General features: G+C 41.9%; 1 protein-coding gene across 1 annotated transcript; it reads right to left on the bottom strand.

Moving 5' to 3' along the window:
- Nucleotides 1-19,180: 19,180 nt before the first annotated feature.
- Nucleotides 19,181-59,042, bottom strand: RAD23B (RAD23 homolog B, nucleotide excision repair protein). The gene is made up of 10 exons (XM_074570064.1): nucleotides 58,674-59,042; nucleotides 42,829-42,910; nucleotides 40,067-40,146; nucleotides 37,704-37,951; nucleotides 34,180-34,235; nucleotides 30,233-30,360; nucleotides 25,048-25,171; nucleotides 23,452-23,579; nucleotides 22,871-23,050; nucleotides 19,181-20,984 (listed from the first exon to the last, which is right to left on the bottom strand). Exons 1-10 carry the CDS (start codon nucleotides 58,737-58,739, stop codon nucleotides 20,871-20,873), a joined length of 1,206 nt encoding a protein of 401 aa, XP_074426165.1. The 5' UTR covers nucleotides 58,740-59,042; the 3' UTR covers nucleotides 19,181-20,870.
- Nucleotides 59,043-72,089: the final 13,047 nt, after the last annotated feature.

Below are 72,089 nucleotides of genomic sequence, written 5' to 3'. Positions count from 1 at the left end.
GAGTTCAAGTAGAGGAAGCATGCCATCCAGGACTTGGTGCTGAGAAGAAACATGCCCTTGTTACACTTTGAGAAATAACAAATAAATAAACAAATAAATAATAAATAAAAGCCCAGTTTATAGATGTGAAGAAGAAATTACTTCCCTACAGCAGGTGGGGTTGGAATGGACACAGCAAGTGGGCTGTTTGACCTCTGCAATAAATTACAAGGATTGCCAGCAAGGATCATGCGGATAAGTCTGAGTAATCAAGTCCCTGGGACTTCATCTTCTGTGCCTGGCATAATTTAATCTTCTAAAAAGGGCAATACCTTTGTCCAGCCTAAAACTCTTGGCAGGAGAGCAGGAAGTATTTTATTGTAATGCTCATCAGTTTCCCTGGTTTTAAGCTCTGAAGATCTTTGCAACAGAGCCTGAGTGACGGGACAGTTGATTGGACGTGGGGATTCAGAACAGCCCAAAAGCCCTAAGGATTTACATGGTCAGAAGTAACGCACGATTTCCAAGAAGTTAAATGCACAAGGCCTCAAATTTTCTAGAAGCGAGCCTGACACCTCCTGCTAAAGTCCATTGAAACAATTTCCTAAATGCACAGCTCCATCCTGAAAATATGGCTCACTACATTCTTACTTACAGACTTCTCTCTATGTCATGCAAAATGCTGTCCTGTTTCCCTTCGTATGCTTTAAACTGTAATCCCCAACTAAAGATTGCAAACTAATGTATCTAGGACGTCTCTTTTTTGGAAAAAAAGCTTTCAGACTTTCATAGGAGTAGACTTTCATCTGACTTTCTTTCCAAAAAGACTTAGCTATGTAGTGTTAAGGCCCTATTCTCCCTTCCCTCTCCTCTACCCACCTTGTCCATCAAATCCAACAAACAAGAAGCACATGGAAAGACAATCATGCCACTGCTGCTTCCCACAGGCTGTGTGCCATTGTGGCCTCATCTCTGTAAAACAATATTGTCCCTGTCTTGGAGGGCTATTAAAACAGTAAATTAGCCAGCTAGCAGTCCCTGTGGATGTCTGATTGGTAGCTTCCAAGGGTTTCATTTGCAAAGGCTCAAAACTTTACTTTCCTTGCACGGTGCCACATCTGTATTGTTTGACAAAGGTCATAATGCCTTTTGCAGATGGCTTTATTAAGGCTCAAGAAGAATTACTTGTCTACTGTCAACTGGAAAAGGTCTTTTAAATAGCAGGGTTCCCACCATTTTTAACCTCCACTGGCTCAAAATATTCTTGAGTGTACGGGCCACAAACATTCCTTAACCAACGATCGCAGCTCCTATTTCTTAAACCTTCAATCTCCTCCCTAACACGTCAGTTTCTGAAGCAATGCTGGTCATTGCCATACTCCAGAGATTATTTTAATGATCTCCTACCTGTCAGCCAAGTTGCAAGGATATACTTCCATAAACCTTTCAAGCGATCATTTAGCAACACTTTCATACAATGGCTATCATTCGCTGACCAGTCACGTGCTTACCTTAGAAAACACCGCTCCTTCTCTCTGTAATTTTAGTGACTCAGTTATGCTATGAAGTCCCCTGAACATCTACCAGCGTAACCGAAAAGAACATTTGGTCAAAGGGACACATTTTCCATTAAAATAGTGATGTTTATTATGAAGACATGCAGTCAGTATGTTCAAACTTTTGTTCCGCTGCTTCTTGCATTCTTACCAACATGCTTTAATCTGTCCTTCATGTGGCTGTGACACACTTGGGAAGTCTTTATGTGTTTATATATTATTATTATTATTACTACTACTACTATTACTATTAGACTTTCAACATTCAGAGACTTCAAAGATTCTAGGTGAAATGCTAGGTCTTCACATCTTGGGCCAGGTTTTAACGAGGGACTCCATTTTTGGAAGTCCAACTAATTGCTAGCATAACTAATTGCTACAGCATGCCTATCTGAGCACCTCGGAGCAGCCATAAACCGGGCAAAATCTTCCAGGTAAGCTGAGAGCTGAAGGGCTGAGCTGTTTTATGTCAACGGGCAGTAGGACTTCGAATGAGTGTTTTGCAGATCTCTCATCTGTCGCATCCCTGTGTCTCCTGTATCATTTCTATATGAAAGGAACAAGTCACTGGGCTGCCCTTTACCTCTGAAAGCTTACTATAATGGCCACTCTGTGAGGTTTGAGCCTTGCAAATATTAGTCTGTTTAGATTTCACTTAAATCATGCAACCAGCTCCCTGAAATGAAAACTGGTAACTAAGGAAAGGGAGAGAAGCCCTAAAATGCTTAAACATGGCCACAGCCACCATCACGTACTGCAGAAAAGTGGCTTTTCCACACAGGCTTCCTCTCTGGCGTTTGCTGCTGACATTTTACCTGTATAACCAGTGTGTGGTGAAGCCCAAAGCTGAGAGGTGTCCAGATTTCAGAAGAGGAAACATTCAGAAGCAGATATGGAACTGATGCCTCTTCAGCTCCTCTGCAACAGACCTTCCCCAGGACCTTTTTCAAGCTACTTAATGCTGGGTTTTTTCAGGATAAAAAAAACAGGAACAAAGCGGTGGTTTCTGAAGCTTCTAAATACCTTTGAAAAAATCGCACCAGACTGTCATTCACGTCTTGAAAATCTGGCCTTTCATCTTTGCCACTTATCCTCAGTTAAGGATGGGGACATGCAGAATAATGGAGACACTATTATTCCCCAGCCTCATCACACAACAGAGAGTATGAGTACCAGAACAAGACAGAGTAATCTACTGCTGACTGAAGTGCTCAGACATGATGGGGACCAAAGGCCAGAACAAGATGAACAAAAAGGGACCCAGACCAACCAGTTTCTAGGAAGGAAAGATGAAAGACTCACTCCCGACTTCCACTGAAGTGAGTGGAAAGACTCTCATCGACTTTAATGGAAGTCAGATGAGGACTTGTTTGTGTTTACCTTTGTGAAGCAAGAGGCATGGATGCAAACGTGCAGATAGGCCTGGGAAGTGTCAGAATCAGACATAAAGAGGGGTTCACTGCTGATGGAGGCGGGGGAAGAACAGGATCTCTCATCTGGTTAAAAAGCAAAATGCTACACGTCCAACATAGCCTACAAAGTTACATACAGAACTTCAGTAGGAAGTAACGGAAGCAACATCCGTCTCACAACTTTGGTGGAATCTAGTGCATTTGGCATTCAGGACTGATTAGGCTGAATTAGCCAAGCTGTAATGCCCCTTGGTTGGGTCACATGTACCTAATCTCAGAGCTGTATCTGTAAACCAAGTCACTTGAGTCTTCTGAATATAAAATGCAGCAGTTAATATGCTGTACGAACAACTGAGAGTGTTAAACAGGTTTGGTTAGCTGTCAGCCCACGGGACAATTTTATTGACCTCTCCTTCCACTCCCCCGCCCCAGCCCCATGCAACTGGACTGGAGTATCGTTGCGAGAAAAACAGCAAGGCAGAGCAAAGGCAGATCCCTATCAAATTCAGCAGCACTGAGACAGGCTGCCCCTTGCAAACTTGTCTGTGTTACCCTGGCCCTCCTCGGACACCTGCCCGGGACCGGGAATGTCCCTTACACATATAGAAGCTGGCTATCCCAGAATGAGATGAGTAATACATCTGTCACGTCTCTGACTGATGACTGACCAGACTGCATGTTCTGGCAAGAGCGTCACCAGCCAGAAGTTAATTTCAGCCTTTTATTAATACCCAGGAAGCAATACACAGCAAAGTAATCTACCATGGGGGGGTGGGGGAGGAAGTTTAAAAAAAAAAGTAAGGGAGCTGTTTATTAGCAGGTAATGAGATTACACTAGGAATCTCCACAGGACCTTAGTCTGGTTTTCACAATAAGGAACCAGAAGTTACATTTGGAGACACCAACCTAGAAGAAAGAGAATGAAAACACAACAGTTCTCCATTTCATTTTGCTCATGTGAGTAACCCCTTTGAAGTCTAAGGACCTACTCATATGAACACTAGAGCATTTGCAAGAGCAGGGTGCTAATTTGCATTTTCTTAACATTATTTCATCTGTAAAGCCAGTAATTACAAACAAAAAGCCTCATACTTAACAAGACCACCTGCCCATACAATGACACTACTTGTACAAACAGACACTAGAACCCCATTTCCAAATTAACTATAAAGTGTAGGCTGCTTCTATTTTGTTTTAAAGTAGGCCTTTAATGCCCCATATATCAACCTAAGCAGATTGCTTTTTTTAATGTTGCTTTTTTGCCTCCCTCAATGTTGATGATGTAAATCACCATTCCCACACCCCATTCCCACACACATTCCCAGCTGGGATGAAGGGATATGAATCCCCTGACCAGTAAAACTATCATAATTTACACCAGCAGATGCTCTGGCCCTTGCTATATCCTTTGTTGCTCTATTGCAAAGAGAAAATTAATGCCTGTGTTTGTCAGCGCTCTGCATTCTGAAGAGTCTCTGATTCTTACTTATGCTTAGCTTTCCTTACAGTGCTTGGGCTTTCGAAAGAGGCCTCCAAGAGAAGTGGAATTTCCAAGAGGGAACCTCACAGCCTTTGGTTCAGTTCCTCCTACTCTGCAAAGGGTCTGGAAAAAATCAGCATCATCTGAAACTCAGGCAGCATCCAGCATGCCACTGTGAAGATGACTGGAACACTTATAGTGCTTTTACGGGGTGCTGACAAAACCTGCAGAGGGGTTAATGGGAAACCTGGAAAAGTTTTTAAAAAAAAAAAAAAAAGTAATTATGCAACACAGATCATTCCATGCATTAGCTTGAAGGTCACTGCATCTTTATCAGACACTTTTGAAATAATAAAGACCTCTTTAAAAAGCCCTGCTTGGAAGGGCAGTTGGGAAAACTGGAATAGCTATCTGAGGTATTCATCAGCAAATAAAGAATGGCTCAGTAATGGCTATTCATCCAAAAATTTTGGATGGGCTCAGGCACTCAATGTGGAGGAAAGTGTCCAAAATGGCACACAAGGAACTGATGGTGACAAGTTCGTATGCCACTCAGGATTTAGGGTTCAGTTCGAGGGTTTGGGGTCTTTGCTAAGTTTCTGAAGAGGACCTTGTTTCCTAAGAAGTTGTATCAATTAGATTGATTTGTTGTGGTCATATCTATCCACTTAGCCACCTCCAATCCTCTCCCAAACCTATACAACAAATTTGACTGGGACAGAGGTTTGCGCCCCTAGGTTAAGCAGCCAAAGACAAATTCATCACCCTACAGAAAAGCTGACTGTCATGCAAACTCATCTATATGTGGTTAGAAACCAAAAAATTCACAAGAGATAGATAGAAAAGTTTTATAAACACCTCAACATAGGGAGAAGTTCTGTGAGGCCTCAACGTGTACTAACAGCCACAAACACAGAAGTAACCAGCCTTTATTATTTCTGGCACTCAAAGGACTACTTGATGGAGGTTGTTTTTTGGACAAGTAAAATCTACTTCCCCAGTTAACTATTTTACTGCAGTATGTGCACTCAACTTATCTGACCACCAAAGACAGCTCGACTTTTCGAAGTAAGACACATTTATGTTCACATGACAAGCAGAGTCTCAAAACAGGCTGCAGTGGCTTCTGAGAAGGGTAGTTATCAGCCTACATCAGATCTAAAGCAGCCTAGTACTCGACTGCAGCACTGTCAGCTGCTTCAGACGAGAGCGGAGATGATACAGGCTCACCTAGTCATAGGGGTCCGGACTGAGCTACGTGTCAGTTGACCTGTTCTTTACAAGTTATCTTGTCCTTTGCTCTAGGTCAGTAAAAACTCCTATAAGGCTTATTTCTAATTACACTTTTCCTAAATTTTTTCTTGCAATGAATGATGAAAGTCAGCGGTGATGAGAAATGACCCAGCTGCCAAAAATTTAGTATGAGGGGTCCAACTTTCAAAAAAGGTTTCCAGAGAACTGGTCTTTCTGGAGAAACCAAACACTCACCAAAATCCCCACAAAGGCTGAGCTCTGTTTTAGGCACTCAAAGCCCTCCACTTTTTATGAACTGTAAAACTCAAACTCACATTCAAGCTGAGGTGTAACTCAAGTGCCTCAGAGACCTCCACCTAGCTTGGTATCACACAGGTAATCCCCTCTCAGGATGACAACTGCCATAAGCAAGGACAGCTACAGATCAGCTTGTCCCTCATGTGATCTATATTTCCACAATGATTACAGAAGACTTGCAGGGCCAAGAGGATATTTAGCATAACAGGGTCCTTTACTATGCGCTGTAGTGCAATATAGCCATGGACCAACTGGTGTAAATCACACTTGCATTTTTATTTAGGCACCACCACCTTTTTCATAAGCCAAGACCAGGATGCAACAGAGAGGTGATCTGTGGGGCTCCAGGGTTATTTTGTACAGGAAGGCTGAGAAAAACTTCCTTCTTCCCTCATTACATCAGTTAAACCTTCAAGACACCACAGAGTCTCCATTCATCGCCAGAGTGACTGTTTCAAAGGTGATCTCCAACAGTGGGCCCAGAAGGGATGGAAAAAAGGAAAGCGGTTACAAGTTTTTTGATTTGCTAATATAATCAAAGAGATGTACATAAAACAGGCACCATGCAAACAAGCCACTGCTTTATAGTGTATAGAAGTCTAAAAAGCAGACAAAACTATTTTCAGGCTCTCAGATTGGCACCAAGGAGTAACCTAATGGTGTGAAAGATTTGTTCTTATACTGCCAGAGTGTATCTGGAGTCCTTCACAGCACCGAGTACATTGTTCTCGCACAAACAACAGCAGTATGACTATTTCTTCTCTTCTCTGTCAGAAAACCCTGTACAATACGATACTGTCTGGTCAGCAGATGGCTCTTTTGTTTGCACTGAGTACCCATCCAGTGCATGGCTTGTTTCTTTCAGTTACTGTCTCCTTCTTAGTCTGCTCAGACTCAAATTCGGAGAGAGGCCGGGCAGGCAGCCTCTCAAAACGCAGACCTCCATTTGGGAACACTGCAGGGTACTCTCTTAGCCTGAATATTTCTTTCTGCATCCACTGAGGCAAATTCTGTTCATTGGTTTGTCAAGACACTTTTAGCACCCAGGAACGAGCTCAGGAATTAATAGGCTTGAGATAGCTCAGACTGCGTGCATTAGCAAGAGAGACGGGCTTGAGAAGCAAATGCTCTCTTCTGTCCCTCCACTTCTCACAGCTAGGAAGGTGCATGGTAGCTTCAGGACCGATAATGAGGGGGTCCTTTGAAGTGAAATAGTAGACATGACAGTTACAGCACCTCATTTGGTGCTGTCTCCTGCCCTGTCATTCCAGAACAGGAATTCCTCCTCCCACCCCCAACCTGCTCTTAATTGTTCAGAGATTATCAGGTGACAAATCCTGTGAGATGCTTCCACCTGGACATTCCTTTTCATATTGTCATTTTTCATTGAACAAAGTGCTTTAGTGGCATGAAGACCAAAGCAGTTCAACCTTAAAGGATCAGGAGACTTTTTAGCAAGCATCTCCCAAGAAGCAAATGCATTACTTCTGTGGATGAAAGGGAGCTTTGACCTTCGGGTCCTAAAAATCTTGATAAACACTTATGTTGTTTTACACCCCCTGGATTGACAGACTGATTCAGGATAACAAGAGCCTCATTTTTCATTGTAGACAGCTGGAATGTGCAAGTTCCAAAGCGTAAAAACCTGAGGAGAAGATGTGACGGAAGTAGTTATTGCACAATGGTAAGTGCTGAAAGACTGGTTTTATTTCTACATTTTCAGTACCAGCTGTTACAAGAAGTAGGACAGATTTCCACCTCTTCCTAACTTCCACCCAAAGAAATAACTTGTTGAGAAAGAAAATTAATTCCATTTAAAAATGCCACTGTTTCAGTCTTAATCATCAATCTTACTAGCTGAACTTAAAGATACCCCAACAGAGTAAAGGAACCCATCCTGGCAATCCAGGTCACGGGCCACAGGGAGTGCCAGAGCCTTTCACTGGCAATGGGAGGCAGCCATGAGAACTGCTCTGTATGTTGAGAACAGGTAAAAGATCTGCTCAGCCTGGTGGCAGAGCTGAGAGAGGAGGTTAAGAAGCATGAGGGAGGCTGAAGAAGAAACAGACTGGTGGAGCCAGGCTCTGCCCTTCTTGATACAGAAACAGGAGCACCTGGCAGAAAGTAGCTGGGATCAAGGGGCCCCTGTACCCTGTCCCCATCAGGCAGAAGCCTAAACGAAGGGAGTGAATGGAGGCAAGTTCACGGTCAGGGCAGCGGGCAAACTCTCTCCTTGCCCACCCCGCTACCCCCAGTACCTCTGAACAACAGATATGAGGTACTGGATGAGGACGGCCAGTCAAATGAGGATGTGGATGATGGCCGATCTATACCAGAGGCATCTCCACAGTCAGAAAGGTGTACCGATCGTATCATCACCACATCCACAAGGAAGAAAAGGAGGGTTATAGTTGTTGGTGACTCCCTCCTGAGGGGAACAGAGGGTCCAATATGCTGGGAAGATCCTCCACACAGGGAAGTCTGTTGTTTTCCTGGAGCCCAGATTAAGGACGTAACTAGGAAACTCTCTAGTTTGATACAGTCCTCAGACTATTACCCGTTACTGGTTTTCCATGTAGGTGGAGACAAAGCTGCAACTTGTAGACCAAGAACAATCAAGGGGCACTTCAGGGCCTTGGGGATGTTAGTAAGGGAGTCTGAGGCACAAGTTATTTTCTCCTCACTCCTTCCAGTTGCAGGCAGTGACATTAGTAGGAACAGACACATCCACTCCATTAATACATGGCTCCGTGGCTGGTGTCACCGCCACGATTTTGGGTTTTTTAATAATGGGATGGCCTACACGGCACCGGGCTTATTGGCATCAAATGGAAACACCTTTCTCAAAGGGGGAAGAGGGTCTTTGCCCAAGAGATTGCGGGGCTGATCAACAGGGCTTTAAACTAGATGTGAAGGGGGAGGGGGATGATAATATTAGGCTTGTCTGTGACAAGCTATGGGATAACACATCAGGGTTAGAGGGATGGGGCACTAGTAAGGGCCTTCAACCTGCTGCCCCGAGGCACGCTGGGGATGCTACATCACAGACAAAGTCTTACGGAGACGAGCCAGGGGTTCCTGAAGCAGTCCGAGTCAGCAGGGAAACACTCAGGAAACACCCCAAGTGGTGCGCCTCTAAGAAGGCATCACAGCCAACAGCCCATCTGAAGTGCCTCTACGTGAATGCATGCAGCATGGGCAACAAACAGGAGGAGCTGGAAGCTACTATGCTGCTGGAAATCTACGACATAGTGGCAATTACTGAAACCTGGTGGGACGAATCCTGTGACTGGAGTGTGGCTATTGATGGCTACAGGCTGTTCAGAAGGGACAGGTGAGGAAGGAGGGGTGGAGGTGTTGCCCTCTATGTTAAGCAAGGGATAGAGTGTGAAGAGGTGTCCTTAAAGAACAGCCAAGAGGAAGTCGAAAGCTTATGGGTAGGAATTAGAGACCAAGGCAACAAGGGCAACCTTGTAGTTGATGTCTACTACAGGCTGCCCGATCAAGGGGAACCTACTGGTGAAGCCTTCTTCCTCCAGCTAGAGGAGGCATCACCCTCAAAGGCTCTCATCCTGCTGCGAGATTTCAACCATCCAGACATCTGCTGGAAAAGTAACACGATGAGCTGTAGACAATCCAGGAGGTTCCTGGAGTGCCTTGATGATAACTTCCTAAGACAGAAAATAGACAGCCCTACCCGAGGGGATGCCATACTGGATCTCATAATCACCAATGCGAGTGAGCTCATTGGGGATGTCAAGATTGGAGGCAGCCTGGGCTGCAGTGACCACATGCTGGTGGAGTTCATGGTCCTGAGGGATACGTGCCAGACGAGGAGCCTAGTCAGGATGCTGAATTTTAGGAAAGCAAGCCTCCAGCTCTTCAAGGAGTTAGTCAATAGGACCCCCTGGGAAACAGTCCTCAGGGACAAGGGGACAGAACAGAGCTGGCAGATCTTCAAGGATGCATTCCACAGAGCACAAGACCTCTTGATCCCCAGGTGTAACAAATCAAGCAAGAAAGGGAAGAGACTGGCATGGCTGAGCTGGGACCTGCTGGTCAAACCTAAAGGCAAGAACGAACTGCACAAGCAGTTCAAACAGGATCAGGTGTCCTGGGAAGAGTATAGGGATTCCACCCAGTTATGTAGGGATGAGGTCAGGAAGGCCAAGGTACAGCTAGAGCTGAAATTAGCAAGGGGTGCTAAGAATAACAAGAAGGGCTTCTACAGGTATGTCAGCCAGAAAAGGAAGGTTAAAGAAAGCGTACCCTCCCTGATGAGCAAGAATGGCAAACTAGTAACAACGGATGAGGAGACGGCTGAGGTTCTCAACAACTTTTTTGCCTCAGTCTTCACTGACAGCCTCTCTCCTCACACCCCACAAGTTGAAGGAACGCAAGATGGGGACCTGTGAGACAAAGTCTCTCCCTCTGTAAGTGAAGACAAGGTTTGTGACCACCTGAGGAACCTGAACATACACAAGTTTATGGGACCTGATGAGATGCACCCCAGAGTCCTGAGGGAATTGGCTGATGTAGTTGCCAAGCCACTCTCCATGATATTTGAAAAATGGCAGTCAGTTGAAGTCCCTAGTGACTGGAAAAAGGGAAACGTCTCACCCATTTTTAAAAAGGGTAGGAAGGACCCTGGGAACTACCGCCCTGTCGGCCTCACCTCTGTGCCTGGGAAGATCGTGGAACAGATCCCCCTAGAAGCTATGCTAAGGCACATGGAGGACAGGGAGGTGATTCGAGACAGCTAGCACAGCTTCACCAGGGGCAAGTCCTGTCTGACCAGCCTGTGGCTTTCTACAATGGAGTGACTGTATCAGTGGACAAGAGAAGAGAAACAGATATCATCTATATGGACTTCTTCAAGGCCTTTAACACAGTCCCCCACAACATCCTTCTAAGTTGGAGAGATATGGATTCGATGGGTGGACTGGTCGGTGGATAAGGAACTGGCTGGATGGCCGCATCCAGAGGGTAGTGGTCAATGGCTCAACGCCCACATGGAGAGGAGTGACAAGTGGTGCCCCTTAGGGATCCATACTGGGACTGGTGCTGTTCAACATCTTCATCAATGATTTAGACAGTGGGATCAAGTGCACCCTCAGCAAGTTTGCTGACAACACTAAGCTGAGCGGTGTGGTTGACAGGCCAGAGGGACAGGATGTCATCCAGAGGGACCTGGATGAGCTAGAGAGGTGGGCCTGAGCAAACCTTATGAAGTTCAACAAGGCCAAGTGTAAGGTCCGGCACCTGGGTCATGGCAATACTCGCTATCAATACAGGCTGGGGGATGATGTGATAGAGAGCAGCCCTGTGGAAAAGGAGTTAGGGGTACTGGTGGGCGAAAACCTGGACATGAGCCAACAATGTGTGTTTGCAGCTCAGGCCAATTGCATCCTGGGCTGCATCAAAAGAACCGTGGCCAGCAGATCGAGAGAGGTGATTCTTCCCCTCTAGTGAAGATCTAGCTCTCATGAGACCCCACCTGGAGTACTGTGTCCAGCTCTGGAACCCTCAGCACAAGAAGGACATGGACCTGGTGGAGTGGGTCCAGAGGAGGGCCACAAAGATGATCAAAGGGCTGGAGCAGCTCTCCTATGAGGACACGCTGAGAGAGTTGGGGTTGTTCAGCCTGGAGAAGAGAAGGCTCTGAGGAGACCTTATAGCGGCCTTCCAGTACCTGAAGGGGGCCTACAGGAAAGCTGGGGAGGGGCTGTTTGCAAGGGCATGTAGTGATAGGACACTAGTAGTGTCACTGTAGTGACAGGCAATGGTTTTAAACCAGAGCAGGGTAGGTTTAGGTTAGACATTAGGAAGAAGTTCTTTACAATGAAGGTGGTGAGGCACTGGAACAGGTTGCCCAGAGAGGGGGTGGAGGCTCCATCCCTGGAGACATTCAAGGCCAGGCTTGATGAGGCTCTGAGCAACTTGATCTAGTTGAAGATGTCCCTGCTTCCTGCAGGCGCGTTGGACTAGATGACCTTTAAAGGTCCCTTCCAACCCAACACATTCTATGATTCTATTCTATGATTCTGTGACAGCTCAAGTTTTACATACTTGTAAATGGAAGGTATTGTAAAAGCACGGTATAGTTTCATTCACTTTTGTTTGTTTTTAGTCCAAGTGGCTCAAAAGTTCTGCCTCTTTTAACCAAAGCCTGACTCCCTATGCTCTCTTCCTTTCCACCGGTCCTGTCCAAACTTCAAGCCTACAGATTTCAAGTGCTCTAACTTCTCACAGCAGTCAAGAACAGCCACCTTTCCATGCCTACAATAAACAAGTTGTCTGTGCATGAAAGGTAAAATCAGCATACTCAGAATAGGTCAGATGATCATTTATGCACTGACCAGAAACGTTAACTTGTTAAATACAAGCTCCCAAATTTGTTGACATAGGCATGATGGATATAGCCAAGATTTCTAGACTTCTTGCATCACAGAAACTCTGTCTGGGCTTTGGAAGCCAAAAAAAAACAACCTCAGCCCTCATAATTTTTACTCTTCTTGGCCCCAAGCACACAGATGGAAAAAAAAAAGAGACTACATCCAAGACCACCTAGATATCTAGTACCTCTGCTCAGTGAAATGAATTTGAAATTCAAAAAAATAATGCATTACCCTTGTCCCCCAATGCTATCTTTCAAAACAGCAGAGTTACTTTTCATCTGAAACATATCCAAAAAAAAGACAGCCACAGGCAGACAGCAAGTTTTCTTACAGCTGAAAAAGTTAGAAAAAAAATTATGTCAGAATAAAGGATGTAAATCAGAGTTTCAGTTAGTGAAGTTAGCTTTCTACTAAGTTCCAGAATGGTAAATAAATTGTTAGTCCTTTACACTATTTAAGCTGCTCAGATTTCCAAACAGCCTGTACTCAGATCAAGCACAGGACCAAACTTTAGTCCATTCCCCTCAGACAAACTCAAGATCTCCAAAACTTTTATTTGCTCTCAGATTTACATAATCAGATTTGGGTTAACAGACTCCATTAAGACGTAGCACACATTCTGGCACCATGATGTTGCACTCTGTTTGCATGACAAAAGTGATGCAATTTTGAGTAGAAATAACAACTTAAGTCCAACCCTGATACCGCAAGCTGCATATACTTTCATGTGTCTATGAAAACGCTCACATAAACAATTGAGAGGTTTCTTCAGGTATCTTGACACCTCATTTGCATGCTGTTAGACTCTCTAACCTAGGACTTAAAACTCTACAGTCCCAGAAGAGCTTCACAGACTGCTATAGTGACCTCGGCAAATATTTTACCTTCTCTTGCACCAAATGCAAAATGAATTACTTTGTCCCTTTCTCCCCTCTTGTCACAGTTACCCGGAAAGCCAGATATACAAGAAGCCTGGTCAGCTTTGTGTGAACTCTATCTACACTTCCATAGCTGCTAATTCAATTTGACAGCTGAACAGTTCATTCCTCATTTTCATCTCCCAAATGTAGTTCAATCCACAATTACAAAATCTGAGTGTTAACACGAAGACAAGCAACACTGCGGCTGGGGTCAGAGGTGAAGGAAGAGCAGGATTAAAATTAAGCAACCTGTACTTCCACCTGATTAAGGCCATGGCATAATGATGACGCTGCTACTGTTTCTACTAAAGAAATAAAACTGCAGTTCTTTTCAGGGCACTGGAGTGTCTACTAGCACACAAGACTGGAGATTAGCAGAATCTAGTAAAAGGTAAGTATACAGAAAACTTTGTTTCATTTGTCTCAGCGTTCTAAATTACCTGTTTTCTTCTTGCCATAAAGCAAAACTCCCAAGGAGAAGCTACATAAGAGGGACAAAACCAATCTTCCAGAGAGTTGTAAAATACACTAATTGTTCCATGCAGGCTATGAAGATGATGTGACAAATTGAATTTTTTCAGCTGGAATGAGTAATATGATGACAAGCTTGCAGCTTCTCCACCTATAAACCACAATCATCCAAGTAACATCTTACCACTAAAATAGCTATTTATGTAAGCACAGGCTTAATCACTTAGATATAAGGCATTCAAAAGGTATTACTAGGGCATGTTAAGGCTTATTAAGGCATAATACAGCATTCAAAAGACATCACGAACTTCACCAGTGCAGTGCCAAAAAGAAAACTACAGCATCAGTGTCTTCCATTTCAAAATCTAAACACACTTCTGTGTCTTTCTGATGGCAGAATTCTGCCTATGCACTAGAAGACGCCCCACTAGTCAAAACTATTCTTGCCACACCAGCTTCCAACAGGATATTTCTCTCTCGTAAAAATACCTAAAAATTGCCTTTGACACCTGATGGCAGGAACACCAGATACAGTGCATCAAATGCATGATTTCAACTTCATCCTTGCTTTTCATCAGTTTGCTTAAGTAATGTGACTCTTCCCCAGAAAAGGCTAAGGTCTTATCACTTCATGAATGACCACCTCAGTTCTCTGCACTTGCATTCTTAGCTTTCAACTCGCCTCCCCTTTAAGCAGTGTAGGATATACATTTCACAAGTGACAGTTGACTCTTTAATAAGCTCACAAAGCAACAGATCCTTTCCAACAACTGAAGCAAAGTGAATTCTGAACAGTATTCAGAACCCTCTTTGCTAGCAGCAGCTGACAAAGCCACCATTAAATGCTATTTACATGCTTCTCCCACAGTCACGCCAAACAGCTGTATTCAGCAATAATAGCCCTCCATTCTGCCATCCTGCATGTGAGCAAAATCATCGCTCTTGTTCACGGCAACCTGAGGTTCAGCGTTTTAGGGATGTCGATTTGCCACTGATTTTGAACAGTGACCTAGGCACTGCATGCACACTTTAACCAGGTGTAGAAAATGGTCTTTTGTGTACTTTACCTCCTTAGTATTTGTGTACCAGTGAGCCAGTCACTTCAAATTCTGAGAAATGGGAAGAACAATAAAGCTATGTACTCATTTATCAAGAACTTAAGTTCTTACTGCTGCTGAAAAAAAAATATGGCTCTGTAGATTTATAGCCGGGCTTCATATATTCTGATGGTTTCTCACCTTAACCCTGCTGCTCTTCTGAGACTGAGTATTCCCTGTTTTTGTGGCAGCTTCCCACAGGTCACAGTTACAATTTAAGACACGTACTCAAGGGTCACAAATTACATTCACACTCAAGAGGCATAATCCCATCAGAAATAGTTGTCCAAATCAACTTTGCAGCATTGCTCCATTGGTATGCTGCACAACCCTGTCCTTTGCCAAAGGGGAATTTGGTATTTCACATGGAGATACAAATAAAGCAAGCAGCAGTATTACTATGAAACGTACACTTTAGACGGATCACGCATTTTTCTCACTTCAGACAACAAGGGCTCCTGAAGACACTCAAAGGTCTTAACAATGTAATATGAAGCTAGAAATATAAAAATCAAATTACTTTTTTTCTCCACCTTTAAGCAGGAGCACCTCAATGCGGTTAGACCACCCAAAACTACACATTTTCTGTGAGAGATATGCCACGGTACAAACTGGTTTGTTTCTTTTTATTGTTTTGTAACCTCTTTATCACCTCTCAGTTAGAGCTGGTTTTAGAAGCAAAGTGCTAGACAAAGAGCTATTGGCTGGAGAAGAGAAGGCTCTGGGGAGAACTTATAGCAGCCTTCCAGTACCTAGAGGGGGCCTACAGGAAAGATGGGGAGGGACTCTTTATTAGGGAGTAGAGTGATAGGACGAGGGGTAATGGTTTTAAACTGAAAGAGGGAAGATTTAGATTAGATATTAGGAAGAAATTATTTACTGTGAGGCACTGGAACAGGTTGCCCAGGGAAGCTGTGGATGCCCCATCCCTGGAAGTGTTCAAGGCCAGGCTGGATGGGGCTTTGCGCAGCCTGGTCTAGTGGGAGATGTCCCTGCCCATGGCAGGGGGGTTGGAACTAGATGATCTTTAAGGTCCCTTCCAACCCAAACCATTCTGTAATTCTATGGTTTCTCTGTCTTTGAAATCTCCTTGAATATAAAGGCTAATCCTGTTCCTAACTTCTCTATCAATATAACTCTTTGTTATTTATACATGCAGAATCCCACCAAAAGTTTGCTCGTTAGCTGACTCTCCGTTAGCTCCTACCACACCACTCCATTCCTCGCAACCCTCAACATACTGTGTAACTTTTTCAGGCGTGCACTTTCACAAACGCCACTGCCTCTTCCAGATGCAGACTCCTTACTTCAGCCCAACCTCACTACAGAGGAAATCTCTACCCCAGGTACTCAGCACTCATTGTTTCGTTTCATATCGCACCCAGAAGACTGCCCATTTCCTTATTCAACACCTCAACTACTGCCTCTGAAATCTTTTTCTTCAGCTCTCTTAACAGGAGCTGACAACACTCCCTTTGCAGCTTGCATACTTCCTCTAATAGCGAAGAGAAAAGAAAAAAAAACGGACATTTAGGGTAATGACAAGGGACTGGGGGAGAGAAGCAGCATGCTTAATTCAAATATATAATGAAAAATATGTACCTGAATTTACAACATTTTGACCAATTCTACAGATACAGACACACAGGCACTTGGGAGACATCCCCCCATTTTTCATCTTTGGTTGTTGCACATTTAGAGCCCAATGCTTCACATTTCATCCTCCTCCTGGGATGGCAAAAAGAGCTGCCTGCTGGAATATCCGGTTACTCCTAGTCTATCACATTTAAAATCACTATCTCAGGCAACAAGAATTTCAAGGATGTTGCTCCTTGCCCTCTGCAGTACACAGTATTTGCATTCATGTGTTGAGTCATATCAAAATAGAAAGGCACCTATTTTGAAAGCAAAAGAAACTTTGCATTCTAGGTCTCTAGGCACAGTTGCATAGGTATACACAACACAAAACCTTCACTTAAGTGCTAATTTTAGCACTAGACTTTCAGCAAATAACAGTATATAGCAGATACTGTTTTACTGGAGTTCACTAAGGAAAACGCCAAAGCAAGGGGATGAAGTGGGGTTATTTTTGCAGACTACTACTACTGCTGAAGAATATGCGTGTGTATTTATTAATTTCACTGCAGTCTGGACAGGAAATGTCACAGATGCTAGTGTCTTCATAAAATGTGCTTTGACTAGAACTGGAGTTAAATTGAGTGTTATTAATATTCATTTTTCTTGCCTAGCCAGTAAGTATTTCCCACTGTCATGAAGGAGGAAAGAAGTTCAGTGCTAACAAGAACCAAGGAGGTTAATGTCCTTTTTTTTTTCCTCATAGGTCATATATTCTAGGAGAAAATATATAAATACAGCACTGGCACTTGGCAATTAGAAGCCAGCAGCATCGGCTAGAGCCTGAAGCCACAAATTCTAACCATCAGAAATGCTGATCAGTCATGTACCTTGTGGTAATTTAATAATTAAATTATTCCCATACATCATTTCATCCCAGGTGGAAAAAGCCAACTTTTCTGGTTAGTTTACTGAAGTCACAAAATATTATAACTTGTAGCTTCATAACCACATAGCTGTAGTTTCAAAACAATGTTTTTCGAAACACAGTGTGTTGAACACTTCGTTGGCATCTCAAACCAGGCAAGGAAGATGAACTAAAAACGTTCATGACTAAGATGTTCTTTCTTCACTCCCACCTTAGTGTTTCCATTGAATTATATCATATTTTCAAGTGCAGAAACTCTAGGTTAGTTTTGTATACAGACAGATCTGGTCTTGAAAGAAATCAGCAATAAAAATTTAAACATTAACAATGCCTACCTCCAAATCTCTGCAAAAACAACTGAAATATCCAATGAAACCACAGGCTTGCTTACACCATTTGAGGACCTGGCTTTGTGTCTCCCAGTTTCATTCATTCATGTGTATTCTTGAAGTAAAGCTCAATCCTACACTTCCAAATCAGAACGATGTGATTATCTCACATTCCTAAAAAGTCCTCTTAGTGTGGTAACAATAAAGCATATCATCAATCCAGTCTCCTGGTGTTTAGCTAGATTCATAAGAAGATTCTGGACAAGGTTACTGAACCAAAGCATTAAAATGCAGCCGTATAGAGCACATGAGAATAAACAACTATAGAATTAATATGGCTTCACAGTAAGTTTTTTTAATCCCAATTAAAAGTGCATCATGAATAGCTTTTCACTAAGCATATACTTTAAAGATTTATAACAAAGGTAAGGAGTCCAGTACCAAAACTTAGGAAGAAATACTTGATTTGCTTAGCTACTGTTCACAAAGTCCTGAGGGGAGACTGCTCCCCAAACCCCTAAGCAATCTGCAGCAAACACGCTGAAAAGCACTCTGTGCAGACAATTCCTGGTAGTACTTGGCAGGAAATGAGACACAGCATACCTAGGCAACTTAGGTAACTTGTTCAGGTCATGCTTACCTTCTCAACACAATATGAGGTCTATAGACTCTTCCCTTTTGGCAGCAACTACAAAGACAGAAGTGATTCTCTCTGGCAAGTATCCCACTATTGACTAGATACCAGGTTTTGCTAGCATATAAGGTCAGACACCTGTTGTTCATCAGAAGTCACATAAATACAGTTCCACTGCCAAAAAATGGGAACAGAATTACTAGTAAGGCTTAAACGACAGCAGCTACAAATGCCTCAGTCACTCAGCATACAAAGTTACAAATGACCAAGCTCAACAGCCTTTACTTCAAACACACTTTATAATGAGTAAACATTTCAGAACTGAAATTGGAGGGAGTAGACTGAAACACCCACAGATGTGCTTGCTTTACTCTCCAACCTCCTAGAGAAGGAATGGTTATTTCTGATAGCAGTTTGATCAGTACAGAAGACTCACACAAACTAAAAGCTTTTGTGCTAGTTGGGTGTTAGCTACGCAGTGAAGTACATTCAAGAAGTCCTTGTATCAATTTGGCATTTTTCAAGTACCCGGCAGCCGCTCCTTTTACGGATAACAAATAGCTCCTTTTTGCCAGCAGAGTGTTAAATCAAAAGTCACCTCTTCTAGTTCGTAAATACACTGAGAATCCTATTTAGCTGAAGTCTACTGGCTGTCTCGGGTATTAATGCTAACTTCTCTAAAATGAAAGCATTATGAAAGACTTATTTTCTATTTAGCGATATCACACCTCGTACTGACAGATTTGAGTTGTGCTACTGATCACTTCGACATTATACAGCTACAAAATTTTAAAAGAATAAAGTCTGAACAAGGAAAATACACATTATATGGAGAAGTATCACAGATGCCTAAGGATAGAAAGAAAAAAGCTTTAATACATTTTACTATTTTGTGCAGATAATTATTTAACAGATTACAGTCAAACAATGAAGAAAGAAAATACAAACATTTCAGTCGTTCTCGCTCTCTTTTCTCAAGACGCTTGACTTGTACTTTGAGCTTAAGTAGTAATTAAGTAGTTAATCCACTGATACCCAACCTAAGCAGAAAACGATTTTTTAGTTGTACCACTGAATTATCAGTATCATTAGTGATACAACAGCTCAGTGCTGTACCAGTAGTAATATTTACTAGTGGTAACACACTTTTGTGAGACACATTTGTAATCCAGGTAATTGGTGTACAACAGTAAGAACTCAAAATATCCCCAAGCTCTGTTCAGGAACTGTGTTCAGGAACACAATAGCTTTCGATTAAACTGGAATTTGTTTTCATTGCTAGCACTGCAAGGATGGGCAAAATTGTCTCTAAAAGTCAATGTATATTAAAAGAAAGATTGCTATATTTTATGATGACAAAGCAAAATAAATGACAAGCAGGTACCAAGAAGTAAGATTCAAAACTCCATAACCAGAACATATTTTCAATAGAAAAGTATGAGTGTAGATTCTTTTGGGCTGGAGTAACTTGATTGTTTGCTTGGTATCTCAAGTTATGAACTTCTCTTCCTCATGAAGTGAAGAAATCCAAAAGTCCTTACTGAACAGAAACAGCTCTATCATTACAATCTATGAAAAAGTAACAGATCAGTATCTTCAGATGCTTACAGATGTACTGTAAAAAGTGGTTCAACAAAGGTAGGAAGGTGAAACTTGATTTGAAATTTGATTTGATAAAGTCTCATTGCTGTGGACAAAAATTAAGCTTGCATTTTGTTTGCTGTCAGAAAAAGAATATTCTTTTCACAAGAGTGCATATACCAAAACCAAACATGCAATCTATTGCTTTTTAAAACTTACTGCAACATAACATTGAAGTGAACAGTAATTAGATATCTATCATTTTTCCCAGAAAGATGTAAACAGGATAATAATTTTATGTGTACGTAGATAGCTTCTCAGATCATTTGAGGGGGGCAAAGGAGGAGGTGGTGTTTCTCAATGATCAAGACACTTTTAACGGAAATGGGTCTTCACTTGTAAAAAAGCAGCCAACATTGTTTTAATCCAGCATTAAACACAATGTTGGGCTTCTTGCACTACTTTAACACACTGAAAAAGCAAAATAACTACCCATATTTTGGCATTCATGTTTACATTTGCTCAGATGCTTTAGATTTCACAAAGCTGCTACCCAGTATTGCCATGAAATACAGATTGTAGAATCTAGGTAGCACAGGCTACTTCCAGTACCAATACTAAGTAGGAAGGAACATGAAGCAGGGCATTACACTAAGTTTCTGGAACTAGTACAGTAAGACCGAAAACCTAGGAAAAGTTAGCCTACAGTTTATAGAAGGAACTAATTATCTGCAGAAGCTGATTTTTGGTTGTATATTATTTTACACTCTGTGATTCCCTCCATCTGCTAATTTAAAGCAGACATACTTGCTGCTTCCTTTGCTTTGTTTCCCATATTCTCTTCTCCTCCCTGCCCCATATACCAAGCATTATGAATATAAGCCCAAATATCCCAGACAATCCAGTGAACAAAGTTAGTGTAATGCACTGGTGTGAGGTGTGAAATAAAAAAGTGTCTCTCAATCTTCATCAAAGTTCTGTTGTAGAAGAAAGTTGGCAGCCAAGTTTTCATTCTTCTCACAAGCAAAATATGCCTGGATCACAAGTCCTTCAGGAAATCCTAATGCCTTTAACTGAAGAAAAGAAAGACATTTATAAAGTACATTTTATATATTAAGCTTCTTGTATGCCTAGTATCTTGAGATGCCGCTTATGCAATTACCACCTTCTTGAAACAAACACTACTGCCTAGCTCAATACAGCCTTTGGTGAGCAAAGAATAAGAAGGTGTTTCCTTTGTCTTTAGTAAACAGAATTCTCACTTGAAAAATTGATTTAATATGTCTAATGAAGCTCCATAAAACATGTCACCTTCCTTTCACTGACACAGTAAGTCACTAAAACAGGGTTGGGTCACAGTAATGTCAGGAAGTAAAGGCACATTGCTGTGCTGCAGAAAATAAACTTAAAACAATGCCCATTCTAAACTATTAATTACACAAATCTCAGGATTGTTAACAAAAGTTGCCTAGAACAAAAGCTCCCAGCCTGCGATCACTAGTACGAAGTCCAACACATGACGTTAAGCCATACTTTCAATTGTTACAACTGGACTTTCACTTTTTAAAAAAAATTGACTACACATCGCAGCCACAAGAAGTAAGTTGAGAGCAATCTGTTTTTCATAAGTCAAGGAATTAATTAATGTCTGGGACACAATGACAACAGGAGATGGGAATGATAGAGAAGAGATTATTACGGTGCCAAGGCAAATGGGTTTAGCCTGCACTTAAACACATTCAGCAAATCAATCTTTCTTTTAGCCAAAGGCAAGCACATACAACCATTTGGAGATTTTCTTAAAATCCTCATAGCATCTGCAAGGCATTTTACATAGAGGGCAGGTCAAATCTCTGTGAGAAATTACGTCCTTTTGTCCCTTATCAACCATTCTTAGATTTAATTTCATGCTTACATGGAAGAAGCATAATACAAAAACAGCATGGATGTGTAAGCTGTAATACTAAGACACCCAAATTTTGAAGTGTGTCTTTCATGGAAAGGGGAAGAAGGATACAGGTCTGTGGAGTTTTGGAACAGATTGTAGAGGTAACGCTCTACTGCATAAAATGGTTTTAAAAGAAAATGCAGCAGACTAGAGAGGATGATCTGCGAAGATGGACATGGACAAACGGTTTTATTAGACTAATTTTATTAATTTTCAATTTCCTTGAGATCTAGAGAATGGACACCTGTATTAAAATTGTTCTTTTCTGATGATCCTGACATAACCTTTTGCTTTGCCCGTTGAAAAACACTGTCTTTGATATACAAAAACACTACTATAGTATGACATAAGTCTTTGCAATTTGTTCTGAGAAAAATCTCAGAGGCAATGCCATCTACGCAAATCCGTATTTAGTCAGTGTTACACACAGTATTTATGAATGCAATATACCGCCCCCAAGTCTATTTTTATGGACATGTTTACCTGTATGTTTGGAAAGCTATAATTAACTAATTCTCATGGACAGACAAATAACTGGGTTAAGTAGCTACTTCAACTAATCTACTTAACTATGAGAACTCTTACTATCTAAGGGCTTTGCAAACAGTGCTCATGCAGACACACCTTTGTACCTGCAAAGCTATCACAGCACAATCTAGAAAAGTACTGGTCTGAGGCTTTTGCAAGAGGAATTACTGCCTGAGTTTCCATTCCAGAGGGTAACTCATTCAATCAACAATTATTACAGAGAGCCTCTGATCACTTAAAAGGCTCCGCATCTTCTCAGTAAGACATATTCAAAAGATTTTTAGACTCAATTGCTATAAAGCAAAAAGAGATGTGATTTGAAACAAAGCTACAACAGATATCAAATATAAAATATAAAATATCAAAAATGATGCAGAATTACTAAGCATAAACAAAGTTTAACTTAAGGCATGTCTTAAGCCTGCACCAGAGTCAACATCCTACAGCAACAGCCAAGCAACATTTCAAAGAAGAAAGACTCACCCTTTCTATAGCCTCTTTTTCCTGAGGTGTTACTTGAATGTAGTTCATACGACCACTTCCAGATTCTGCCACTATTCCTCCAGTGCTGACACCATCACCATTGCCACTTAAACCTTGGCGGGACTCTAGAACTGGCTCATTCAACATATGAATAAAATGTTCCTGGTGTTGACTTATTTGCTGTGATGTATGAGAGTATAAAAGAAATAAATATATTGAAATAAAGCATGTCTAAGCCTGCCAACAGGCAAGTTAGAGTATTTATTTTCAGTGAATTAAATAGTCAAAAGAATGTGTAAAAAGTGCATAGAGAAAAATTATTAAATCTAACCATGAGAAATGCAATTTCATGTTTCAGTTCAATTGCAGTAACCCTTCCCTGCTCCTGATGACCTCTGCACCTCCTATAGACTCAGACTCTTTTCTAATGTCATAGAAAATATGTTTCATACAACAATGCTGAAAAGGCAACAACAGAGTGTTGTAACTACTATTAACACATCATCCTACTTAACATCAACATATCCCTTTCTTGTAAAACTAAATCAAAATTAGCGGCATTATTTCATTTTAGGATTCACCTGCAGTAGTTGAGGATTTTCCTGTCCAATCTGCTGTAGCAATGCTGGTAACAGAGAAGGATTTTGCTGAATAATTTGTCTCATCTGCTGGAACTGAGGCTGATTTCGTAAAAACTCAAGTGGATGCCCTGAAAAATCAATGAGATAACATGGATTTTAAAAAGTTACCAAGATTCTTAATAAAATATGTACCTACACTATAACTGTAGATAGAAACAGGACATGAAAGCCAACTATATGCTTCCTCACACTACTTACTACAGCTTTAAGCAAGAGTTCTTTATTCTATGGTTAAACAACGCACTTTCTTTTCACCCAGCCTTCTCTTAAGATGCAACAGCCTTCTGTCCTTGATCTCCAGGACTTTTCTCGTTATGTCTCATCTCTGAGTAACCTCATTCAGAGACACCTACCCAGACTACCACGTTGTCTCCATGCCTACAACAGAGTTCTCTACCTCCTGCATTAGGTCAGTTCTGCCCTTCTCAAGAGAGTCCTGCCTTCCCATATATCCTATACTGTTAGGTACTGCCTTGAACGCAGCAGTGTCTCAAGTGCTCTGAAATACCCCACTCTCTCTTTATGGATAATGTCACGTGTGCCTGTCACTAGTACCTGTACGTTTAACACCCTGGCCTCTATCAAGGTGTCCTGGTTCCGGCAGGGATAGGGTTAATTTTCCCTGGTATTCCATGCCATGTGAGCCATGCCCACCCTGAGCTGGCGGGGGAGGGGACAGGAAGTCACCGTTTGGAGCGGGCTGGGGCGTCCCGGGTCCGGTCGGTGAGCGGCGGGGAGTGGCGGTCCCGTAATCGTGTTTGTATATGCCTCTGTCCGTGTTATTGTTGTTGTTTGCTTGTTCCCTTTGCTGTTCTGTTAAACTGCCTTTGTCTCAACCCAAGAGTCTTGCCTTTTCTTCTGATTCTTCCTGTATTAGGAAGGCCCGAGCGAGCGGCACGTGGTTCTTTGTTGCCGTCTGAGGCTAAACCACGACACAAGGCTAGCATCTTGAACACTGCCTCTGCCACAGCCTAAGACAGACCTCTCCTACTCCTTGGTTATGCTCCTTTCGTGTATTTATTTCCCTTTAAGACAGAGTTCTCCTCAGCAGGCACCAACCACTGTCCCTGTGCTGCACTGCTGACCATGAGTCCTAGGTCATGGATAGGTCTCTCAGGTGTTACACCTTATGGTCTTATTGCAGGTTTCTCCCTTGATATTCCAACTTACAACCAGTAAATGCATTTAGTATAGTCACAGTCGACAGTAGTACACAGAAGCAGGAAGCCAGAGTTTAAGTGAGAGAAAACACAACCCCCTCTGCATTTGTGCTCTTACATTTAAATCCAGAATACTGAATCAAAGGAATTGTGCAAGTTCACGGCATTTTTAGAAACTTTATGATTTATTCCAGATACATCCACATACAACAAGCCATTCGTCCCAAGCAAGTACCACACTTGGAATTTCCATGTTACAGCTCTTATACAATTCACTTTGATCAGTTCACAAGCACCAGGAACTTAAAATTCACTCACGCAGAGAATGCTTAAGTGCATGTGTTTATCACACCCTCCCAAATATAGCCTTTCTTACCTCCTAATGAACTAGTAGTCGTAGGTATAGCTGCTACTGATGCTGACACTGATGAAGACTGAGAGGCACCAGTACTTGCTACTTGAGGAGGTTCAGCTACAGCCTGATTATCTCCAGGTATACCCTAAAGACACAGTTCACATAATTACGTATAGAATGCTAAAAGATATTTGTTTTATTGCATGTATTATTTACTTTTCAGAACGAAGGAAAAAACATTAATGCTTTCACTGCAAATACAAAGCAAGATGCTGTGATAGGTATTCATTTACAACTGGAAGAGAATACTGTGAGAATGTGTTTTTTGACAAGAAAACCATGTGGTTTGCATAGCGTGCATTGCACCAGTTTAAAATTACATTTTACTACACAAATACTTGATTTGAACCCTCTTCTAAGATATTAGATATGAGTGAAAAAGTTAAACTAAAACATACTGTTACAATATGTTACAGTATTATGCAAATAAAGTTAAATTACAGCAACAGAATTGTAGTACACAATGCTAACAGTGAGATTATAGATGCCATAGAATCTGGCAAGAAATTAATATGAGATACAAGAACTGGGCTCTTTGGACCTCTTTCCTTCAAAAAAACAGTGTGACAACTGCCATTTACTGTGTCTTAAGTGTGAAAAGGCCTGTATGTCACCAAATTTTAGCAGCTAAAAAACCAGTTAACTCAGACTGTTTTTATTTTCCATGTGCAAACAACTTCGTATATGAACTAACTGCTCAGGGGGATGAAACTGACAAATCTAAAAAAAAGAACAATTATAGTAAATTAGAATGTGAAGTATACAACTGAGACAGACCTTACTCCATTACCTTTATCCTGCACGGGAATCTTTCAAACTTCACAACCTAACCATGTTTTTCCCACTGTTACTGAACTCCTGCACCAAGTTTGTCCTTTCCATCCTCCTCCCTGAAGCCTAGGGACTTCGGCAGCTTGGCATGGGACAGACACCAAGAAAGACTCTTATGTGACTACAAGCCTTGGTGGTACAGGCAAGGGAAGTTGCTTGACAGGAACCCAAAAGAGTTCACTTCACTATTTGCCCCATTAGAGGGTCAGAAGCAGAGAAGCACAGAGGGGTCCCACCTGCAGGGAGGAGGCAGATGGGACAGGTGACCCAAAACTGACCAACAGGGTATTCCATCCCATCTGCATCACGCTCAGTATAAAAGCTGAGGGATCAAAGGGGCAAGGGGCTCGCTCTCTTTCTTCAATGGCCGACGTGTGAGGAGGACCCTGTCTGTTCGTCTGCCTTTGATCCCGATCCGAGCATTCCTGACTCTAGTTCCAGAATTCAGCTCCTGTCCATCGCTGACTCCAGTCTGGGACTGTCCCTGTGTCTGCTGGTGACACAATTGTCATCCTGGGAGCTGGATACGGTTTTGTATACATTGTATACTTTTTAAAAATTTTTATTATTCTATTATTATTTACTATTTCCTTATTTATTATTATTTTCATTAAAGTAGTTTAGTTCTTTTTCTAAATTTGTAAATCTACTTATCTCTTCCTCTCGTCTCTTTGGAGAGGTGGTGGGGTAGGGCCATCTGTCGTTCTGATTGGCCAATCCGGCCAAAACCACAACACAGTGCCTTACAGAGGACTGCTTAAATACCTTTTCCCATCACATCAGTCATTTCTAGGAACCTAAGTGTCACGTAGGAACTTGGGTTAATCTTATGCCCCGACCAACCAGCGTATGCTTGTTTAAACCTTGTTTGCTCTTGAATAGAAGCACTATGGAAACTAGTTCAACCAAATTTATGTAGACATGATTTATCATCTTGAACATCATCTTAACTCTTAAATACAAGCTTGAAGTATCACTCTCCAAATAACCAAGACTGCGTACAATTGTAATCAGATGAGACTAGGGAGGTGTATGCACCTTGTTTACACAGCAATTCAACAGAATAAAGCATGATATCAACTCACATACAATTAATTTTGAATGGAAACATTGCTTGGACCACAAAAAGTCCATTTTTGCCTTATGGTGGACTAAACAATATGGTGGATTAAGCAATAAAATTACTGTTTAATTGAGCACCAGAACAGTTTTTAGCTGACATTGTTCTCCACAGAGTAATAATTGCATCAGGCCCAGCACCAGGAATGTAGACACTTAGAACAGAATAGTTCCAAGTTGGCAGGGATCTATAACGATCATCCAGTCCAACTTCCTGAGCAGTCCAGGGCTGATCAAAACCTAAAGCCTGTTATTAGAGCCATTGTATAAATGCCTCTAAAGCATTGACAACCCTTGGGCAATGACCACCTCTCTAGGAAGCCTGTTGCAGCATTTGACCACCCTCATAGTAAAGAAACGGTCCCTAAAAATTTCAATACTAACAAGCTGCAACCAATTGTCTGGTTGTTGGAGGAAAGACAGCTAATATGGTCTCTAAGAGCAAGACTGCTCCTCCCCACTCCCTTTTCCAGCAGGAAGAGGAGGAATCATAAAATGGTTCCGGTTGGAAGGGACCTTAAAGATCATCTAGTTCCAAACCCTCTGCCATGGGCAAAGAGAACTCCCACTAGACCAGGCTGCTCAAAGCCCCATCCAGCCTGGTCTTGAACACTGACAGGGATGGGGCATCCAAAACTTCTCTGGGCAACCTGTGCCAGTGCCTCACCACCCTTACATAAAGAATTTCTTCCTAATAGCCAATCTAAATCTCCTCTCTTTCAGTTTGAAACCATCACCCCTTGTCCTATTACACTCCCTGATAAAGAGTCCCTCCCCATCTCTCCTGTAGGCCCCCTTCAGGTACTGGAAGGCCGCTATGAGGTCTCCCCGGAGCCTTCTCTTCTCCAGGCTGAACAACCCCAACTCTCTCAGCCTGTCCTCATAGCACAGGTGCTCCAGTCCTTTGATCATCTTCGTGACCCTCTGCTGGACCCACTCCAACAGGTCCATGTCCTTCTTGTGCTGAGGGTTCCAGAGCTGGACACAGTACTCCAGGTGGAGTCTCACCACAGCAGAGTAGAGGGGCAGAATCACCTCTCTCGATCTGCTGGCCACCGTTCTTTTGATGCAGCCCAGGATGCAGTTGCTTTTCTGGGCTGCAAGTGCTCATGATGTTGAGATTCTCGTCTACCAACATGCCCAAGTCCTTCTCCTCAGGGCTGCTCTCAAGCCATTCTCTTCCCAAACTGTATTTGTGCCTGGGATTGCCATGACCCAGGGGCAGCACCTTGCACTTGGCCTGGCTGAACTTCATGAAGTTCGCACGCACCCACCTCACAAGCCTGTCAAGGTCCCTCTGGATGGCATCCCTTCCCTCCAGTGTGTCAACCGTGCCACAAAGCTTGGTGTTGTCAGCAAACTTGCTGAGGGTGCACTCAATCCCACTGTCCACGTTGCCAACAAAGATGTTGCACAGCACTGGTCCCAGTACTGACCCCTGAGGAATGACACTCGTCACCGGTTTCCATGTGGACATTGAGCCATTGACTGCAACCCTCTGAGTGCAGCCATCTAGCCAGTTCCTTATCCACCGAGTGGTCCATCCATCAAATCCTTGCTTTTCCAATTTAGAGACCACGATATCATGCAGTGCAGTGTCAAACGCTTTGCATAAGTCCAGGCAGATGATGTTGGTTGCTCTCCCCTTATCTACCAATGCTGTGGCAACACCACAGAAGGCCACCAAATTTTTCAGGCATGATTTGCCTTTGGTGAAGCCATGTTGGCTGTCACCAATCACCTCCTTATTTTCCATGTGCCTTAGCAGAGATTCCAGGAGGATCTGCTCCATGATCTTGCCAGGCACAGAAGTGAGACTGAGCAGTCTGTAGTTCCCTGATATTCTCAGTGAAGGATAACGTGAAACAGTAAGGGACCAGCTCATATAACAGAAGGACCCATTTTCAACACAGAACCTACTGAAGGAGTAGAAATGAACTGCTCAGACCAGTCAGACTTAATCTATTTGGCAAACGTGGCGTGTCTAGAACTCCATTGTAGGGCTGCTGTTTCTATTCGTGACTTCCTGAACAGAAATAAGCTAGAGCAGGGAAATACTAGATTGAGTGCACAAGCATTGCACATTGTACATGATTGGCACAGGCACAGCAACCCCAACACTTACAGGAGGCACTGGATTTATGGTACATGTACAGATTAAATGAACAGTAAAATCAACATTTTTAAGGCATAAAGAACCAAACGTTTGAGATTCGAGACTTATGGCAAATAGATGGGAGCACTACTGCATTCGTCCTTAGGGCAGACAGTATTGATCACCTTTCATTTACACAACACTAGATGAGAACTGAACTTTTTCATGTACTCAAAATATCTGTTGTCTGTTTAAAAACTGGCTTCAATGTTTTAACAAAGTTGAGACTTGAAACAAGGAAAAACAACATCAGGGAAAAAATGGTATGCTAGAAAACTAACTGTACTGGAAATACTGATTAAGCAACAGGGTCCCAGACAGATTCTCTGGTGGTTACAATTCACCTGTCAGATTAAGGTATACAATTAAAAGTTATCCAAAAACCCCCTAAAACAACTCACAAGATTTCCATTAAAGTGAAGCTACTCTTCTGTTTCCTCTCACACCAATTAAGTTCATTTCAACCTTCAAAATACATTTATCAAATGAGAAATTGTTCCTTCTTCAAAACACTGCTTAAATTAAAACACCAGTTAAATTAACCACATTTCAAAAAACTCTGAAATCTTTCTGTTTGGAAAGTATTATTAGAAACACTGTGCATTATTAGTAGAAACAATGATCTGGAACCTAAAAAAATGCCCTTGCGATGTTATAGATGCTAATACAAAAATAAAGCTACACTGCCACTAAGATGTGACACAAAATCATTCCTTGAGCCAGCCACTGGCAGTTAAAACTATCACTGTAACTGGACATACTTTACATACATATCTATACAAATCAACAAAGAATAAAAGCAAAGAAGCGATAGAAGTAGTTTGGGATGACTTCAGTATTTCCTGTAACACGTAACCTTCAAAATCCGATTCTCAGACTTCCAGATGCTCTGCTTAGAGATGTAGCTCCTCTATGAACATGCATTACTCTCATTGGTTGGACAATATTCAAAATAACAAGTAAATGAAAGTTAAAGTTAGTCTTTAGTGAGGACAAAAGAAAAAGTGAAAGAACAAGGTGTAGGTAAAATAAGCTGCTCACCATTAAAAGGTATTCCACCGCTCTGTCAGGATTGTTGAAGCTGGCTCTCAGCGCCGCAATTACTTGTTCTTGTTCATAGCCCATTGACATGATCTCAGTCACCATATTCTCATAGGACTGGCCTGTCACTAGAAGTAACATGACCACCATTTTAAGGGAATAAGGGGAAAAAAAAAAAGCACAAAAAAGTTTCAATGGATAAATTTAATTTCTATCCAAATTTTAGTCATTCATTGAAGAATAAAGAATAGCTCCTATTAAACTTGCCATAGTTCTGTTGCTTTAACTCCAAATATATTCTGGTGGTTTCATTATGCATTTGACTGGAAAAATAGAGGGTAATGAACACAATGAAAACTTCTATTGAAAAAAGCAGCACTTGTGATACTTCTGTACTTGTAATTGCAATAATATCCCCTCTTTTGCTTTCATCTAAAGTCAAGGGCATCCTCACAGCTAATATTCAATTCCTGATGTAATCAAGAAAAGTCTCCTGCTGTGTAAGTTTGGAAATTAAACTTTCTAGGCAGAAATCTGCCTGTCAAACTGTTAGCCATCAAGGTTTTTCCCAGTAAAGACTTCACTCTATGCTATGGTTAGGCAGGTTACAGATAGTGATGACCAAGTTACAACTGTATGTTGCTACATGCTGGTGATGATTATCAAAGTCATTTAATCAATTTAACTTAGACCAACTCAAGTCAGAGAGAAGACTTAAAGTTACATCTAGGGAAGTCACTCAAGACCTCAATGAGGGTTCAGGAAAACAAGTTATCTCATTTAATTCATGTATATTTGACTAGACATCCATCACATCAAATCCCCCACCTTTTACAGCATAAATGGACTAAAACTGGCCCTCCCCTGCAGCCATCAAGACAAAAGGGCACACACATTATACGTGGAGCAACTTAAGGACAACTGATCACTACACTAATGGCATCATAGGGAAAATGATCTCTTTTCATAATCTATTTTATTTCCCTTCCTTAAAAGCAGACAGCAGGTTTAACAATTCAAAAAAATAACTATTCCATTATAAATTGTAACTGGGCAACATCTTAAAGGTTATCTGCATGTAAAAACAGAAAAAAACCCAAAACCAAACCCAAGCATTAGAATACCATCTCCTTCCTTGGAAAAAGGTATTCCTGATCTCAGTGGAATCCTACCACTGACTCTGTAACACTAGGAAGTTAGTGGCAGGAGAGTTAAATCATTAACAGTCACCATAGAAACCAACAGATTAAAAAAAGTAGAGGAAACAAATACTGCTAGAGCTACTCTGTTAAGACAAGTAAGTCACAATTAAAAGAACCAATGAAAATACCAAGTTTTGTTTCCCTAGGGAGAAGGAGTTTAGCTCAAGCCAACATTAACACAACCACATTGCTTGATTTTTAAAGAATGCTTCTAAATAATCAGTGGATGTATGACTGAGGGCAATATACACAAGAAGAAATAATAAAACAACCGCAGCCCAAGGATAGTTGTGCTTTATGTGTAAGATAAATAATGGATTTACAATCCTTGACTAATTTGAGTATTTATTTGTTCAGGCTTCAAAATAATAGTGCCAACCTGAGTTTAAGGAATAGTAAAATCATGTCTTCATATACAACTACAAGATCAATCGTTTTACATCTAACTTTATTTTTTCAAAGACATAAACAAAATCACCTAAACTTCATTTTAAAGATACTGTTCACAGAAACAAAAAAGCCAAGCCAACCGTTGTCCCAACACAGTGATTTGCTAAACTTACTGCTCTACACAGCACTAGTTTACCCTTACTGTTGCTAACAAACTAATCAAGGTAAACAGCAGACAGAACACCTTTTGATCTAATTAACTACTAGTTAAACATTTCTGTAGTGCTCTTTCAATATAAGCTAGGTAGAGACCAGAACAGTACGAAAGATTTGATTCAGAAGAAAAAGATGCAAGAACATCGACTTGTTCTGGACAGACTGCTACATAAGCCATCATTAAAAGCCAAAGAAGGAAACAGAATTACTGCGAATTTGGGCACATGTACTCCACGTACAGTCTACTTACACGAGTCATGCAAATGCAAGAACCAAGAACAGTAATTCAGGAATTGCACACCAGCAATGTCACGATAGAGAGTCAGGGCTATCTCTACATAGCGCTACTGGGAATGTTTACGAAGTCAATGCTGAACTGATTCTGCTCTTTGCTTTTGTCTTTCAAGTAACATTTTAAAGACGGATTAACTTTCAAATCCAGTTCATCACACTCCCCACAATAACTCTTGTCGCATGCCCTAAAGAAAGGTTGGGCTGCTCCAGTGAAAGATATTGGTTGCACAGGAACTGCAAGACATGCAGATCTTCATGTAGCACACAAAGCCACATTGGATTTCAGTCAGCGTATCTAACTGAAAACAAAAGCAATTCAGTAGAAACCAATCCCTGTTTTTAAAGTTAAGTCAATTATCTTCACACAATGCAAATGAAAACCCACAGTAAGAACATGCCTAGTATCCTACTTAGGATGTAAAAACACACTACATTAATTTGTGCAAGCAAATTCCTTTCAAGACAGTTTCTAAAGAAAAAGAACCACAGAGTTCATGCCTATTGCCTTTGAAAATTTTTTGGCATATAACCCTTGCAGTATGCTTGCCCAGGAAATTACACTCCATATTTCCAAACTGTGAGGGACACTTGGGTTTACTCAACCAGATACCACGCCAAAAACTTTCATACAAAATGGGTAGTGAGGTGATGCTCTCCTGCCACATTCAAAGGAGATTATTTTTTTAAAATTCTGAATATAACTGAATCAACACCACCGGCTTAATTAAACTTGTTGGTCATTACTGTTAACATGAGTATTTGTGATGAACACGTCTCAGTCACTAAGGTGTAATGAATGGTTAATGAAGCCTGCAGCACTTTTGGTAGCAGCAGTCATTCAAAAAATCTAACAGAACTCGACTGGTCGTCTCCTACAGTATCTATCAGCTATATCAGCTCACACATTTCTTTAAACAGTATGTCATGACATAAGACCTAAGCTGGCTAGCACCATTACACATAAAACATTACTACTGCTCCTAAATCACCCAGGCTGCTTAATCACCACACCTGCCTCCAACATATCCACACACCCCTACACAAAAATGTAAGTGAAACTCTTTAACTTTTGGTACCAAGCTGCAGCTTAATGTTTACAGACATAAGACAAAATAAAAAACTCACTTCCCCTTTATTTCTGTGCCTTAATTTGCTATGCTCTATAAAAAAAATCCCCTCCAAAAATTGAAGTAGGAGTAAGGCGCTGTGGTTTTGCCTAAGTAATTTCCTCCTACCAGAATCAGCATTAAGTGAGGGTCAGAACTTCCTACTGTTTTTACCCTGTTTATTCCACTCCACTCCGCAACGGGAGAGAAACAAAAACATTTAAGCTGTGAAAAGAAAAGTGATTTCACTGTAAGTATATGGAGGCATTCATTCCCCAGCCCGGATAGCAGCAGATTTGGAGAATTCATCTAATCTAAATGTGTCAAAAGAGAGTACTGTTAAAGCTGTAACATGTGAATAATAAAGGCAGCCATTTTATCAGAGCTGCACACTGGGAAGTAAAGGTGGAAATAAAAGTGTATACATATTTATGTCTCGTCTTCTATCCAAGACACTTCAAACTGAATAGTCAGAAGAGAAACTAAGGCAAACGGGGGGAAAAAACAGGAATGATAAGGATCTTCCTTTTACACAATAAAAATATATGAAGTGAAATATTCTTCAGTAAAGAAGTTCTTGATGCTGGTTCTAAGATACCAACTTCACGTCTTAGAGAAGAGTACTTTGATTATAACTTTAACAATGACAGATACAGAAGAGAATGTCAACATCTGCTAATCCGTCATTTGTTTCTGCTGCACCAAAATAACGTCTACATTAAAAAAACACTCCACTTACCAAGTGCACTTATAGCATCCTCAAAAAGATTTGATCGAGATGTATCACCTGTTGTACTGTAAGATGAAGACAAGTGCAATGGTAATTACAAAACTTTGGAAAACTTCCTGTTTTTCAAAAACAGCAGCAGCAGCTGTAACTCTTAATAGCCCCTTTTGTTTCTAAAAAACCAACAAAGCTTTCCAAAGAGCTCTCTTTTGATCTTATAGTGAGACCAGATTTTACAAACTTTCAATGCTACCGTTTTTAACACAAGGCAAACCTTCCCCCATACCCCCCAATAGTTTGGCTGTTGCCCATGTGCTCAGGGATTAGCCATCTGGTTGCTTGAATGTTTTAAAAGGTGGGAAGCAGTCTCACTAACTGCTTCCCCATAATCACTGGTTTGACCTCAATAAGGACCCAAGGAGGTCAGTGGTAAGCACTTATTAAAATCTCAGTATCCTGCTTTCCCAGGAATATAAATTGGTAACATTTGCAATTACTCCATCTCAAGTTATCAAAGCTGTTAAATTACAGGATTAAAGGTTCACCTCCACGAACACCAAGGAACACAGAGGCACAACACCAGAGAAACGCCAGTTAACTCAGACAGAGGCAAGGGTGCCCCTTTCCTGGCTCCTCCCAGGGATGCCATGTAAAGCATCAGACCCTTGGTCTCAGGGTGATGCCCCTGATGGGTCAATGGGAGAGGGTCTCCAGGCCTCCTTACAGACCAAGGGTGTTACAGCCTATATGGTGGTATGACCTACATGGGCTGCCAGGAAAAAGCGTTTGGGGATTGTGCAAGACTTATTATAGGATATCTAGGGGAAGAACCCAAGGCAGGGAAAAGAAGCATCAAGGCACCCTGCAGATGAAAAGCATGGGTAAAGAGAGTGAAAAGAGAAGAAAAAGGGCCACTCACATGCAAACAGCACTTGCCTGGCCATGCCCTGCACCTGATCACCAGTCTATCCTGGCTTCTAATTAAATTTATTTTCTAATTATTTTTCATGCTGATAGGTCTCTCTATTCTACATGCATGTGTGTGTATGGAAGTCTACGTGCTCACAACTGGACAGGGACGCATGAGTCACTGGGATCCACGTGTCTGCGGTGCCAAAAACTGCAAAGACCAGACATTGTTGAAGACTCAGTGCCAGCAACTGGAGAAGGGGCCACCAGGGTCCACATGCCCGGGCTGTCGGCAACTGAAGAGACTAGACTGCATGCATACTCTGTGTGGATGCATATGCTGACATGCGTGCAATCACCAGCACGCACCAAGTTTGACTACAGTGAGCAGGGTAAGATGCTTGAGAGCCAGGTATTGAATGGCTGTAAGTCAGAGTCAGCTGCTGGAGAGACCAGACGGTCTGAGAGAGGAGCTACTGGAAAGACTGTAACATCTGGGGATCTGCTACTGGCAAGGTAAAGGCTTCAACCAGCTAGTGGAGAGACCTGTTCATATGTCCAGGGATGAGGCAACTGGGAGACCAGGGGATCTAGGGATCTAGCTATCAGGTTCAATGCATGTCTACAGCCAGTTCCTGGAAGGATCTTCAGTGTGTAACGTGTATCCGTGCAATGGGAATCTGAGCATCAGCAACTGGAACAGGGTTTCAGGGCTCAGGCAGTCACACGCCCCAGTACCAAAAACTTGGGAGACTGGGAGATCTAGGAGCCAGCTATCAGAATAGGCTGTCTAAGCCCAGCTACTGGAGAAATCCATATTGTTGATTTGCATGTTTGTACATATGTATTTTGCACTAATGGGCTTTGCCCTGAGTAGCCAGAGGGAAACAGGATGAGACTGCTGGTGGTGTATGGTTGCTTGAGTGCTGTTTTCTCCCTGACTGTGTTGACATAGGCAGCCAGCCATATATATATATCTATATATATATAAGTACATACATATTGTGTGTATGTACTGGGAATATATGTTCAATATTGATGCTCGATAGGCCCACGGACATGGAGCTGCAGCCACCTCGCACGTATCAGGCTATAAGAGTTGGCAACTTCTATCATCAGGTAAAAGATCATCAGATTAATTTGAATCAGTTTTCAGAAGATGCCACTCAAAATCTAACAAGGCATTTACAGCAATGCATTTTCTTATGTAAAAAAAAAAATCTGTTCCAACAAGAATGTTTCACTGGTGTATATCACTAGTAAGATTTACAACTAAAAAAGATCAAAGGCAAAACAGGACACCAGCTTGCCTGGCCACGGCTTGATAAATCTTTGCCAGCCTTAGTAAATTAGCTTCTAAAGCAAATCAGAAACAAGCAGTACTCACTGAAATCAAGGCAGGTGGTAACTACAGTGTATTTGTTAAATTATTCTCTTGCTTCCTGTTAAGTATGTACACTGAGGCTCCTTTACTACAGTTTTAAACCTGGAAAGTACTGTTTCAGTATCGAAGATTTAATCTAATCTTTGAATGTACCGCACAAACTGAGCAGCAACCCCCCCCAACCATTAACATTAAAAAAGTTATTTGATTCATAAATGAAGCTTCATTTGTATTCCACTTTAAAAAGATGTCCATTTCTCAGAATTGCAAAATTAAATCATAAGTTAGGGTATTTAGTGCAAGAAATTTGTGATGACATTTTCAAGATACGAGGCAATTTCAAGTTTTGTTTCCTTATCATCAAGTCAATATTTGATAGTGTTTAAACATAACCACTTCAAAAATGTATGTCTTGTGCACCAGTATTCCCATAAATAACACACAAATAACTGAAAACCAGTGTATGAAAAATGAAGACTTGATGTTATGCAGCACTTCAAGGGCCATTAAATTACAGTTAACAACATTTTTATCCTATGCAATACTTCATCAACTTAAAAGTGAGCAAAAAAAGGCCACAGTATACAACAGGGATGAAACTTCTAACTTCCATTTGATTTTCTTAAATGTAAAGAATTGAGGTTAAAAGCTATCCCAACTCCCACAGCTATCTGCAGATGGGCCAAGGAGCATTCAGAACAATTAAGCTTGTAGCTTTGAGACATTACATGATTAAGAGCAATACTATATCCTACATTTTGGAAGAAAAGGTTCTTTCTGGAAATGAAGAGACTCTTACAGCAATAAAGAACTTATGGTTCAAATCCAACCAACATGATACAAAACACAACCAGAGGTCTAGAGGGATGTGTCCTGTCCTGCTCATAAAGTCTTTAAGAGCTTTGTGAACAGTAGATTCCCCAAGTAGGTGAATATACTTGTGCCACAGTAACTCTGAAATGCCTAATGGAGCACAAGTCCTGTGTCATTAACTCTCCACTCCATACGTTTAGTCCCAAGACCACAATTCCCACAGGGGAAGGTGTAAGCGAGGAGGGGCACTTCTTGCCATCAGTAATGTTATACTTGAGCCACAGACTGAAGTGACAGTTAAGAAAGAAGAAAAATTATGTAGAACAGAGAAAATGACTGGACTAACACTGTAATGGAAAATTCAACTTAAAATCAAACCTAGAAGCAACAGAAACGGACAGGAAAGCCATTTTTGGAGGCTCATTGATACCTGTCAGTTGATGATGGGCTGACAGTAGCCGGTGCGTCAGGTGGTTTTTCTGCTGGGTTCTCTTCTTCAGGAGCACTCACAGGTGTAGATTCACAAGCAACTACATCTGGGGCTGGTGGTGGAGGGACAGGAGCTGGCACAGGGGCAGCAGCAGGGATTGGTGCTGTAGCTGGTGCGGGAGCTGCGGTTGTCGAGCTCGCAGCAGTAGTAGCATCTGACTGCTGAGTGGCTCCAGCGGCTGCTTTGGGCTGTAGGAGGACAACAGAATTCAGACACGGCACAAAGCTCCTAAATCCATGCTTTCTATAGTCAACATATTGATTGAGTTCTGTTAAGACCACTTGTGTTTGGCACTGCTGCTTCAACTTCAAGCATAACATTAAATCTATAATGCCTTTTATTGTATTTAAACAGGCAACTGATATAGTGTCACTAAAGTACTTATTTAGACACCTCAGCAGTCACGCTATTTGAGTATGAAGTGAAATGCAAAGATAAGATCTAAATATTTATAGACCACAATACTCTGAAATGTGAAAACAATCTTGAGTTTTACAAAAGCACATTTTTCAGAAGAAACTAAAACAGCTGTCAAAAGACATCTGACATGCACAACAAGCATAAGGTTTTCTCACCACTCAAATTTGGTAAAAAGTGATAAAGACAGATATCACATTTCATTATGAATGCTATTTGCTGGAAAATGAGATGCTAAAAAATTTAAACTTAACCTGCAACAAGTTTTACTTATGCACTCTTTACATGCAAAGAACTACATAAATAACATTTCACATACTTGAGTTCTGTAGTGAGCACCAAAAATTCACCAGAATCAAGGACTACCAAATCTATGGCAACAAATTCAGAATGGGTAATACCTGTATATAATTGTGATTTAACCTTCAAATCTCTATTGGAAACATGAATTTTGCTTGGATGCAGTATTAATCCCACTATATAGAAACTACACTTTTCAGAGTGCATGTAACTTCCAGCTGAGGGATGGAATTACATTTTCGAAAGCTGTATCACTGTAGCCCTTTACCTTCAAATATCCTTAAGGATTGACAAGGCTGATCCCCATCTCCGCCTTACCAAGAGAAATAGCTGAGCTTAAACAAAACACAACTACTTATTCTAGGTGAATCACTTTCAGACAATGTTTGCTTAAACTAGGAAAAATGTATTTCCTCTTTTTGTCTGAAAGGAAAGGAGAGGTTAAGAATGAATAGTTTGCAACATAACAGGCACAATAAAGAACATTTTAAGAAGCATTCGAGGAAAAATACTGAAACACATCTGAGTATCAGACAAAGTCAGCAGCTGTGGTTATGTGACAGGGCGTGTCTTATCCAGAAAAGAATCAAGGAAAGGGAAACTGAGCTTAAAGACTCAGCAAAAAGGTCATAACACTGAAGAAATGCCTAACCCCGAAACACAGGTCCTTTAATATAAGAAGGTATAGTACTTAGTAGTTCTTCAGGCAGGTCTGTGTTTCTTCTGCTATAAACAAAATTAAAGCTGTACTCTGAAATCCCATCTGCACGTATTTTCTTGTATTGATAAATGCCTCTTCTCCAGGCAAACCACGGACTAGAATGCTGTTTGTTCAGGAAGACAGCAATAACAGTTATGTTCAAACAGAGAATCTTATGAGCCAATTCCAGATAGAAGTGAAGGGCGACTGAATATAGGTTTTCTTTGTCAGAAGGAGGACCTCTAGCTCCAAAATTAACTTCCAGTCTCAAGACAGAGACGAAGCCAGTTTTATTCAGATACCAAGGGTCTGGAATGCCTAGAAAACCAATGGCTTCATTCTGGAAGCAATCTGGCAACTGGTTAAGAGCAGAGATACCTCACGTCACAATCATTCCCTTTAATATGTCATTGCAGTCATTCAAAACTCACAGGTTTGTTGATTGGCATATGTATCTTTTCTCTACTAGTTGTCAAGCTTAAAATGAAACAGCCATGAGTTTTGACAAGCAACATGGCAAGACTGGAAGCCCTGTGTACAGAAGACTTAGCAACAAACTATCCAGGTTCCCTTCTTACTTTTAATAATATCACTGAAAAAATAACAGTGAGACAAGAAAGAAGAAACAGTAAAATCAGCCACTAGCAAATTTTTTTCTTTGATGTAAACATTCAGCACAGAACAGCAACAACAATCCGCATAGGCAAACTAGGACTGTGAAGCAATATTTCATATCTATTTGCACAAGCATTTATTTTTACTGTTAACCAAAATTTCATGTGACCAAATTCCACTGGTTTTAAGATTAGACATACACACTCACTCATCATATCAGAAAAAAGAATGGAATGGATGCAATTTCCTTTTCAGAGATAGGACTACTCACTTTTGTCACCATAACCACCACAAAGTTCTTCTCATCTATTTTGTATTCTTTAAGAGCAGTATCATCATTAAGGATTTTACCTGGCAAATAAACAGATACAAATTAAGAAGTTATTTAACATATAATTAAGTGATCTTAGGATTCCCTCATATAAACACAATTTAAAAAAACCCACACAAAACCATGTTTTATGCAGATTTATAAACATTAATAACCCTACAAAAAGTTTTTTGGCTATTAAGGTTTGGCAATAGAGCTACAAGTAATTTTCCTCCTATGATGTTCGCAGTACTAGTTAACTTGAAGGCCAGTGCCATAAGTGTTGAAGATGCTTCTAATAATTTAAAACGGAAGCATTAAATCTAGAGAAAGATTTATTGGACCTGTAACACAGACATAAATAATGTAGAGAAAAGGCTTTAGCATACAATAAGCTTAACTGAGTGACTTACACCTGCTTACATTCTCCAGACACAGTAAGAAAATTCCTTCCTGGTTATCTTCTATTTGTCCTTCAGATGTATTAAACCAGCTACAGTTCTCTGCCACAGACCAAGTTTATCTGTATTAGATAAATTTGTGACTTTGCAACTTTAAGAATTTGCTCTTAGAAGAAGGCCAAAGCATTAGAAAAAGCTAGAACAATTGCATATCCTGCTACCTTGATAGAAGGATGAAAAAAAAATCATCAGGCAAAACCAGAAACATTTGTTTGTTACGCTACCACTTCTGACATCTCATAAGCAGAGATGGTACAGTGGCAAAGTAGATTTGCCTTACTAAATTTACAAGAACTAAGAAACACATTAAACCATATAAACTTTTTTTTTAAGGATAAGCTCATTTAGGGGCAGTACCACAAATCAGAAAATTAAGTCTGTATTTCAGTGAGTTTTATAGTACCTACTTCTACTACAGAATTTTCAGAAAATATTTAACTATTTTAATTGATTGATTTTCTGAAGACGTGCCAAGGACCGCTTCCCTATTTCAAGAGGAAAATGCACATTTTCACAACCGTTCTCGATGCCAGTGGAATACGTCACTTAGCTGTAACTAGCAGGACACATCCTCTTCCTGATGGCTGCAAGGAAATCAAGCAGTGCATACACATTATGACACCTGGAACACAAACGAGGTGCCACTGTCCTACTCTCCACTGGTTCCACCAGTCTTGCAGGACAAATACTCATGAACATATTATATGTGCTGTAATAGCAGTAATACCTGTAGCAGATGGTGCAACATCTGACTCAGAACCTACACAGGTTTACTTGCAAGTTTCTGGTTTACAGGCACTTTGGGGAAGGAGTTTGCACAATGTATATATGCAGACATCCTATCTACTGAGGATGTACCACTCTCAGGGTTTCTAGACTTCACCCTAAAACAGATCTACCTCAGCACTGATGAGCATTATCTTTTTTAACAAAATTTGCAAGCATTTTTAATAGCAAATGGTATACTTTTAATCAGGTTCAGTTGGGATACCAATACTGCTTTATCAAACTATCCAACAAATTCTAAAGGTCATTTTAAGCAAAGTAAAAATGTCATCAATACACTCTTCTTGTATCTCTTGTCCAAGAAAAAAAAACATAACAATCTTTGGATGGTCTTCTATTCTAAATTGTATTTCCTACATTTCCTACTGCTCGTGAGGATCGTACAATGCTGCAGATAAATTCTGGCTTCTGAAAATACTCATCACATATGATCTTACACAACCCTTGATTTTTTTAATCAGAGAAACATAGTATTAAGACTGTCATACAATTACACATATTGCTCAAGCCCTTCTGCCTTGTTCATATTTCTTGATTATACAGGCGACTTTTACCTTCAGGTTCTTGATGTGCTTTCCCTTCACTGCAGTACAAGGGACATAAAACCTGCTAAGAAACATAGTCCCAAGAGTCCGTACAAACATGGAGAGACTCATGACTTCTCTGCCATTAGCATATTTCTATTGTGATCAGTGGCTTTAGCTTATGAGAAGTGGAAAACCAATACTGTTTACAAAGCAGCACACTGAAGAAGTAAAGAGACCACCAAAGTTTCTTTCAAGCACAGTTTGAGAGGAAAAAGCACTAGAAGGGTATATCGGAATAGAATTTTTTAAGTTCTGACATGAAGAGAGAATGAAAAACTGGATCTTTCTATGAGGGACAGAATGGATTAACTTCATGTCTTTATCTAACATTCACTTGCATTTTGCTAGCACATAATACACGTTCCTAATGGCAGAGCTTAAAAGTATTGAAAGTACCTTTGTATAGCAAGGATTTGATGGTGGTTTCTTTTTTTAAATGAAAATAAATAATCTGATTTTTAGTTCTCTGAGGTATATACAGGAACACTTCAGCTATACACAGCATAAACTGAACAAAAGACAAGAGTTAATGCAGAACATGAGCTGTGACCTGCTTAAATCCTGATTTCTTTTGACAAAAGCTATTTCTACTTCATCTAGCATACCCTAGCCAGGACTAAAGCTGTTCGCATATCATGCTATAAGAGCAAAGATAACAACAGACACGTATGTATTAAAACCTGAAGAATTCTGATTCAAAATTAAGAATTCCCTTAAACAACGAGGTTTGTTTTTGGTTTGGTTTTGTGTTTCGTTTTGTTGGGTTTTTTGACCTTTTTTGCATTTCAGTACTTAGAATCTTTAGAAGACTTAACATTCACATCAAAGTCAAAGAAGAATATAAAAAATAAGGTAGATTCTGATACAGTATCTTCAGAATATCCATTACCTGCATAAATTAGCTTTTGGCCAGCTACTGGAAAAGCATCTTTCCCCCTTTCTGATTCAATCTTCTCTTTCAGTGCCTTCACCTAAAGCACAGAAACAGTCTTAGTGAAAAAAAAAAAGTTTCACAATACAAACCATTTAAGTATACTTTGTTCTAAGTTTTAAATACTAAAAAGTAGTTTTCAGCCATATCTTGATCATGTCACGTTCATCAGTCTTCCAAAGACGTCATTGTAACCACTCACACAAATAATCTCTTCCCAAATAACCTCTTGTGCTTAATCAAATGAGGTAAGCAATTTCTCCATGAGAAGTCTTTAGGTATGAGTTTACAACACAGTGAAAAATTGAGAAATTTAGGCAAAAAACGCTTTTATCTACTGACCCATTTCCCCTCCCAGTTCTTTCTGTGAATGCAGGGGGTACACATGCTGATGACAGAAAGCTGATGGCTTTCTTCATCATAATGACTCTTCAGGGAATGCCTGTGTTTTTGGTAAGCTCACCATGACATTCGACTTAACTCACTGGAATGACCTGAAGCCCATGCAAAGACTTGTGCAAACTGTCCAGTTGTTCGTTTTTCAACTCTTTCCCTTCCCCTGTAATTTCTGGAGCTTTGCATAGCAATTTTAAGACGATACATGAAAGCATTTTGCCTTATTTACTTGCATATGCAGACCACTGACATATAGTCCACACTTTCAGAGCACCACATGCAATAATACCTCAAATGACACTGTGTTAGTTGTCATGTATCAGAATGCCCATATTCTCCAGAAAAACTGCATAATGCTATCCTGAGAAGATAAAGGATGTTGCTGTAGAAGCATTTCTTTACTGATACATTTGAAATCATGTTTTAAGGCAAACTGCCTGTATACAAACATTGATTCTTCCTGCTTTCTGACAGATACTCCCAATATACATAAAACAAAGACAACCGAACTGCTACGATCTTATTACTACAAACTAACTCCATCTTCTAAAGTTGTTTGGTTTTTTTTCCCCTGAGTATTTATAAGCTTTTTTTCATGGAATGCTGCCATTGAGATGCACATACTTAGCTATTTAACCAGCTAAGCACGTGAAAATGTCTTTATCTTGACAGCTTCATCTGGCTGGCAACTACTTGTGCCACAGGTAGCTGTAGTATTACCATTTTTTGTTAATTTTTAAAACTGTAGCTCACTATTAGGGTTGCTTGAGTAGTAAATACACTGAAACAGTATTTTTAGCTGCTAAATGGTAAATATTTATTCAAAAGTTAAGCTTTGTGATTCTGTGATTCTACGATTTGTGATTCTCAGCATAATTAAAATCTGCCATCCACTTCACATGCCAGTAATGTGTCCTGGCTTAACTTTATTCTTCTGTAAATGATGTCCTAGACCTCTGTGTTACCTATTTCCTTTTCCTTCATTGTTCTCCTCACTTTTCCTCCCTCTTCCTCTCGGATTTTATTTCTGTGTTTCTTTATCAATCTCTTTACTGGACTAATCCTTTCAGTTTTGATGCTTGGTCCAAAAGGGATGAACCAAACTTCAACACTCACAATGGAGCTGCATCTTTTCACTTGCTGAGGGTGCACTCTATCCCTTCATCCAGGTCATTGATGAATATATTGAAGAGGACTGGACCCAGTACTGACCCCTGGGGAACACCACTTTTCACTGACCTCCAACTAGACTCTGTGCCCCTAATCATGACCCTCTGAGCTCTATCTTTCAACCAGTTATCTATCCATCCCACTGTCCATTCATCTAACCCACACCTCCTAAGCTTCCCTATGAGGATGCTGTGGGAGACAGTGTGAAAAGCCTTGCTGAAGTCAAGGTAGACAACAACTGCCACCCTCCCCTCATCTATCCATCCAGTCATGCCATCATAGAAGGCTATCAGATTAGTCAGACATAATTTCCCCTTGGTGAATCTGTGTTGACTACTTCTGATAGCTTTCTTTTCCTCCACATGCCTTGCGACAACGCCCAGAACGAGCTGTTCCATCATCTTTCCAGGGATGGAGGTGAGGCTGACCAGCCTGTAGTTTCCTGGGTCTTCCTTCTTGCTCTTTTTGAAGACTGGAGTGACATTGGCTTTCCTCCAGTTCTCAGGCACCTCGCCTGTTCTCCAGGACCTTTCAAAGATGATGGATAGCAGCCCAGCAATGATTTCTGCCTACTCTCTCAGCACTCTTGGGTGCATCCCACCAGGACCCATGGACTTGTGGATATCCAGTTTACTTAAATGATCTCTAACTTGATCCTCATCAACCAAGGGGAAGTCTTCATTCGTCCAGACTTTTCCTGTTACCTCAAAAGTCTGGGACTCCTGAGACCTGGCCTGAGCAGTAAAGACCGAAGCAAAAAAGGCATTTAGTAACTCTGCCTTCTCTCCATCCTCTGTCACCATGTCTCCTGTCTCATTCAACAAAGAATCATAGAATAGTTTGGGTTGGAAGGGACCTTTAAAGGTCACCTAGTCCAACCTCCCCTGCAATGCGCAGGGACATCTTCAACTAGATCAGGTTGCTCAGAGACCCATCCAACCTGACCTTGAACGTTTCCAGGGATGGGGCAGCCACCACCTCTCTGGGCAACCTGGGACAGTGTTTCACCACACTCAGCGTAAAAAGTTCTTCCTTATATCTAGTCTGAATCTATCCTCTTCTAGTTTAAAGCCATTACCCCTTGTCCTCTCACAACAGGCCCTGCTAAAAAGTCTGTGCCCATCTTTCTTATAAACGCCCTTTAAGTATTGAGAGGCCACAAAAGGATCTCCCTGGAGCCTTCTCTTCTTTTCCAGGCTGAACAACCCCAACTCTCTCAGCCTGTCCTCACAGGAGAGGTGCTCCAGCCCTCTGATCCTTTTTGTGACCCTCCTCTGGACCCACTCCAACAGGTCCATGTCTTTCCTGTGCTGAGGGGCCTACAGCTGGACGTAGTACTCCAGGTGGGGCGTTATCAGAGCAGAGTAGAGGGGCATACACATCATCCAGTGACTCCATGATTGACCATCCATATCCAGAGCCTCATACCTGTTGTACAGAGGCACTTGGTGAGGCAAGGTAGGCAAGGAGAGGGTTTGCCTGCATCCCTGAGCGTAGACTTGCCTCTATTCACTCCTTCCTTCAAGCTACTGCCTTCTGCCTGGTGGGGGGAAGGATACAGGATTCACTTGATCTTGGTTTTTTTCTGATGGCTGTTCCTATTTCTGTCTCAAGGAGGGCAGGGCATGGCTCCACTAGCCTATTTCTTTCTCAGACTCCCTGATGGTCCTTAACCTTTCTACTTCCTCTTGTAGCTGTGACACCAAGCTGAGCAGATCATCCACCTGGCCACACATCACACAGCTGTTCTCACTACTGCCCACGTTACTAGTGAAAGGCTCTGGCAGACCCTGCAGCCTGAGAGCTGGATGGCTGCACGGTTTTGTGGAAACTCTGTCTGCACGGCCACATCCATTCTGGCAAGCGCAGAGGACATTGCATTCTGTCAGCTGAATACCATAGCTCAGGTCCTTCTGTGAGGGTGATGACCATCAACTGAACTCACATCTTGAGCTGGCAGGGTAATGACACCCTCCCTGCGTGCCCTGCCACGCAAACTGCTGTGCAAACTGACACCCCATGCTCTGTTTGCTCACTCTGTTGGCCACGCTCCTGGTAACTCGCACTCCCCAGGCTGCCTTTATAGGCAGGGGGTGGCCACGGTTGCTCTGGCGATGGCCAGGCCTCATCAGCATCTCCTGAAAGAGCTGCCAGATGCTGGCAGGTCTCTCCGCTGCCCTGACATTTCCCTACCTCAAGAAAGCCCCCTGTGCACTGAGATCTGTCATTCTGCTGTGCATCGGACCAGGTCTGGAGCAGCTCTCCTTGGCTTGAAGATTACACTGTAGTTCTAACACATCTGGTACTGCCGCACTGGAAGGTGGTGTCACCTCATATTCAAACTTCAATAGTATACAGTTAATCTCTGATCCCCACTGTGTTTTCACACAAGTTAGACATGATTGTTGAAGGGTGAATGAACTCATGCAACACCCCTTGACTTTCCAGTTCTTTGATATGACCATGTATGGGACAATGCAAATCTCTGTTGGTCCGCGATTGTAATCAGTGCTCCACCGGAGTTGCAGCCAGCACTAATCAAAGTGATACCTGTAGTTATACTGCTAACACTCATTCTAAGAGTCTAGGCAGTTGAGGTATCAGAGAGGTATCATTATTCATTTCCACAGTAACAATGCTAAATATGCAATGTCCTCATGGATCCTTCAAATATCTGTTCCTTAAAAATGTCCGTGCCTAAGATGCAAAGCTAAGTCCCATTACAGCATCATGAGGTTTACAGTTTCCTTTAGTGAGACAGAATTCAGGTTCTACTACACACAGCTTCTGCTGGCCTATATATAGTAGGAGTTAACTTACCTATAAGTTACTGTTATCCTATATACACTATTAATACACAAGGTCCAGTAGAAGTACTGCATGCACTGCCTGCTAGACTCCTACCCTGACTGAGCATGAACCCTCAGGTTCCACAATATTACACCTGTGAAAAGTAACTCAGCAGCCACAGGCAGTATCAGCCTCATGGACATTCAGGAGATCACACTTCAGCTGTAGAATTCCCTTTCACAGTCCAAAAACCCCCTTCAGATCCCATTCCTAACATAATTTTTATTAATGTTGTAGTTTAGGTCATGACAGACTGAACACATACATTAATTACGATGCAATAATTGGATCCACATGAAGGAGTTTGGTGTTTATTGCCTTGATGAAGTAGTTCTTCTTAATGCAAATAACATTACCATGTTCTGTGAAAGCAGTTATCTCTGCTTCCCTTTCTGACAGGAGCAGGGCTGCGAGCAGTCGGGAGGAGCAGAATGCCGAGTTGATGGTGCCCACAGCCTTTGTTTGGAGCATGGTGACTCCAGCTGTGCAAGCTTGGTCCCAGGCATCCCTAGAGGTCCTACAGAAGCAGGTGTCACGAACCACAGAGGTACCGAACATAGGAACAAGCTACACATTTGCTCCTCAAAGAACAGATGCAATCTTTGGCTAAAGCCTGACGATACAGTGGCCATGACTAGCTGCTTAAAGAAAGTTGAAACAACTGGAAGTGCTGAAAAGAGAAGGCCGTTACAGTTTTCAGTACTGTCATCTTTTTTCTCTGTACTTGCCATATATGTCCATCAGTTTAAGAACAGGTAATATACTAAATTCAAACACAAATGTTCTCAGGCACATTTTTCCAGCTGACAGTTTACAAAAATCTAAAAGAAATTTAAGCTTCACATACCTCAGCTAATTTACAGTATTTCACTAACTATATCCATAGACACACTGTTTGCAAAGGCTAAGGTCATTAATATAGGCCTCTCATTTAAATGGACATTCACTCTACTGTGAACATTGTATTACCATACAAAAATATCTTATGTGTTATCATGATTGACAGTAACTTAACACATCATGAGCTCCAAGTTACTAATTAAAAATTCTGTAATGTAGTTCAAGTTGTTCCTATAAAACTGAAAATACAAAAAAATAGTCAAGTAACTTCCAGAAAACACATTTCAGAACATTATTTAACTGTTTTATACAGAATATTAATTACATAAGGGAATCTGTCATATCTCAAATGAATCCACTTAAGTGATCATTCCTATTTAAAGGAGAAAGCTAAAAGGACTTCTACTAAGGCCAACTCTTAACTACTGTAGCTTGAATCTGCATGAGAACACAGTCAGCTGCAGACATCAGCATTCTCCTGGTTCAAGAAACACTCAGGCTAAAAGTTTTTGTAAACAGTGCCTGCCTGCTCTTTTGGCTTTCATCACAGCCTAGGGTAAGAGGCCAGAAACAATTTCTAGGGGATACAACAGTAACTCTCAGAATAAAAAAAGGAACGGATGTCAGATACCTCCAATTTAGCAGTAACATGCCAGTGGCATAAAATTTCCTCTTGTAGTTCTACCTGGTGTGACTGAAGACTTAGCACCCACTAACGAGAAGATAACGTGCGCCCTTAATTCTGCCAACAGAAAAGAATACCTAAAAGCGCTTCCTAAACACCGTGTATGTCAATCAGACACAGTAGCCTTAACCACCCTCATTTTGATTTAAAATGCAAATGCTCCTTTTTCAAGGGGGGGGTGGGGGGAGAGGGGGAACGAAAAAGGTAAGAGAAGCCCTCTCACTGCTCTTTAGAAAGGCAACTGCATCTTCCAGCTACTGGAACAGTGAGCTGCTGAGAAAAGCAACATCCTAAACTTTGCCTCTAGCAAATTAGGTCACTGAAAATCTATACTTCAGCATCACCATCAGTTCAAGGTTATTAAGTGAAAATTAATTTTCGGAAAGGACACCCCAGTACATTGATCTGTCAAACTTAGAAAGCAGGTTTAAGATATACAGTCAACCTCTGCACCCATAACATTATGACATATTTCTCAAAAACACACAGACCCATAAACCAAACCTCCAGGCTACCTAGCTTTATTTCACCCGACCGGAGTTCAAAATGTGTTTCAGTCCTCAGAGAATCTCATTCTTCTTCTGCCCTAATAAATTTTGCAGCAGAATAAACGGAACCTATACTTTATGCCAACACCTTCAAGAATGAGCATTAATTCATCTGCAAACACCTTAAAGATTTAGAAACAGCACACTTACACACGACAGTGACCAACTTACAAGACGTTCTGCCCCCTATAAGTTTAGATGCGAAACTCTCCCTACTATTTAGGGACTGTACTGAACACAATGTCCTCAAGAATAGATGCCATGCAGACTGCTTGATTAAGAGACAGATCTGATCAACTCCTAACTGAAAAATTGAGGTCTTCCAAAGAAATACCAGTCCCTAACTGCATACTAGCTGGGCATCCAAAAAATGAGTTATATGAAACCGCTTGTGATAAGTTGCACAGTTGTTCCCTACAGTTATTTTAACCAGCTAAGTAAGCAGGACACATTGGGTTCCATCAAGGTAAGTAGTTCCCATAGTTCAGTACATGGATCAAAATCCCTCCCTTCCCTCTCACACACCAGTTTCCATTTCTCCTACCTCACATACTATTCTAAAACAGAAGAGGAAAAAAGTTAGTTGATTCAAAGAAACAGCCCATAACTCCTAATAAAAAACCAGAACAGTATACTACTTCCAGTATAACTGCACAGGCAAGATAAATTTCTGAACTTCTTGAGATCTATAGAGAAACTGAATATAAAACTGAAAAGGATCCCTTGAGACATCAAGCCATGTATCCGCCTTCCACATCACAATCTTCATCAGGAATCTGATGCACCTTAAGCTGAAGACAAGTAAGGTCGTTTGTTACTTCTTCTACCATAAGGCTGCTACAAAGTTTATTCTCATGTTAGAAACCCATTCCTAATTTCCAGCCCAAATTAATTCATGGCCTATTAATACCCATTTGTTCTCACACTGAACATGTTACAATTCCAGCATGAATAGCCTTCCCACCTCCCATGGTGTTTATCACTGTAAAATATTTTTACAGCATTATCAAATCTTTCTCCCAGCCTATGAGCTAAGCTAGCCAAGGCCTTTTAGTTTCCTTTCTTGTGGGAATCTCAGTGTTCCATACCTTCCTACCACCTCTTTCCTGCACCTGCTCTGGTGGAAATTCACTCCCCTTGGGAACAGGTGGCCTGCACAAACATAGCGGAGTGGCATCGCTAGACTTCGTGTAAGTTCCAGGTTCTTTGAACTTCAGGGCTTCATCTTTTTAGTGAATCCAAGTCATTCACCTATGCCACTCATCTGACAGCCATTTCAAAAAAACTGACTTCCAACCAGACAGCCAAGTACAAATATTAAACTTTCTATTTTTCTATTGACTTGTACTCAAAATCATCAGATTCTTACCGAATTAATAAAAGGACTACAAAGAGAGGGACTCCAAGACTAACTGCCAACTTACCTACAGTTTAACTTTTTGAGAAGAAACTCCAAGCAGAGGGTTTTTTTAATCTACTTTATAATTCTCTACCTATCTCCAACTTTTCTGTAATATACTAATGGGTACTTCTGTAATATACTAAGACTTTGGGAAAAATCATTGTTTAGACAAGGACCAAGGCTTTCAGTCCAAAGTGTTTTGCTCTCCTCCTCCTCCCTGAGGAAGGACATGCTAATCTAAACACTTCTGTTTAGAACATAACATTTCTGAGTTTTCCCTCCCGCTGCCCTTGAAAACACATTTACCACAGATTATGCTGCCATACAGACACTACTTAAGTCAGGTGATGTTGATGCAGTTGTATCAGACAATAAGCCAGCTAGTGAAGCTGACCAGTGCAACAGGTTTTACTACCCTTAACCAAACTCCATAATCAGCAACAGATTAATGGCATATATTGTGCCTACTATTGAAATGTCCAAAGGATAAGAAACTACTCAGCTCATAAGTAAATGCTTTATAGTAGCTTTGCTGATAAGAACACATTTGTTTCTAGCTATTTCTTTCTACAAATAGTAAAAGCAGATTTTGCTGGCACAAACCTATAGTAATCTCCTACATTGTCTTCCTAAACAGGACGCTCGTATTTAGTCAGGAGACCACCTCGACAGTTGCCTGAACAGATTACTGCCCTACTTCTGGTCCCAAGGGCATAACAGATACAGTAACTGAGAAGAACCATAGGAGAGGCACAGTCTTGTGAATCCAGTCAGGTTTACAAGGTTAGTGAGTGACTGGAAAAAAAAAAATTGTACTCAACTAAACAAGGCACTTAAAATAATTCCAATATTTAAAAACAGACTCACAGATAGTATAAAGCATTCAGAAACTTCTGTATTTACTATTTGCATGTACTGAAGTTTGTATACAAAGAAAGAAGCAGCACGGCCTGGAAGATAAATAGTCTGGATTTGGCAAGGTACAGATCCAAATTTAGCTCTGATATTTTCTTCCTGAGCAATTACCACTGCTTTTCTAATTTCCTCTCCAAAACTGAGCTCATCTGCACCTAGGTGAAGTTTATCAGCCTAGTAGCTGCTGTTATACATTGCCCAGAGATCAAAAAAATTAATTTCTGATTTTAAAGTTGGCCTCTACACAGCTCCACTCTGCATTTTAAAATTGATCTGAGCCCTGTTTAAAAGAGGAGACACTAGGGCCAGTTTTCTCATGCTAAATAGCAACTAAAAGAGCTGAATACCTGCAGCTTTGTACTGACTTATGAACACATAGACTTCAAAGGGCTGGGGGCAAACTCAGCTACCTGCATCTTTCAAAAAAGAAAAAAAAAAAAAGGGCAGAAAGATGTGGCTACTGACAGCTCCGAGTGCTCCCTATGAACGCACAAGGGCTTGTTTTGAGAAGCTAGCTTACATTCACTGAGTGGTAACTCTTGCATGGTCATGTTAATTGGCATAAACAACCCACCACTATCTTTAAGCAGCCAATTTTTACAAGGATATTCTCCCAATGAGTGTAATAGCAATAGAGTCGTTTGAGTATGAATAAAAGACAAGACGTTTTAAGTAATTATAAAAAGACACTTAAAAAACCTTTCCCAATACAGCATACTGACAAACTAGTTGGAGGGGTAAAACAAGTTTTATTTAGATATGCATTAATGGCCTTAATTTAAATAATCAAATAAAAAACAAGTTAGAAATACCAGGTGTGAAGCTCAGACATTCAAGGTGGGGGGACGGAGATAAGAATTGCAGCCCCAGTTCTGTTCCTCTCCCTAAGCTTAACATGCCTCTGGTACAAAAACACATGGAATGACAGAGACAGGGAGAACTAGAGTCAGTCAGCCTTTACACCACACTCTGACTCGGAGTACTTATAGCAGCCACAAGCCCTTTCCTCTTCATTTCACGTTCATTTGATGCTCCCTGCAGGGCAGCATACAGAGGAGAGCTGCTGAGGCCTCCTGTCTGGTCTTTACAGGGCCTTAGATAAGACATGCTGCACTTCGCCATACCCTGTAAAATAAAAAGTGATTTGTTTCAGTGACTCCACTCCATTCAAGCATCCTGTCAGCAACAGGGGCCAAAGATACAAACCTTGGTGGAAGAAGACATTGGCAGCCATATCCTTCAGCCCTGCAAGTTTACATAGCCCTATAGATTTCCCTTCAGGAAAGTATTTTCCTGTGTTTCAGAAATACAATGAAAACACTTTCAAAAGATTTGCCAGCAAACATGCCCTTGTATGCACAAGGGCAGCAATGAGACTGTAGACAGTAGCATGATCATCTGCTCATACTATTCTTTACTTAGCATATACTCCCCTCTCTCTGTAAGTTCCAAAGGAAACACCTTCCAGCCTGTAGTTACCCATATCAAGGACAGATATCTTTGCTTATCTATCATACCTGCAAAATAAACTTTAAATATAAGACGCAATTATGTAGAGAGCTATCCCTAAGTACGTACAACCTGTATGTTTAACTTCTCAGTTTACCAGCCACCTTGGGAATGGTGGTCCAAGAAAGTTTGGATTGTTGAGAAATACAGCACATAACATCGACAAGTTATTAAGTACAAAGGTCAATTTTTCTTGCTGACAGCTCCACTGGATAGGAACATTACAAATACAATAGTTGTAAAGTTATGGTCATAGAGCATTTGAAAAATGGCAAACATGTAAAAACATATTCTAATATGAATAAAATTAGTTGTATTCATAAATCATGCCATCTTAACTCTTCCTTTATTATATTTTAAAAAATAGGTGTCATTCTCCCCAAAGTTCTGTGGAAATTATATTAGAACACTCACTACAATTCAAGGAGAATATTCCCAAGTATGTGAAAGTCTAACCTTCTTCAGCCAAGAACTGTAACAACTTCCCTCACTTGAAAATTCTAACTCTAGCCAGGAAACAGGGAAAAAGACCAGCTACTGAAGAAAAGCACTAGCAAAAAAACCTGAACAGTTAATAAAATAAACATGAATTATCAGAGAACGTAAGTTGAAAATGCTAGAGTCTGCAAAGAAAGTATAAAAATAACAAAAAAGATGAAAATGCTCCCTGACACTCTTATTCTGGTAATCTCCGAATCTACCATTTTTGCAGAGTCATCTATCAAACCTGAAGCAGCAAGTACAAGCCCTTCAAAGTCACACTTCCTCTGACTATGCAAGTACATACCAATAAAATCCTATGAGATGCAAGAGCACTGTAATAATCCTCTAGAAAAGGAGAAAGACACCTGCTGTAAAATCAAAGAAGAATTAGAGAAAAACATCAGTACTTGAGACAGAAAGACATCTTTAACCTAGAAGCATATTTCTGGATTTGAACAGGATCATGAGAACACTTTTCCTCTAATCACGAACATTATGAAATCTCATGGAAATATAAAAACAATCCTCTTTAACAGTAACTGTTGCAGGACTAACCTACACTGAAGTACATGTAGGAAGGAGGTCCTCAGAGTAACTTCACACTTCCTCAGAGGTCACAAGCCTCAAAAGCAGATTTTCCCATTTCACCCTCTGGCTCTTAAAGAACTGTTTCTGAAGTTCGTTCTTCAAACAAATAAATTACAAAATCATCAAAACAAAAATGACAAATACTATATCTATTACTTTTCTATCTTCTTACATAAAAAAAAAAATTACTTTCCTACAAGTTAGATATATGACTCAGAATTCATCCACTTACACAATGAATTGTGCTAGTCCTTATTCTTCACTACTGCTGCTAGATCAGGTGTTTTTCCAACAGAAGCCCACAGTTTACCAGGAGAGCTCTGAGAAATATGACCAATGCCTTTTACAACAATGCATTATTTGTTTCCATGTGTCTTTCCTAGCCCCAGACAGAACAAGAACTGATGCAAAGTATGCTTTAAAATTACATAGGCTTTCAGTACTCATCTCCTTTTTTTATTAGATGCTTAAGTATAGTTTTCAATATACCAAATACACACGTAACCAATAAAATTTTGTGGGTTCATGAAGGGTATTCAGTTTTGTATGGGTTCACAATCATACTCTATCCATTCAGATATTAGTCTGCACTACTTCAGAAATTTATCACTGCGCACTCTGAAGAGAATTAAAGCAGCTTGTCATTTTACCATAGACACCCCCCAGGTACATATTAGAAGTACCTCCCTTATATGCACCACCTCATTGTTGGTACAAAGCCAAAATGTTTTTTATAGCCCCTACAAATCAGAAAATACAAATTCTTTGCTATGTCATTGTCTTTTGAAAAATGAGAGTAGTATCTCTTTTTTCCCTGCAGTATACCTGTTTTATCTAGAAAAATTAAATACATGCCAAACTCACTTTTTCCCTATTACATACCCTTTGGATCCTCCTCCTGGAGCACACTCCCCACCCATTTAATACAGCTTCCATTAGTATCTAGCCTAAATTTCTAAACTTAAAAACCAGGAGTTTCCAGCACCAAAGGAGCATAACATTAGCGTCCAAAAATCCCCATACCACATGATTAACAATAAAGCATAAACAAACTAAGGATGCACCAGAACATAAAGAAGTTCAAACTTCCACAACTAAGTGTCCTGCTGACACGGTATTAAACAAGCAGGCATTTCCTGGGTGTTTATTGTGGTGGAACAGTGAAACGTGACAGCCCATACTGTGACACACAGACTGCAGCAAAAAGACTACTGACATCCTGAATATTCCTTGCACTTCTCTGCATTTTGACAACCAGGTTTTTAGGTTAACAGCACAGGGGAGCTGAAAAAGAAACAGGACAAACTTACTTTCAACTGGTATTTCACTTTCACAGCAAGTTAAGAACGTCTGTTCAGATTTTTTGCAAGCCTATTTCATGTCTACATAGTGATAATTACAACAGAAGTGCTAGATTTAGAAGCCTACAATGTCATCACTGTCACCTCAGACAAGAGATGTGGCTACGCACGTCTGCATCAGCTTCAGACAGGGCTTATTATTTGCTCCTAACACAATGCTTAACGTATTTACTCTCTCAGACATTCAGCAAACACAAGCAGCAGCTTTTGTAGGTAAACGCACACTTTCATTTTTCCTGGTTAGGTTTGAATGCTCAAGTACCGAATCAGTCAAAATATTTGACAGTCTTCATCTAGCACTTTCACAAATAAGAATAATCCATGCTTTAAGTCTAATTTTTATTCAGTCAAAATACTCAGTGGTCAAATTCTTTACAACACAACTGAACCAAAACTAAAGTCACAATATAAAAAGCATGTTTTGAACTTTAAAATTCAATTGTCTGATTAAGCAGAGAAAAAAATAAAGTCAGTTGCTCGTATAATAATTAGTTATTATAAAGTGTGTTGCTTCAAATTCTCACTAGAAGTTTTGTTAAAATATTCCTTTCTATTAATGACAGCTTTCAGTTACAAGCATAAACTCTTGTTAGAACACTGCCTAACATCAAGTCTCTTCAGATTAATTTTGTATTGAGAATAAGGGGAGAAATTGCTAGAATCAGAAACCAATTTTAGAGAACCAGAATCCAATTTTAGAGCAACAAGTTTCATAGGCCTATCACAACTAGATGATTTTTGGCCTTGTCACAGTAAAGGGCACAGCTCCAAGTAAACAAGCCTACCTCTAGCAGAGAAACACACACATACAGTACAAAGACTAAGAGTAATGTTTCCTGAACTCCAAAAAACAAGCACATTTGTTTCAAGATGTTAGAGAATTAATCTAAGAAACCAGTGCAATTAGCTACAATTAGTATTTTTTCAAAATCAGAGAACTTTCAAGTATATACTTGTGAAACACTTGCTTAACAGATTAAATTTTGAATTATTTTCCAATTTTGATAGGTTTTTTTTCTAACTGAAGTTTCAAAAGTGTTCTTCTCTTTATTAAGTTCTATGATTTATACTTTCAACAAGAATTTCTTTGTAATTTTCTAAAAAGTAGACCAAGGAAATTTAAACAATTTTTTCATCTCCATACCTCTGCTGATAATAAGATCAAGGCTTCACCATCCTCACTTTAAAAACAAAGTTCTCCTCAAATCCTACACATATTTCATCTATCTTACCACCCATTCCTAGACAAAACATGAAGTATTAGGCTCATGAGAAGCGTTGTTTCAGTTACTGACCTACTGTAGCAATTACATTTATAAACACAGAGTGCAGTCTAATTTCCCATAATCCAACTTCTAGCTAATGCATTTTGCTGTCTCATATGCAGGTAGGGGTTTTGACTGGCAACATTCCTTTACTCGTCTCCTTGATTTTATTTCCCAGGACCTTAATGAATACAGACAACAGGAGAAAAGATGAAAAGAGAGCTTTTCTCAGTAACAAGTAAGGTCTAATATTTTAAATCTTAGAAGGTTTCTAACACATGCTTCAGCTAGACATTTGCCATCTCCCTCTGCCGCTCTGTTCAACCTCCATTCAGCCCAACTTTAACTGTTATACTTTATTTTTTTTTTAAGATGGAAGTGGCAAAGGATAAACCAACAGAATTCATAAAAGCAGATGTAACGTTTCAGAGTTTCACTGCCCAGATGTCACATGAAAGGCTGCTGCAGACACACCTTCAGATGCTAAACTCGCAGTCTTTCAAAAGAAGGCCACAAGGATGCCTGGACTTGGCTACCAGAGGCAAACATTCGTGCTCAGGCATGTGATAAGGCAACTTCCAACTCTGCAAACTCACTTCAGGCCCTTCCTCTCATCTCAGAACGCTGCATTTTCCAGAGGATTTTTCAGTAGGCTCCCACGTACCAACAGAATACATTCACCTGCAACCAAAAGCAGTTCTCTCCCTGCTCCCAGTCTAACGAGTACAGAGATATGCAGTCGCTGCAACCTGCCAATAAGGGAGAGTTAACTCTGTAACAAACCTTGCCACACACCTAAAGTCCTGCTCTGCAGGAGACACCAACATTAACCCTACCGCGGTCAGCAGAATGTCTCATGCCCTCCCTTGCCTCGTAAGCACAGACTGACGACAGCAGCTCACGCTGTAGAGAAAACAGTAAAGCCTCCCCGCAATCACCCACCTTCATCAAACACAGTATACACTTGTTTAAGCGTACAGGGATGCACCTAAGAGCAAACGCTGACGAGCTCCTCTACAGTACACACTCCTGCAGGGAAGAGCCCTACAACTCTCCCTACATTCCCTTTCCAGGTGAGAATCTGTGGAGAGCAAGCACCACATTTTCCTTCTGCTGCACCAACCTCCCCCACTCCCAACGAGAGGCCGTGACAGGCTCCCAGCGCTCCCCATGTGAAACAGCAGAGATCACTACTTTGCCCCATTACCCACTAATCCACGGGTGATGGGCACTATATTCCTGAAAGGAAAAACTTTAGCTTCCCATAGCTCTCTCGCCGGAGAAGAAGGGAGCCGTCCTCCCTCCCACCTTCGGAGCACTCTCCAAAACAAGGCGGGAAGTCCACCCGCTGGGGTACCGGCCACCACAGCCCCTCTTTTCCTCCAGCCACGAATGGTCACCCTCATCCCGCGGGAGACCACTCGGCACCCCGAGGTCAGCCCAGGGCCGCCCCCAAAGGCCCCGCATCGCCTCCGCCTCTCCCCCCTCCCCCGCCCAAGCGCCCCACTCCTCTCCCCGCCATGCCGAAGCTCACGACCCACCTCCCCACACCCCCAAACTCCTCCCGAGCGGCCACTGCCACACCGCCCCCACACAACCCGGCCCAGGCCCTCACCGAGGCGGAGGGGTCCGTCCTCCCCCTTCCCCCATCTCGCCCCCCCCACCCCCACCCCAGCACTCCCCACGGCCGCGGCCCGGGTCGTGCTCCCTCCCTCTGGGAAGGGGTAGGGAGGCCGGAGCCCGTGAGGGGAGGCAGCGCGGCCCTGCCGCTGCCGCCGCGCGGGCCCGCACCGTCTCCTCGGGGTCGATGTCGATGTGGAAGGTCTGCTGCTGCAGCGTCTTCAGTGTGATCTGCATGGCGACAGCAGCAGGCCGCCCCTGGCGCTCCGGGCAGCCTAGCGGGACAGGCCGGGAAGAGGACTGTGAGCAGCGGGAGGAAGAGGAGCAGGACGAGGCGGAGGCGGAACAACGGCTAGCCTGGTGCCGCGGGGCTGCGAGGCACCAGTTGCACTGACTGCGCGACGGCGGGCGGAGCGGGGGCGGCACTTAAGCCCCCGCGGCCCAGCCACGGCGTGGGGGAGCGAAGAGCGACCGCCGCAGGAATGGGACGGGACTGCGGCCACCGCGCTCCTCTCCCGCCCGCCGAGATCCGGTAAGGGCGGGGAGACGCCGGCGCGCATGCGCAGCCGCCCTGGCCGTGGGGCGTCCGGAGTACTACCTGAGGAGCCGGTAGTGCGCGGCGGGCTCAGTGCGCAGGCGCGGAACGGTTCTGAGGGAGGGCGGGATCGGGGTGTCTGAGGCGGTGTGCGTATATACCTCGTTTATAAGTCTTTTTTACACTTTTGTTCATACACACGTGTTTGGGGGGGGGGGGGCGGAGGGCTGCAGCTTTCTCCTGCAGGGTGGCTTGTGGGTGGGTGGGGTGGGGTCGCCGAGGCCGTGTCCGGCCGTCCGGCCGTGGGTTCCGCGGTGGCGGGCGGGCAGCCGAGGTTGTTCGGCGTCTCCTGGCTGGCGGGTGTGTTGGGAGACGGCTGCGCTGCCGGGCGAGCCATCTCCGCGTCCCAGCGGGCCCAGGGGTGCGGGTTGCTCTGCGGGCCCACCATCGCGCCGCAGGCAGTGGCCTGTCCTTCGCCGTCTCTTCCCACAGCGATGCCGTCAAGGTGCTGGAGCCCTTCAGCCTGGGCACAGCTCATCAGCAGCATGGGGTAGTGCAGAGACCTCAGCTGACAGGCCAGGAAAGAAGGTTAATTGTCGACACAGCAAATCTCCCGTTCAGTGTGGTGAAAGGCCTTTCTCCAAGAAGTTGCTAACAAAGTAGTGTTACACCTCGGACAAGCTTTTTGAAGGCCAAATGTCTTTTCAGAACCGTGACAAGCCTGTCAATGAGCATACTGCAAAAGCTTAGACTAATTTTCTAGTTATCCCAGGCTTTATAACTAACATTTATTAGTTCTTTGTATGCTTTTCCTGAAGTCTGTATCGTCTTTGCTGCATTACCATTTCCACCTCATTTCGATCCTGTGTGTACAGATAGGGACCCCAGGAGGTTAGTTGCTCATCACAGAAATGTGCAGTGGATGGGACAACGTAGCGCCAATTCCACCAGTGCTGGTTTCAATAGTTAGTGCTTGCCTTTGGTGAGTTATTAACGACCGTTTTACTCAGAACTCCTTGAGCAGTGAAGAGAGAGCCCTGCTACAAAGAACCTTTAAAGTTGAGGCAGCTATACTGGTAAAAGAGACCCCTGCCCAAGCTGCTTATAACCTCTTCTATCAGTAGATGTGGGGTCTCCCAGTGCATTTTCTTTGTAACCAAGGCCGTCTTTCTCCAAAACAGATGCTCAGGTTAGTCTGGCTTAATACTGTAATTAAACTCCAAGTTTCTTCATATTGTGTAATGCTTTGAGGAGTTCTACTCTGACACATTGTCAACATAATGTTTGTAACAAAAAAACCCATCATTTAACTCATTATCACAGTAAGCTTGGCTTCAAAACAATTTCTTACCAGCAGCGCAGCAGAGCAGGGGCCAGCAGGCTGTATTGGAATACAAAGGGAAAGTGGGAGACACCTCTCCCTGCAGGAGTGTATGTATGTGTACGTGCTACACGCACAGCTGGTGGTGCTGCTTCTGTCATCATCCAGCTCAGGCTCTGACACACAGCTGCTAGACAACCAAAGCCTCTTTAGGGCTTTCGCAACCAAAAAGAAACTGCTGACTGTTGCTAGTAGGAATTCAGCATTCTTGGCAGCACAGAATGACTTGCTTGCATTGCGTGGAGAGCCATTCAAAAAAAAAAAAAAAAAGAGGCATGAGATCAAATATTGCTATTTTTTGCATGGGTGGTTACAACTTAAAATAGGCTGCTTGTTCACTTTCACTATTGCCTGATACCAGATCTAATTCTGTATTTTGCAGATAAAATAAAAGGGATGTTTTTAAAACTTCTCATTCAGCAGTCTAGCATATATAAATGCTGACCTTCACATGCAAATGAAAATACCTCATGCTGAGGGGTTGTGTCAGTTTCACTACTCTTTTCTGCTCAGACTGTGTTAAATGTAAACTACTCATTCTGATTTTTGTGGTTGCTGGTTATAGTGTGAAACAGTTCTGCCCAGTTTGTGGTGGGACGAGGGTTCATTTACATGGAGCCTGTTTAGCTCTGCTGTGAGAGCTAGTAAAGCCTCAGCATAACTGGGAATCAACTCCAAAGGCTGTGAAGTGCTAAGGATAAAGTTTTTCCGGACTGTTTATTTGAACTTTGAGCAAATAGAATGAGGGGGAAAAAAAAAGCTGTGGGTTTGTTTTTGTTGTTTGGTTTTTTTTCGCTTTTGAGTGGTACAGGAACTTAGGAGGACTCACTATATATGGGGCCTAAATTAAACAAACAGGTTCTTGGTGTTTCCTCTAGCTCAGCCCCCTCAGCTCCTTGAAATAGGTTATGGCAGAGCTTGACTTTCCATGTCTTTCTTCAGGCTGCTTCCCATCAGTTGCAGAATTGATTTTTTTTTTTTTCACAGACTACTCTAGTCTTTCAGCTTCGTAGTTCCTCTCCTTGACAACCAGTGCTAAGTTTGGTTTGTTTTTTTTTTTTTATTTTGTGTCTGAAGTATTTTGGGTAATTGCCCTGTGTTCAGTCTGGAGTATCACACTTACTGACTTCATTTACAACAGTTTGTATGCTGAATCAACGAGTACGCAAACCTCTTTTGTGCAAACAGAAAAACGTACATTGAAAGGGATGTGAAATGAAGCCCTAGAAAGAACGAAGTTAGAAAGAAGTTTTAATGACAAACGCATACAGTGATTACTTTTTGCTTTTCAGAACTCCTGGATTTTTGTTTACACATAGGATCCTGATCTCCCCGGCACAGTTACTCCAACTTCATGCCACCATGGCTTCATCCTGCTCAGCTCTTTTCGGTTGTCCGTGATTCCTAGTAATTGCTGTCTCCCAAATGGAGGTGTATGTGTTCATACAAACAAAATGTGGTAAGGAAGATAACTGGCAAGTATTTGTGCCTCCAGTACACCTTTCCCTGCGGCCAGGTTTCCTTATGAAACCCCAGTGCTGCTGGAAGTTGGAAAGATGTGCACAGTTCAACCACACAGAGGTGGGGACGTGAGTCAGCGCTGTCCCCTTTCTGACTGAAAGAGTTCTCTGAAGCTTAGCGTAGGTCATCAGAGTGCGTATACGTGTTGTGGAGCCCACAGTAGCTGGCAGCTGGAGTCTGTGACCTGGTAGATCTCTCTCAGTAGTGTTATATTTAATGGAAACAGAATCTGACAGCTGAGACAGTGAACGGTTCTGATGCAAGCGTGCTTGTGTACAGCAGGTGTGCAAGGACCTGATTCTCTTAGCTGCTGGTGGCCGAGTAAAAACAGTTTTGCTGTTGTTGGTGACAGACCACAGCCCTTCTGCTATTTTTGGGAAGCCAGAGGACCAGGGTCTATTGTGCTTGTTCACTTGTTGTGAGAAATTACTTTGTGAAAAGAAGCTTTGTAACAGTGTCTCATGTTACCAGGAGCAGTTTGAATGTAAGATAGTAGGAAAAGCCTTGAAAATGTGGATGTGTGATACATGAGCATCCCCAAGGCTATAAAAAAATGACTCGTAGTCAGTTACTGGTCATGAAAGAAGTACAGCCTTGAGACCTGAGAAAAACGATAATGAAGAGAAAAAAGAGGAAGAAGGTAAGCAAGAAAAATGTTGAGCAACAGGATAATATGCCTGACAACCTGGGAAAGTAACACCTTCAAGCCTCGCACTGCGTGAATTCTGTCAGGCAGAGGCATAAGGCTAAGACCCTGCTTAGAGAGTCAAACGTCTTAGGACAAGATCTCACCACTGAGTGAATTTTCTCACTACACGTACTAGTTCAAAGGTGTGAGCACGCTCCTGGCTTCAAGGACCCTGACTGTTACAGACCCTTAGACCCAACACCATTGTACAGGGCTGTGTGTAAGATCAGTGTGTACATGTCTTGTGTGTTTTCACCTCAGATTACGTGTATTCCACCTCTTCAACCACCAAAAAATTCCCTATTGCATGTTACTACAGTTTATATTGTTACTCTTAGTAAAAGGCTCTGCTCTTTCTCTGGCAAACATCACGGCAAACATTTTCATCAGTCACTGCTCGTGGTAAGTCAGTGCATTCAATCTCTGCACTAACATGCAATAAGTACCTTGTCATGCCACTGTCATAGATACCTGTATGTTATTAAGGCTGCCAATCATTATTAGCATTACCATATTTTTAATAAGTCCTACCCAGATATTAGGACCTATGGCAGATAAAGAATATGGAGGTAGTTCTCACCCCAAAGAACTGACAATCTAAGGAAGCAAGGGGTGAAATAGTGCTTGCAAGAAAGCAGCACTTTCATAGCAGAAGTTCTGTTTCAGACCTTTTGGAGGTGAGCACTGACTTTTCAAAACCAAGTGAGAAGCGACAGGAGCAGTAGCATGGCCTGCACAAGGACGTGAAGGTGGAGAAAGCAGCTTAAATTGGCTGTGCCGAACAGGGGGGAGGTATGCAGAAGAGAATAGTCCAGGTGGATGCCTGTGAGGCTGGATTCCAGCAGATGTGCTGCAAAAGAGATATGGGAGAAGGAGGCAAGATTTTGAGCTTTGTGATGGTGGTTAGGAGGAGCTGTTACTTAGGTAGACGTGTATAAGGACTCCAGAAGGGCAGCACAGTCTGGAGCACATGCTGGTAATGCAGAGGTGAGGGAAAGTAGCAGCGTGACTGGCAGGCAGTAACATGAAGAGCTCCCTCCTTACCCTTAATGAATGGCAGCATTTACACCTTTCACAACAAATGACTTATCCCAGGAAAATGTTTCAAAAGCAGGCATTTTCCACTGGCTGTTGACATTAAATGGGCATGAATTAGTGTGAGGTGTCCTAGGATGTAGTGCTTATTTTTCCATTAGGGTGAGATTTTCCATTGAGTTGACTGGTCTCCATTCCACACGCCTTTATGCAGAGCTCCCATTCCCTTTCTCTGTAACATGTATTAGCAGAGAATGCCAGTGCATTCCTTTCAGGAAGGCTGAACCAACCGCAAAGCACATCTCTGGAGTAGGTGAGCCAGTACTTAGATTCCAGTTTGCAGTAATTGATTCAGTGTAAATTAATTCACCCTTCATCTAATTCTGCATACAATCGGGAGCTTTATCTGTCTCCTGTTGGCAGCATTATTTCTTTCTACTACAGGAATAATTCAGAGGTTTACTTGAGGTATGAAGCCGCTAACAACCTTCCACAGCCGTTCTCATTTATTGTGCAAGACAACCCTGAAACATCTTCACACCGTGTTTGTCATGATAGTAAAGTGCAGCTGCTCAGGTTAATCAGCTTACTAGACCATGAGGTATTAGTCAGTGACCATGGGAGCAGTGGTAACTTGCAGGAAGGTAGTTGTAACCACTTCAGCCACTACCAGCTGCAGGCAGGTGTTACTTTTTGTTGGCTTTATTAATGACCTCTCATGTCTGCATGGCTTGAGGTCTGAAAAAAGTCATCAAAAGGTACTGGAGCCTTCAGACTTGGAGAAATCCCACTCCGAAGAAGTGGTACTCCCTTGGCTGAGGGAAATCATTGTGTGCATTTTCAGCACCACAGCCAAAAGCATGGAAATTCCCATTAGAGTTTCCATCAGTACTTTGGGACCATGGCTGTTAGCACTGCAGTCTGCACAGGAGCACCCGTAGTTCATACACACTGACATAAAGTTAGCATGAGATCAAAATGAACCCCAGCCTTTAGTGATGAAAGGGGACTGAAATTTCTTTTAAGTAGGGATTCATACTTGGTGTCTTTCATGTTGAGAGCGATTGCTTTTTTGTTGTTAACGTTTTAGATTGATTGACACTCAAACAGCTGCCAAGAATACTGGGAATTCTCTATAAAATAACAGTGTGGCAAGTGCATTAGACTATCATCTTGACAGGCTTATATATTTATTACACTAATTATGTGAGTGTAGTAATTGCATTAGGAATATCTAGATGATATTTCCCATCTGTAAAATCAGTACCAGGCATGGGTGAACCCATAAAAGATTTCTCAGCTGATGCTAATCTGCAAATTTTCCTTAAACATATCATACATTTTTTCATTCAGTACCAAAACCTTTGAGTTTATTTTTTTTTCCCATATACACATATTTAGGTGCAGTAACTATAGTAAGTCCACAAACTTCCTAATTTGAAATCACTATTAATTCATTTCACCCCATTTATTAAAGAAGGAATGGGCAAGGGTTGGGGAGAGGAATCTCAATTCAGGGAGTGGCTGCAAAGCACACTGCCTCTGAGAGCTATTCCTAGAGCATTGCTTCTGACTGTGCAGCTTCACACCAGCACTGTGCCTGCAATTAGAATCTAACCCCTTCATATATATTTTTCTATGTTTGTTCATAGGTTCTCTTACAGTCATAGCAGTGTCATTTTGCTACTCCAGGATATGAGGTTTTCCAAGAAAGGCCATGTGGGAGCTTGAAGTTGAATACCAGGCTGCATACCGCATGTTGCCCAAAGCATTTCAAAAGAGACATCTTCTTCCAGGCTTGTAACAGTCAACGGCTAGTGATTCTGGAAGCTTGGCCCGTCAGTGTCAATGCCTGGAAGACCCTATTGACTGGGCATCAGAATTAAACTCTGTAAATCTGTGTATGCATAAAGACTACTTGTCAGTGAGGAGAGGAAGGTATTGAATTCTGTATGCTTCAAGGGAGTTTATTTGGAAATGCACAGATCTTTTTATTCCTGTTGTGGTTTAACCCCAGCAAGCAACTAGGACTGTGTAGCCGATTGCTTACTCCCTCTTTTCCCCAGAAGGGTGGGGAGAAGAGGGAGAGAGGGAGGAGAAAGGGGAAATGGGAAAAAAAAACAACCTCCTGGGTTGAGATAAAGGCAGCTTAATAGAACAATACTGGAAAAGGAAAGTAACAACAATAATAACAATAATAATGACACAAGTCACTCTCACTGCCTGGTGAACTTCCCCCCACCTTCTCCCCTCACCTTTCCCCCACCTTCTCCCCTCACCTTTCCCCCACCTTCTCCCCTCACCTTTCCCCCACCACCCCTTGTCAACCTCCATTTATGTATTGATGATATCTATGGTATGGAATATTCCATCCACCATTAAGTTGTTTTGTCTAGGCTCCTTTTCATCTGCTGTGGGAAGTTGAAAAAAATCCTTGAAAAATATAAACAACACCTGGCAACAACTAAAACAATATGGGTTCCTCACATTCCTTTCATATCAAATCTGAAACACAGCAACCACTAGAAAGGAAATTAACTCTGTCCCAGCTGAAACCAGGACAATCCCTGAAAAGTTTCATTATTTAATCACTGGTTTCATTGGAGTGATAGACAGTTGAAAGGGAAGGGAATAAAAATGATTTGGGTTTGACGGTTGCCAACGTGTGTCTCTGAGGACAGTTGTCTGATGGCTGGGTCTGTTAGCAGGGAAGGCTGTTGTTGCTGTAGGGGGATTTTACAGTGTTTCAGAGTGCAGATTCTTTGCCAACTATTTTAATATTTAGGCTCTGTTTGAGCTTCTGTCCTGTCTTTGTCTCCGTGCCTGTGCTGTAATAACGAGCACAAATGGAAGCTGGAAGCTGCATGTTGGCCTTCTGTAGTTCTGCAGAGCTGCTATGGAAAGGCCAGACATCTGAACACTTCCAAAGCAAGGCCAATTATTGCATGAGATGTTAGAATGGCAAATAATATGGTCAGCCAGGGAAGCCCATTGCTATTTCTGCGATTTGACAGTGTCACAGTGAGGGTCTTCACTTCAGAGCTGGATTGAACAGTTGCAGAATGGATTGCTGAGTGCACTACGAAAAGCTCCTAGGGAAATGACATCAGCAATTGGCAGGAATTAATCCAGAACATTGATTCCAAGAATAATATTTATCTGAAAAATAATGAATCAAATCCTACAGGTCTAACTGGGCCTACTATGAATAAATTAGATGAGTTTATTTTTGTATGAGTCATTAATCATATTACAGTCATCACAGTGGTTATCTGAAAGTATTTTAATTTAATCAAAATGTAGTTAAAACTCATTTAAACAAATTTGGCCTCAATTGTACTGCCCCACACACAGACTAATCTTTTCCAGCATGGTGTGAGGAATTAGACACCAAAATAGATCTTTCTATAGAGACCTGACCATGGATTTCTGCATTACTTGATTTTGAGCATGCACTTTCCAACACTTTGCTTTTTATCCTGACTGCCAGATAAAAGAGAACAATATGCTATGCTCTGAGGCTTTTGTCACAATGCTCATAGCTTGTACAGGCCATCTGCTGTGGAGTAAAGTAGCTGCTGCAGTACATTGCTTTCCTAGTATATGCGTAACCTGACAGCTGGGGAGTGTGAGCCCTCTGGATTCATCAGGAATTCACTTGTATGTGTAGCTACTCTGTCCATGTAAAGCAGTATGTAAAACAATACTAACTCCTAGGTCACAGAGACCACAGAATCATTGTACTTTGCAGGGACATGGGCAGCTTCTAGTCCAAAATTCCACTTAGAGTGGGGTCAAGAATTAATACAGACCCTGGTGCACAGAGCTTTGTCCAGCCAGAATTTGAAAACCTCCAAGGACAGAGATCCCACAGCCTCTCTGGCATCTGCTACAGTGCTTAATTATTCTCATTTTTTTCCCTCTCTAACCATGCTGAACCTCTCTAGTTTCAGTTGATGTCACTGTCTCTCGCCCTCCTGCCACACACCACCAGGAAAACCTGTCCCCATGCCCTTGATCCTACCCCAATAGGCACAGGGGTGTGCTGTGAGGTGCCCCAAACCCTTCCCTGCTCCATGCTGAACCAGCCCCAGCCTCACAGTTCCTCCTCCCAGAGGGAGTACTTCAGTCTCACAGTCCCAGTGTCCTCCCCTGAGCCCCTCTGGTTTGTTGATGTATCCTGTCCGGGACCCCAAACAGGACATAGTGCCCAGATGAGGCCTGATGGGTGCTAGGCAGAGAGGATCACCCCTGCCTGCCTCCCCCCAACCTGGATAGGAGAAAAATAGGAAAAAATCCTTGAGATTGAGCCAAGTGCTGCCTGTGCCCCGCCATGGGAGGAATCAGGGCATCCCAGAGGACTGGCCAGCAGGGCTGGGGTGTGGGGGGAGCTTGTGGGACTTTGTCCTGCAGCCTCCCAGGGAGGCATGAGGTGGTGTCGAGTGAACTCTCTTTCTGCATGTGCCTGGAGATGTCTGCCATGGCCAGAGTGATCTGATGTGGCAGGTCCAGCTACTTCCAGCTAGGGCTAGGAATGCTTCCCTGGGGGGCCATGGCAACCCCAAAGAGGAGATCCAGTAGCCCCAAGGCCTCTTCTCCGGCCAAGAAGGGGCCACCCCACCAGCAGCACCAGGAGAATGCCCCAGGCACTGGGGAAACCAGGGCTGGGCCAGCAGCTGGGACACGCATCAGCCCCAAGAGAACCAGGAGACAGTTATTATTAGTCTAGCTCTAATGATCAAATGATACAATAAATGTATGAAAACTAAGAAATAGTCTTGGTATTTCTAACAATGTAGTTGGCATTGCTATCTTCACCTGTGTTAGTTTCTCATGTGTCCAGAAGGCTACCAAGAGGACTCAAGCCATACTTTCCTCAGGTGCAGAAGCAAGGTTTTCCTGATTGCATCTCTGCACACCTCAGCAGTGTTTCTGTATCCTTTTTCATAACCTGCCCTAACTCCCATCACCCATATCCATCATTTTTTGCATTCCTCTGACATGAATTCCTAGTTCAGCCATGCCAGCCTCCTGATACATCTGTCATGTTTTTTTCTTGAGCATCAGCATGGACTTTTCTTGTGTTTTGGTAAGATTGTCTTTGAAGGCCTGATAGTCCTTTTGAGATCCTTTGCCCTTCAGAGTTGGGACCCACAAAATCTGCCTCGCACCTACCTCTTCCCTGAATAAACCACAGCTTTCTCTCTTGATGTCCAGGGCTACTCACCTTCCTAACCATAACCAGGATCTTGAACCCCTCTGTATCAGGATCATTACAGTCATGGCTCCTCTTCACTATCACAGCCCTGACAAGTTCTTCCTTGTTCTTAAGTAGTGTATCCAGGACAACATCACCCCAGGTTAGTCCATGAAGCATCTGTGTTATAGAATCATAGCATTGTTTAGGTTGGGAAAGACCTTTAACATCATTGAGTCCAACTTTTAACCTAGGACAGCCAAGTCCACCACTAAACCATGTCCCCAAGTGCCACAAGTACCTCCAGAGATGGTGGTTCAACCACTTCCCTGAGCAGCCTGTTCCAATGCTTGACAACCCTTTCAGGGAAGAAATTTTTCCTAATATCCAATCTAAATGTCCCCTGGTGCAACTTGAGGCCATTTCCTCTCATCCTGGCACTTGTTATTTGGGAGAAGAGACTGACCCCTACCTCACTACAAACTCATTTCAGGTAGTTGTAGAGAGCGATAAAGTCTAAACAATCACAGCTCCATCAGCTGCTCCTCATAAGACTTGTACTCTAGAGCCTTCACATGCTTCATTGATCTTCTTTGGACATGCTCCGGCACCTCAAAGTCTTTCTTGTAGTGAGGTGCCCAAAATTGAACACAGTATTTGAGGTGTGGCCTCACCAGTGCTGTGCACAGAGGAACAGTCACTTAGCTAGTCCTGCTGGCCACACTATTTCTATTTTAAGTCAGAATGCTGTTCGTCTTCTTAGCCACCTGTGTGTCCCTGACACCCTCCAGAAATCTCCCTGACGGCATTTCCCTTGCAGCAGGAGCCTGAGATGTTGAAGTTCCTGAGGATAACCAGTGCCAGTGACCAGAAACTCAGCAGTGCCAGGAATACTGTCTGCACGCACACGTGGTGCTCTAGGTCAAACACAGAAAGTAGGAATATGAGCCATGGCCAGCAGATCAAACATGGCTCCTTATTTCCTAGAAACATCTTAAAACAAATGAAGGTTGTGCTTTTGTTGGTGGTGGTTGGTTCAGGGTTTTTTTTATGACTTAAGTAATAAAGTATGACGTGTCAGAAACCCCCTCTTCTGAAACTGAACATCTTCCTGTCTCCAGCATAAGTGTATTTGTGATCAGTTTAAACCTAATAGGTCTAGGGCCAGCATGGCAATTCAGGATTTCAGCATTCATACTGTATTTAAGCACAGGAACGGTACTCCTCTTGGCTTTCATTTTTTGAGACTAAATATGTCAAGCTCTGTAGTTTTGCCTTCTTTCCTATGGTTATTGTAGTTTTCTTCCTCTGCACCTATTCCAAATAGATTTAATGTTTCTTGGACTCCAATCAGGCCCTACACATCTCACTAGTAAAATTTGTGCTTCTGAAGCTTGCTTTGCACCTGCCCTGTGAAAGCGCTTGCCCTTTCACAGCACTGTTTTCTTAGTGACAGGTAGATATGTTAGAACCAGTTATGCACACTTGCCTGGCTATCTTGGCAGTTTTCAACCACTGATTTCCATCTTAGAGCAGAAATTCTTGCTATTGCTGCCGAAGGCATGACTTTGGAGTCTATACTGCTTACATTTATCTACCTTCTTCCAGTTCTCAGTCACATCTTTTTCCACATGGACAATGCCTGTAAACTTTGAGCTAATCACTAAGTTTCTGCATGGTATTTCCACTTTCTGCAACACAGGCATAAGAGGAAATTTCCAGTAAGATGGGTACAAAAAACAGTCCCTGAACAATTTCTCAAATAACTTACTTCCAAGCTAATTGTCCCCTGCTGTCATTACAGATCCCTCTTCCTATAATCATCTTCTCACCTGCTACACCATGATGGTACTAATGCCCATTTTTGCCAGTGTCACTAATTATTTCTAAGATGACATTGAGTCAAACGGATACTCCTTCTGCTGTGCAAAGGGTGTCAGCAGAATGTCCAATACTTTTTGGTGGCTCTTGGCACCCAAGACTATTTTTATATGGCTATAATGGAAGGTGGTCCAGCCGAAACTGTGCTATCAAGCACAGGATTTGGAAAGCTTTAGGTGACTTAGGCTGAATGATACTGTCATGTCTAGACACTCCTTAATGCATAGGTGGATACATGCACATAGACACACACACATCCCTGCTCTGTACTTCTACCTTCCCTTGTACCTTGTCATTGTCATTTTTTAGCAAAGCATTCACAGATACTCACATGCAAACTACTACAGCAAGTGTTTGAATGCTAATGGGGCAGCAGACTCACTGGGAACGTGCCTTGCTTCATTAGGTGACTGAGAAGCGTGCTGGGTGCTATCTTTTACAAGAGATCTGTACAGATTCTTAGCTGGCTGTAGTACACATTCCAGTTGAGCACTACTTACCAGCCAAATTTCAAGGTTCAGCAAGCAATTCAACTAGGGCAGAAGGAATAATTACAGAGTTGTGAAAGACTGAAATGCAAAACAGATGAACAGATTGTTCCCTCCACTTGCCAACCTTCAGGAGAAAAAAATACAGCTTTTAGATAACAGCAAACTCTCTTAGCTCGAGGGGACCTTCCTTCTCTCCCAAAGCCACGAGTGACAGTCCACTGTGAGAGATTGCATTGTCAAATGCAATCAATGTCAAATCAGTGTCAAATCTCCCATTAGCATGTTGTGTATTTCTGATATCCAGCTTGTCACCAGCATTCCTGTGCTCAAGGTAGCTGGTGCAAATACCAAGTGCCTGCAAAATGCCGTGTCTGAGGGTGCTGTCACCAAACCGAGCTCTGCAGTGTCCATCAGGTCCATCGGTGGACTTGCCTGTTCAACTGGCTATCTCACATTTAGGGTTGGATCACTACTGAACTCCTCAGATAAAGTGAAATGAAATATGGGTTAAACAGAGGGCTGGTTTTCTTGGCATTAAATAGCATGCTTTTCCTTCTTTACTCCAAACCAATTGTTTTTTCTTCTACCACTGTGTTCCTAGGCTTCCAACTGCAAGTTTAAGAGGTAGTTCAGAGCAGTGGGTAGAGCACCTGACTGGGAGTAAAGAGGCCTCTCTACTAATCCTGCCCAAATTAACTGATCAGCTAATGATTTTGATGTTAGCTGTATGCGGTTCTGTCCTCTCTGTAGGGAGGACTCAATATATCTGAAAAGTACAATGACTTAAAAATTAGCTTCATATTTTTTTTTAATTAAAACGAAGAAGCAAATTAAATTACCACCAGTGAGAACAAGAAA

The sequence above is a fragment of the Larus michahellis genome, chromosome Z, assembly GCF_964199755.1.
Source record: "Larus michahellis chromosome Z, bLarMic1.1, whole genome shotgun sequence".
Taxonomy (NCBI): Eukaryota; Metazoa; Chordata; class Aves; order Charadriiformes; family Laridae; genus Larus; species Larus michahellis.
This window is presented reverse-complemented; position numbering and strand designations above follow the sequence as displayed.

Excerpts from the sequence above, each read along its gene's own strand:
- RAD23B (XM_074570064.1), bottom strand. The coding sequence starts at position 58,739 with ATGCAGATCACACTGAAGACGCTGCAGCAGCAGACCTTCCACATCGAC. Across the intron at positions 23,580-25,047 it reads GACTACTAGTTCATTAGGAG|GGCATCCACTTGAGTTTTTA; the intron begins GTAAGAAAGGCT and ends TTGATTTTTCAG. Across the intron at positions 23,051-23,451 it reads AAAATCCTCAACTACTGCAG|CAAATAAGTCAACACCAGGA; the intron begins GTGAATCCTAAA and ends CATACATCACAG.